At 51.1% G+C, this 70,687-nt stretch overlaps 1 protein-coding gene across 3 annotated transcripts; it reads left to right on the top strand.

Moving 5' to 3' along the window:
• The first annotated feature begins 28,232 nt into the window (after positions 1-28,232).
• Positions 28,233-66,330, top strand: CAPN9 (calpain 9). Of its 3 annotated transcripts, XM_059395795.1 has the most exons (20): positions 28,233-28,445; positions 34,086-34,155; positions 37,434-37,552; positions 39,167-39,300; positions 43,002-43,170; positions 44,133-44,216; positions 46,952-47,037; positions 49,040-49,117; positions 50,472-50,632; positions 51,636-51,793; positions 51,968-52,176; positions 53,884-53,920; positions 54,933-55,013; positions 56,653-56,710; positions 58,262-58,326; positions 58,806-58,874; positions 59,130-59,208; positions 60,688-60,804; positions 63,437-63,501; positions 66,304-66,330. In XM_059395795.1, exons 1-20 carry the CDS (start codon positions 28,233-28,235, stop codon positions 66,328-66,330), a joined length of 2,079 nt encoding a protein of 692 aa, XP_059251778.1. The 3 variants fall into 3 exon arrangements, with proteins under 3 accessions (XP_059251778.1, XP_059251779.1, XP_059251780.1); XM_059395796.1 differs by lacking the exon at positions 49,040-49,117; XM_059395797.1 differs by lacking the exons at positions 34,086-34,155; positions 37,434-37,552.
• The last annotated feature ends 4,357 nt before the right edge of the window (positions 66,331-70,687 follow it).

Genomic DNA, 70,687 nt, shown 5'->3' with positions numbered 1-70,687 from the left:
TCAGGCTGGGACTCCTTCCAGGAAGTCAAAGTGATCGATACACACTTTCCGTGCCGAACAGCATGAGCCGGCAAGCCGTGGAGTTACATATTTACCCCAGCTCACCTCCCCTGGGGCCGCGGGGATGCACACGGGGATCCCATGTAGGTGTGTGTTGGTGTGTGATGGGTCTCTAGCCTGAGGTGTGACAGCCACCCAGGCCTTCTGATAGAGCCCTCTTGAGGTGCGCTTCTGAGAGTCCCCAAGAATGTGCTTGAGTCCCCAGTGGCCAGGGGAAGGAGCCGTGGAGGGTGGCCAGGGAGGTAGGGGGTGGGCGATTTCTGACCCCACGGCCTTGAGCTGCTCAATGATCATCCAAACCACCTTTAGGCACCTGCTCCCTGAGACGCCCTCTGGTGGGCAGGGGGAGAGAGACGCACAACCGAGCAGAAGCACCTTCCAGAGACGTGATGTCGTGATTTCGCTGGGGAGACTGCTAGACGCCAACAGTCGTACAGACAGACAGGCACCGACAAGATGCTTTCAGATCCTGGGAAGGAACAATTGTTAAGCTGGGGAAGGTTTCAGGAAGCAATGTCATTTCAGTCCAAGCCTGAAGGATAAACAAGCTGGGTTTGGATACTGAGGAAGGGATCTTTAGAGACCTCCAGGATAGTACCAGAGGGGCGGGAAAGCACGGAGGTTTTCAGGGGACACCAGCACCCCTAAAGGTGCTACGAAGAAGAGCAGGGATAACAGTAAATGGCCTCTGTTCCCTGTGCCTGCCCCCATGGGCGGGGAGGGCGCCCCATCTTTCCTGAGTGTCCCCTGGACACAGGGCTTTAGGCCAAACTCTCCAGGATCTGAACCGACGTACGAGATGAAAACCACTTGGCCACCCCAGATCTGGGGTGTGGGACCGAGTGATGTGGAAAGAAAGGACGCTGGCTAGAGCCTGAACACCACTCAGAGGTCAAAGTCAATGCCATGGGAGGGAGGGATGGAAGTGGGAGAATGTTATGAAGCCTGATTTCTGCTTTTACAAAATGTCCTCTAACTGACAGGCATCAGATTTCCAAGCTCTGGCTCAGAGAGAGAGAATGCTGAAACCAATAATCGAGAGAGGGACTGAGGAAGCACTAGAGCTTTGGGGAAGCCACAGGAGGAGTTTAATCTCAGATGGGTTTGTTTTGAGCGCCTATTGGATCCCAGCGGGAAATACTCGGGGAGGCAATTCCCGCCCTCAGCAGGGAGATCTCAGCTGGGTGCAGGGCCCTGATGCATCATGGTGGAGTTCAAGGCCTGTGGGTGGAGATGTTCCCCACCCCTCACCCCCCACCCCGAGAAGTCTTAGATGTGAGGAGAGGGGAGAAGAGGGAAACCTAGGGAGCTGAGGGATGGGATGGGAAAGGAGTCAGCGCAGGCTGGGGATGGGTGGGGTGGGGGGGTTGGCTGTAACACACAGGGGTTGTGTTCCAGAAGCCAGGAGGAGATTCTGAGAGGTGAGGAGTCCGGGCCGGAAGGAGGGCTTTTGGGGCAGAATGTCAGAATGGCTTCAAGTCACCGGAGTGGAGATGTCTGCACCCAGAGCAATCTTGATTGACACCAACCCTTTATTGCTCATCAAAGACCATGAGGAGGAGGGTAGGAGTCCCTAGGGAGTTGGAAAACAGCCTCGGGGAAGGACAAGGGAGGGGTCGGGCTGAGATTGAGAAGCCAATGGAAGATTGAATTGTGGAGTCCTCTTTTAACAATCATCGTAATGAATGGGTGCAGGAGCAAAAAACCCCGTATTCTCAACTTCTGGGTAGAAGGAAGAAAGAATTCACGTTTGTTGAGCAGCTTGTTAAAAATCAGAATTCTACCAAGCAAATGCAAAGATACGATGGGCTTTATTCAATGATTCATGAATCAGGCAGCAAGTAGAGGGGAGCTCCACTGAGCAAACCAAAAGAAAGCTTTTTGAAGGCAGACAGAGGGCATGAAAACAATGAACGGAGGAATTTATTAGCAAGAGCTACGAGTGTGTTATTTAGGCAATGTTGGCCTCCTAGAGGGAGCGGAAGTGGTCTCTCAGTAAATTTTCTGGTATCGACCAGAAAATTCCATGTTGTCTGCTGAAAGGTCATGTTCTTGGGAGATCCAAACTTCAGTTAACTTGAATATTAAATCTTGGTTTGCTGACTTAGCCTAAGTGACACCTGTGGTTTTCCTTCCAAGGTGGGGCTCCATGCCTGGTGCGTCCACGTTCTTCGATGTCTGGAGTGCACACTTTCACGCACCCACTGCCACCCAGGGAGAGAAAACTGAGGCCCCCAAGAGGCTCAGAGGTTTGCTAAACATCACCCAGAAAGAATGTGGTGAATCCAGGTCTGTCTGACACCTACACCTGTTCTTTTCCTACCACATTCAGGCATTTGTCCGAAAACTATTTATTGAAAACGTTCTACGGGTCAAGAATTGAAGGTTCAATGTCTGATCATGTGTCTTAGCCCAGCTATCCAAAGGACAGCAACTATTTCACAGAAATGACAGTATTAAGGGACAGGAGGACATCTGCTGTCTAGACAAACCATACCGTACACATATTTCTTAAACTAGTAAAGCTTGAGGGAGGGATCCTGAACCCCAGGATATGTACAAAACTAGATTTTACTATATTGCCTCAAAATGGCCCAACACAGTGGGTAAACCAAGGCATGAAGGGTTGAATCCTGGGACCACAGAACTGGAAGGAGACAAACTATACCCTAGAATACCTTCTTTTCAATGTTTTAAGTTCTCTGGTGTCAGGGACAGGTTGGGGGCAGGACCATGACCTGTGTGGTCTCTGATTCCTGTTTCTCCCCATGAAGACATTCCCTCACCTTCTATGCATTCCCCATGTTGCATTAGGGGTGACCAGATATTTGAGTAGCTCTAGGCCTCTTGCCTCTGGAGCATCCTCGGTTTAGGAGGGCTGTCTCCTCATCAGATCACTCTTGCTGGCTGGCACAACGTTTGTTTCACTGATAATAATTAGCAGGATCACATAAGATTGAGCTGTTAGGATGGTACTGATGTCTTCTTTTGGGACTTCGGAGCTCTGAACTACAAAGAGCCACTGTCAAAGCCTTGGGCTTGAGCCATACATCTGTCTCAATCACCGGTGTCCCATGTAACTTTTATGCTCTATACGGCCTCAGGGTACCAATGGCAGCGTGCATCTTTCTTCCTATGGATCCCTTGCCTCTGGTCCTCAGAATGCTCACCCCACACCTTCCATAGGCTCTGTGTCAGCCAGTCCTCCAGGAGTGGTCCTCTCCCTTCCAAGGACTTTCAAAATCGATGCCCATTCACTAACTGGTCCTTCTGATAGATGCCCTCTCTTGCCTCAAATCAATGCAATGACATCGTGCTTTCTGGGGTGGGCTTCTGCAATGCTAGATAGGAGACATACATTCCTTGGGACAATGAGACCCCCCCACTCCGTTTTCCCCAGACTGTCGCTCATCACCTACCCTCCCTGCTCCTGTTGGGTGCCAAAGGCAGGTGGACAATGGAAGGGATTATGCTCCAGGAATGCACCCTGCCCACATGCCCTACGGAGTTCAGGGGAAGGTACGATCATAACACATGTTATTATGTTAATGCTACAAAAAAAAAAAATCCAAGCAGTAGGTTTAACATGACCAGAAGAAGAATTCTATTTCAGACTGCCCTGTAGGTAAGACTTGCATTTGTGGTCATCGTCAACAAAGGACAGGGCAACTTGCTAAGTTGTCAGAAGCCAGCATTCCCAGATGGCATGACGGAGGGCACAGCTTCGGGAGTGTCAGGAAACTGCTGAGACAGGAAGGTCTATACTGTCTCGATACAAAACAGGCTGGAGGAGCCACCAGATAGGAAATTATCCAGGAATGACACATTTGATAATAAAGAACGGAAAGAATCTTGACATTCACTGGTTAGACAGTAGGAACTTAAGTCCCTTCTCTGACCACTGTTCTAAATCTTCATTTTAAAAGAATCACTGTCTATGTCTCCAAAGGCAAAGGGAACAAAAGCGAAGATGAACTTTTGGGACTTCATCAAAATCAAAAACTTCTGCACAGCCAAGGAAACAGTCAAGAAAACAAAGAGGCAACCCATGGAATGGGAGAAGATATTTGCAAATGACAGTACAGACAAAAGGTTGATATCCAGGATCTATAATGAACTCCTCAAACTCAACACACACAAAACAGACAATCATATCAACAAATGGGCAGAAGATATGGACAGACACTTCTCCAATAAAGACATACAAATGGCTATCAAACACATGAAAAAATGTTCATCATCACTAGCCATCAGGGAGATTCAAATTAAAACCACATTGAGATATCACCTTACACCAGTTAGAATGGCCAAAATTAGCAAGACAGGAAACAACATGTTTTGGAGAGGATGTGGAGAAAGGGGAACCCTCTTACACTGTTGGTGGGAATGCAAGTTGGTGCAGCCTCTTTGGAGAACAGTGTGGAGATTCCTCAAGAAATTAAAAATAGAACTTCCCTATGACCCTGCCATTGCATTCCTGGGTATTTACCCCAAATATACAGATGTGGTGAAAAGAAGGGCCATCTGTACCCCCAATGTTTATAGCAGCAACAGCCACAGTCGCCAAACTGTGGAAAGAACCAAGATGCCCTTCAACGGACGAATGGATAAGGAAGATGTGGTCCATATACACTATGAGTATTGTGCCTCCATCAGAAAGGACGAATACCCAACTTTTGTAGCAACATGGACGGGACTGGAAGAGATTATGCTGAGTGAAATAAGTCAAGCAGAGTGAGTCAATTATCATATGGTTTCACTTATTTGTGGAGCATAACAAATAGTATGGAGGACATGGGGAGTTAGAGAGGAGAAGGGAGTTGGGATAAATTGGAAGGGGAGGTGAATCATGAGAGACTATGGACTCTGAAAAACAATCTGAGGGTTTTGAAGGGGCGGGGGCGTGGGAGGTCGGGGTACCAGGTGGTGGGTATTATAGAGGGCACGGATTGCATGGAGCACTGGGTGTGGTGCAAAAATAATGAATAATGTTATGCTAAAAATAAAAAATAAATTCAAATAAAATAAAAGAATCACTGTATCTCACATGAACCTGTGAATTCTGTCACATAATTTTATAATTATTTTGCTCATATAGACAAGTTCTTCCCAAAGGCTAATTGTCTGTGGCCCCAAACAGCTTAGTGGTGGCTCGGCGTCAAAGGAATATCCAATGTGTCCCTCCTCTGGGCGTTCCCCTCCTCCCCTAGACCCAGGCAACCTGTGCCCCCATCTGTGAGCATCTGAAAAACATGCCCTTGAGTGTCCTTGAGTGATTTCCCCCACTTCTCTCAATTTTTTCAGGCTTGAGTGTCCCTGTCACACAATTACAGCCTTTAGTATATTTGAAAGCAGCTTCTCAGGGATTACAACACACGTCAAAGTTCATTTCAAACTTGTTACAAAGTGGAGAGGGGCCTCTAAACAGACATTTCTCTCTTGGTAATGACACGTTACTGGGGAAAAAGTAAGGAGGCAATCATCATTAAGTGGGACACAGTAAATGATGTCAGCTTCGACTTCTTGCGAGACTGGTTCAAGGCCATTAATCAGCTCCCAAGGCTGACTATCAGCTGGGTGGATTTTCGATGCCAGGCTTTTAAGCTCATTAAAATAAATCAGAAAATTGCTAGAGCATTTGATCAAGACTCTAAATTATTCCCAGAAGCAGCAGCCACTCAAACAGGCCACTGACTTTTGACCCGATATAGAGTTAGGACAATTTTCTTTCTAATATGTACCATCTCTTGTGTCTGCTCCCTAAGTGGAAGTCCGGGATGTTTTATCTGTGGCTAAATGCAGACTGTGGAATGAACAGCACATATTGGCTATGGAGCTTGAGTAAGCCATCCCTCAGAATGGGGTCCATGAACCCAGCTATGGGTCGGAGGCAGTGTTGGGCCACAGTGATGCCTTGGCGAGGGGGTATGCCTCCATTTGGCACTACTGGAGGTCAAGTCCATGCTGCCGTCATGGAGATGAGGATCGGTCTGAATTCAAACTCCCGCTTTCCCACCTCTTGACCAGCCAGCCCGCCAGCCACAGGACAAACACACACAAACTCCTGCTCTAAAGCAAAACAAAGCCAAACTGGGAAACTAGCTGATGTTTTACCAATGTACATGATGCCATCAGACTCTGAGGCTGGTAGAATGAACCAAGGAAAGAAAGAGGCATAAACACAGGAACCAGGTTTCTATTTCTACTTCTAGGACAAACCTCATTATTTCACGGGGGACTTACTTCTTCCCAGATCAGAGCTGTTGTCTCCCAAACATGCCTGGTCCAGGACACATGAGTACAGGATACATCATTTCCTGGAACCAGACAGCAGGGAGATGCTCTCTGTCCTGCCACCAAGTTCTTCTTTTTGTGACGAGGACACGTTCCCCCACTTCTGAGTCCTCATCCCTGCTCATCTGAGCCAGACAAACTGGAACAGCTCTTGGGGCTCTCTCCATTGGTAAAATGAACTCTTTAGGGAGAAATCCATCTCCTTCCAATAAAGAGTCCTCAAATACAAAGGCATGTTCTCAGCTCTTAAGGGCTTTAGACTCCTGCTAAATAAGATGAACTAGCGCTAGCACCCACTTCTCAGCAGGAGGGATCTGCTCCCCCTGGGAGCCTTCCCGGACGTCGCGCGATGCCCTGGGCCGGGCAGGGCCCTGCAGACCTCTGCATACAGATGTTGCCTGGTGAGGACATGGGTGCTGATTTAGATGCAGGAGACCAAGGGCTGGAGGGGATGGGGATTCCAGATGACACTGTTCAGGGAAATTCTTGTGACCGGAGCATATTTCAGAACACAGAGCCAAACGGATGACTCTTCTTGGTCACGCACTACAGTTGTATAAATAAGAAGTAGATTATTTGTTTCCATCAATTTTGATATTAGGTGATACAAATAGTGAATCAGTTCGAGGGGATTGTGAAAATGGACAATAAAGTTAATCCCAGATGCTGTTGGATGCCGACCTCTCCTCTCCCCTTCACCTTTCTCCTTCATCCACATCCACGCAGAAATTGGGAAAAGTAACTATTCACTTTCCTCGGTTCCCCTATAACCACTAATGGTCAAGGGAGATGGTTCAGGCCAGCGAGACATAAACAGAAATTTGAGGGCCTCTGGGAGTCTTGTTGCTTTCCTTGTATTAGCAGAGTTAGTGACTCAGAATCTATTCCCTCAAACATTACATACTACCCGGAGACAGGGCAGCCATCTTTCAACCACGAGACAAAACCCATAAGGATCAAAGGCCAACAAATTAAGAATGATACAGTGGAACGAGAGGGAAAACCTGAGTTTTGATTGGTACATCGAGCTTCCCAGCTGGTGCTAACAATTGCCTGTCTCTGGATGTCTGCTTGTTTGAGTGCAAACGGTAGCATTTGGGGACAGTTGTGTGCAGGTGAAAATATCCCCGAAAACATAACCTTTATTCCCACGGAGAGGGCAAGAGAGCATTCCTCAAAAATCCAGTTCTGGAGCGTGTGGGTGGCACAGTCAATCATCCAATCCTTGGTTTCGGCTCAGGGTGGTATCGGGCTCTGCACTCAGCCAGGAATCTGCCCTGGACTCTTTCTCCCTCTTCCTCTGCCCACCTCCCCCAAAAATAAATAAATAAAATATTTTTTAAAAATTTGATTCCATTGAGTACACTAAATTTCCCTTCAAGCTTTAGCCTGTGTGTAATGGGTCTCCCTTTTACATTTGTTTAATTGAATTTTTTGCTTTTCTTCTTCTTTTCTTCTTTATTTAAGTGCAGTTGACACACAGTGTTAAATTTGCTGCCGGTATCCAACATGGTGACGAGACAATTCTGTATCTAATACTATACTCAGAAATGTCATTGTTTCTATATTTAAGGGAGTGATCTAAGTATAAATTGTAACAATTTTCCAGTTAAATTCAGAACTTAATCTGCTCTGCCCAGATGAGTTTCATGAATAATAACGTTAGAGTCATGCCTTGCTTTGCAATGCATTTTGGTTTTATCATATAATATGCTACATCCATAATTAACCCTGTGATGAAGGTTAAGAAGATCGTTCTGCCTCCGTTTTCAGTACAATGGGGCTATGATTACCTTCCCTTTATCCCTCCCCAGGACATTTTATGGTTCTCGATTTAAGTCTGTAGGTTGAAGAGCTCCTTAAGAAAGCAGGGTATGACACACACACGGCAGCTTTACAGGATTTTGAAGAACAACTGTGATCCTGAGATCCCGAGAGACTGGGCGAAGAGAAATGCACTTCTAATTAGAATTAGAAACGCACTTCTAATTAGAACGCACTTCTAATGTGCGTTCCAGGAACTCTCTAACCAGAGTCGTCTGCAGTCAACCCAGGCAAGTAAACAAACAATAGAATAACATTCATCCATTCCAGGGATTGGCAAGCTATGGCACACGGGCCAAATCTGGACCACAACTCTATAAATAAAGTTTTATTGGAGAATGAGGAGGTATCACCCCACAGCAGTCAGAATGGCTAGAATCAAAAAGACAGTAACAAGTGCTAGCCAGGATGTGGAGAAAAGGGAAGCCTCGTGCACTGCTGGTAGGAACGTCAACTCATGCGATCACTGCGGAAAGGAGCAGGGACATGCCTCAAAAATTACAGCTACCATATGACGCAGCGATTCCACTGCCCGGCATTTACCCAAAGAGAAGGAAAACACTCTTTCAAAAAGATATATGCATCCCTATGTTTCCTGCAACATTATTTCCAACAGCTGAGATACAGAAGCGACTCGAGTGTTCATTGATAGATGAATGGATAAAGACGTGGTGTACATACACCCAGTGCAATATTCCGCAGTCACAAACAGGAATGAGATCGTGCCATTTGAGCCAACATGGATGGACCTAGAGGGTGTTATGCTAAGTGAAGTAAGTCAGGGAAAGACAGATACTATATGTGCGTGTGAGACTATATGTCTCATGTGCGGAATGGGGGGGGGGGGGGAACCAACAGGCTCTTAAATACAGAGAACAAACTGGTGGCTGCCAGAGGGGAGGGAACAGCGGAAAATGGGAGAAGATCAAGGAGGCTAAGAGGTACGATCTTCCAGTCATAAAATAAGTAAGTCACAGAGATGAACAGTACAGCAGAGGGGATACCATCTGTAATATCGTGGCAACCTCGTACGGGGACCAGTGGTGGCTGTGCTTACTGTGGGGCGCCCTGAATAGTGGACAGAATTGTTAAATCAGTATGTTGTGCACTGGAAACTGACATAACATTGTGTCTTAATTATACTTCAATAAAATCTGTGGATATGTAGATAAATATATATTTATATCAATATCATATATTTATCTCAATAAATAGTATATATTTATGTATATAAGTATATATAAATATACATTATATATTCATCTATATACAATACAGCTTTAATTGAACACAGTCATACTCGGTAACTCCCATACAGTCCATGGCTGCTTTCAGGCTACAACAGCAGAGTTGAGAGAAGAAATGATCCTAAAATATTTGTTACCCTTCCCTTCCCACAAAAGGCTTGCTGAACCTTGATCTATTCTGTTAATCCAGGTTACCAGGGACAAAGGTAATGGATCTATACTTGCATAGCGTCCTTCTCTAAAATTCAGCTTTGGAGGGCACCTGCGTGGCTCGGTCAGTTAACTGGCTGACTGCTCAGGTCATGATCTCGTGAGATCGAGTCCTGCGTCGGGCTCCACACTCAGCGGTGAGTCTGCTTGGGATTCTCTCTCTTCCCCTGCTCTGCATGGATGCTCTCTTTCTCACACAAATACATAAATACATAAGTCTTTAAAACATAAATACATAAATATTCACTTTGGAAACATCTACTTTATTTACAACACCTGTTTCATGTATAATTTTATTATTTTATTCCTGCATGAAGAGATGACTGTACAGAAAATTCTAAACCAAAAAAAGCTAGATGACCTATTTCATCCCCTTCATAATGAAAAGGACAGGAAGAAATAACATACATAACCTATCCAGACAATGGCTAGAATTGTACATGACAAACTTTGTCACTAGTAGAAAACTGATTTTAAAAACTATATTCTTGGTAAAACTCAGATCAGCCAACTTTAAGCCTGAGCCATTGAACTTGGCCAAAGGGGAAGGGGGAGAAAAACAAAAGGAAACTTTGGGTCCGGCTATAAAAGAAAAGTCTGGAGAGGCAGATGTTATAATCAAGAGAATTTGATGAGGACAAAAGCTAATTGATTAATCAGCTCTTCACAATAAATTTTAAAAGGGAAAGAATTTATCCTGATGAAAATCAACTTTTGAGAAATTAGAATGGAAAATGTTTCATTAACTTTAGAAAAATAAAAATGATTTAACTACTCTATATAATAGAAATTGATTAGTGAATTAAATGGGCTGAAGGGGTTTTATCCCAGAAAATAAAATTTTCAATGAAAATTCATCAGGAGTCACACAGATTTGAATTCAGCATTCTTGTTTAAGAGGGCACATTCTCGGGGGTCCTCAGTTTGTTTGGGGGGTGACTCCCTGGTTGGGGAATGGCCCTGGACAGGCCTGGGCTTCCGTTTCTGTGTCAGCTGAGGGAGGCGTCCTGAAAGCAGATACAGATAGTACTGTTTTCCAGATCTATTTTCTCTACTCACACCACCTTACACTTGTATTACTACAGCAAGGTGGCCGGACTCCACATGTTTGCTTTGGCACCCATGGGGTTGGGAAAAGTCTACAGGGGACAGTGCTGCTCACCACTTAATAAGTTTAGATAAGGAATGGCTGTCCAATGGGGAAAGGCTGTCACCCTTTTCCCACTGAAGTTCCCTACAGGTGATAACAGAAACACCATCCTTACCGGCCCGAGATGTACCTCTTGCGAAAACCGAGTTCCAGAAATAGTGTTTATGCAACAATCTCTTCTTCCATGGAAAACATAGCAAAGAAATTTGGGGGACAGAAATCTGTGGAGGTGCCTTCCTGCCGCGAACAGGAAGGAGTGGAGAAGTCGGGGCGCAGTGGGGAGGCCAGCCGTGGTAGGAGTGCCAGCACAAGCTGCCAGCCAGAACCAGCCCTGTAGCAGAGGCCGGGACTCCTGGGTCACCTCTCAGGCCTCTCCCAGGTGTTGTGGGTATAGCCAGTTGACTGTCCTGTATGAAGAGAAGAAGCCATGACAGTTAAAGCAACTTCTTACTAGAGGAACGGGCTTATAAATGGCTCCATGGCAAGTGGTCAAGCAGTCTGGACAGTGGAACTTGGCTCCAGATGTCATACTATGAGCCAAGATGGGAGAGGGCTCTATTTGGTTTGCGCGTACGATATTTAAAAACAAACAAACAAAAACATTGAGTGGGTGGGACCACTTCCCCTACTTTATCCAGAGTAGGGAGCCCGACGGGTGAACAAATCTCTTCTCACATCGTGTCCCAGCATCCCTGCTCCGTATTTCGATGAAGAATTCAATCTGTGTATGTTCTTCCATAGAGCCTCACTGGGGGAGCACAGCCCCTGTGTCTCCCCAGGTCTTGTTTTTTTTTTTCACCTCCTGACGTTCCCTGGATCTCAGCATGTTTCCAAGAAGACACTCCAACACTCCAACTCTCTGAGTAAGGAGTGAGGAATTTGGATACGAGATCTGAAAGTCCTCCCTTCTCCCTCTGTCCTGGGCAGTAATGTCATTGATGACTTTCTGGAGTCAAGGTTGCATTGGAGATGGTGAATGATTGGACTTTCTGAGAAGGTCCCAGGAAATTGGCACCCTGATAGGCATAGGAGAGCCCTAAAATCACACCAGTGGTGCTCAGGTATGATACTGAGCTCAAAAAAAGATAATCCCTCCTCCTAAAGATTCTGGGCAAAGGGAAAATATAATTCTCCTCAGCTCCCTGCTCCAGACATTGTGACCAGGCACAGTGACCACCTGTGCCAGGAACTGTGTCCCATATTTAAACCCATTTGAGTGATTTCTCAGGCCAGAGCAGAGAGACCATCACGTAACACCAAGCACGGAAATTATGAATCCCCGGGGTCTTCCCCAGGAGTCCAAAGCCCAACTGTACTCTCTGAGTTATTCCACGATCATAAATTAAAACTATCAATCAGACTGTCAGTAAATATTTACCAAGCACTTATAAAATGGCTACAGTTACAAAGGAGATTAGGAAATTGAGAGAGAATCCGACATACAGTTTTATGCCAGGAAGTATGAAAACCTACGTGACAGTGACAATTCTCTAGCAAAATTCAAACCATCAGTACAGGCTCAGGAGGTCCTAGAAACCTCAAGTAAGTAACTGAGGGGCACACGACAGAGTTCTACTGAGTTCTGTCCTCCAGAAAGACACCGTGCCTGCCGGGGAAAATGGCAAGTTCTATCCACTTCTGAGTGCCCAACAATCCTCATCTTCTCTCAGTAATTACTGAGCACGTCTTCTGTATCAAGTCTTGATCTGGCCCTGGGAGGCACAACACAGAAAGTTCTCCAGCCTTCCGGGCTCTTACGTCTGCCTGGAGAGGCGCTATTTATGTCACCCGTGAGATCATAGCAACAACTCTAAGAGGCTGCCACTTCCTAAGCACCTTTGAGGGGCAGGTCACCCTGCTGCTTCACGTCCCTTCTCCATAACAGGGTAGAACATACTCTCAGCACTGTAACTCTTTGGGCACAGGTGTTCTTCTGGCTCTGGTATCATATACTCTGGAATTAGGTCAGGGAACTGATTGGGCTGATTGTTATCCTCTCTGCAAGCCCCAGGAGAACAACTCTAGTCTCAAAGGTCATGATAAGTGTTTTATGATGACACCAGTGTGCTGTCCACCATGAAAGGGCTGCTGGGGATGTGGGTTTCAGCCGGGTGGCTGGGGAGAGCGCTAGCTCTGCTGGGCTGACAGCAAGCAGAAGCGCAATGGTGATCTGACCCTCCACCTGACCCTGAGCCGAAGGTCTCTATCTTGTGTGCTTTGTCCACCCTCTCCCTCTCTGCGCTCCACACTGCCCTTTGGCCTCCACTGGTCATCTCTCCTGGACTTTCATCCATGGCCAGCAAGAGGCTGATGGCGCCCAACTAGTCTTCAGCACAGCTGCCCTGTGCTCCCGGGTAATGTTTCTGACACACGGAGGGCCCTGTAAGGACAAATTCAAATGAAATCATGAGAGACTCCATTCTTCCTGTTGAGAGTGGGGGAAGGGATCTCCCCTCCCCCATCCACTTTCTCAGAACACTTACCTTAGAAAACTTGGTGCTGTCAATCCAATCCTCTTCTTTTTGAAACAGAAGCAGGAAGGGCCAGAGCTTCTTATGTCCCAGCCCCTGGGTGCCGTATGTGGGAGCCTAAGCTGGGGAGGGGGTGGCTCCCCCACTTCCTGTCGTAATGTTGTGAGAAGCATGTCTTCCCTTCAATTAGCAGATGGTCACGCCAGTCACCAGGTAAAGTGCAATGAACTCTGCATGAGCAGGAGGGCCATCATGTCCTCTTCCTTGAGGACTAGTTGTCATCTGTCTTGAGAGCACGTGTGTCATGGTGGTATCTGCTGGCCATCTTTTTGTGGATTCCCTGTGATGCCCATCACATGTGGTTTAATGCCTCTTCACTCATAAAAGTATCTTTTTGCTCTCTTGTTTTGTGGAGAGAATTACCAGGTTGGGAGAAGACTCTGTTTTTTTAATTAAATGTCCCCCAACAGAGTCCCATAACTGCTTGTCTAAGGCATGCATGGCTCCCCCACATGTCCCACAGGTCACCTTGCTAGACTTCCTGCTTTCTGGCCCCACAGCTCCCTCCCATCTGTTGGTCCTGCCGCAGGCAGTGAGGTCTTTCTTCGGTGTAAATCCCATCACATTCCCTCTAGGAGCAATGCCTCCAAAGGTGGTCCATTGTAGTTAGTGACAAATCCGAGAAAACTCACCACGTGGGTAAGCCCTAAGTACACCCCCCCCCACCTTATCCTCTTGGGCTCCAGCCACTCTGACCTCATTCCTGTCCCCTGAACCCAGAAACCACCACCCGGCATGATTTCTTCCTCAATCTGGGAGCAGGGGCTCATTACTCACTGATCAGTTCAAATCTCACGTTTCAGAGGCTTCTGTGAGCACCCCAGAGGGACACCCTGCCCCACACCTTATCCCCTGACTCCCCCTTACCTTCCTCCTACTGGGGATCATTGTATGAAATCATAGGGTTTATGTATTGAATTCTGGGCGATGAGTCTCTCAGGACTGATTTTATTCGTGGCAAGAGTTCCACATCTAGAACAGTGTCTGGCCACAGCTGGGTCTCCAGAATTTCTGTGCCCACCAAGGAGCAGTGTCCCTGGCTTTCTTGGTGATCTGGCCCACAGCACAAGAAATTTAGAGAGGTACCCAAAGCCAGAGGTACCTAAAAGCCAGGTTGGTCTATTAAAATCCCTCCTCTTTTCGTGAAAATGCCTTCTGATTAAAATGATAGAAAGTTTCTATCAACTCCTAAACTCAGCTCTTTACTAGATGTTTCCAAGCACACTTTCATACATTCACCAGGTTTCAAACAAACAAACAGACAGACAAACAAAAAATCTACTGTATTTTTTTGTTAAAAAGGTTCTATGTCCATATTGGAGCCCAGCAGGAAGCTTGAACTCACAACTCTGAGTTCATGCCCTGAGCCGAGCTCAAGAGTTCAATGCTGAACATACTGAGCCATCCAGGTGCCCCAACAAATAAAAATTCGAAAGGCTAAAGCTTGTGAAAGCAAGCGCCTGTGAAAATTACCATCAGGAACCCCCAGCCAGCACCCTTAGTCCTAAGGCTGCTTTTCTTACTAGGGGACTCGTTTGCACTTACTTACGCCTGAAGAGCTGTCTCAATGGCTACAAAGTGATAAACCCACTCAGGCCAAAATGACATCTTTGCTACTGTTTGAAAATGGGAAGCTTTTGCAGGATTGACGTTTCCTCTGGAAAACTTGCCAATGCAGTTGAGTTGGGGTGAACTCACCTGATCATGTGTAATTACAAAGCTGCCCTACTCCAGGCTCTGCCTGCTGGTGACATCTGGTTGGATGGGGCCACTTGAGAGCCACTGTGAAGGAAACCAGAGTCTTCCTCTTGGCTGGCCTGTCACTAGGCCAACCCCATGCCCTCTCTTCCATCTTGTCTTTGGAAAGACCATCTTCTGGAGACTTGTCCTGTCAATCATTCTGAGACCACCACCCCCATCTGCAAGGTAGGGGGAGGGCTCAGGTAGAAGCTTGGGTTTCACTTCTATGATACCATAAGGAGCTGAGCTCGGGGCTCTCGAAGCTTCTCATGCCCTCTCTTGCAGGGGGCACGTGTGTTTTCTAGTTCTTTTGTGTGCACGATCCTCTAACCAGTGGGGTCGCGGGCACGCGCTAGAGTTTGCGCAAAGGTGTTTGCATTATGTTTGTTTCACTTAAATCCCCTATGCTTTCTTCACAGTACCCAGAAGGTGGAAGCCATCCTGGTATCTTCTGGTGAGTGAATGGATCAGCAGGGCGCCATGAGCGGACTATCACTCAGTTTTAAAAGGAAGGGAATCCTGACCCAGGCTACAGCATGGAAGGACCTTGAAGACATGATCCTGAGTAAAATAAGTCATTAGCAAAAGGATGAATACTGTATGGTCCCACTTGTAAGAGGTCAGATTCATAGTAACAGAAAGCGGGTTGGTGATGGCCAGGGCCTGGGGGACGGGGAATGGGAAGCTACTGTTGCACGGGGGCAGGGTTTCAGTTTGGGAAGATGAGAAGGTTCTGGAGCCGGATGGGAGTGATGGTCATCCAACACTGTGACCGTCCTTAAGGCCACTGAACCGTACACTTCAAAATCGTTACCACGGTCACTTTCACGTGACATGTATTTCACCCTAAAAAGACTCCAGGAAATAATTTAATTCATAAATTCTATAAATAATTGGCTTTGCTTATCGTCTGAACAAAAGAGCAGAGCCAGAGGCACGCTGCAGGGAAAGGTGGGTAATAATCCCATGACTCACGGGCTCAGAAAACTGCACTCAGGCCTGGGCTCACTGTCTGGGGGCCTCCCACCCTCTTGTGGGACGCAGCTCACTGCCAGTACGACCCACCCCCTGCAAAGAGCTCACTCAAGACTCCCACCCACCTGCTCCCTCCCACCCTGGCCTCCCTGCCCCAGCCCCTGGGAGGTTGACTGACATGAATGAGGCCATCAGTCTCCCTTGGTGGACGTTCAGTTGGTCTCGGCAGTGGAGGAGATCATCCTTACTGGTCCTGCAGTCCCCGCTACCTGTAGGAGTCCCTCCCCGGGTTATGCCCGCTTCTGTCAACTCCTGCCCCTCCCGGATGGGGATGTTCTAGAGGGGCCCTGTTGCTCCAAGCCCCAGGGAGCTGTTCAAGCTACTGTGTCTTTTCCTGCCCACATCCTGGTGAACAGTTCATTGATGAAAATCTTCTCGGTTGTCCCAGTGGGGGTACCGCCTACTTCTTCCCAGGACCCTGACTACACTATTTAAAAGAAAAACGCCTCGCATACATTTAGGGGATCTTGAAAAAGGATATCAAAACGTAAAGAAAGACAATACCTTAAACCCAAAGAGTTTGCTTTGATGTGGCCGAGAACACGCATGTTGTTCAGTGACACCTAGTAACACTCAGTTGTACTCAGCTCGGCTTCCAAGTTCCTGAAGCAAATTCAGTCTTTACATATAAAGGTTTATCGCAAAGTTGCTGTTGCAGTTGTTAATGTGATGGATTTCTCCTCATCTGGGTCTTGGTCCAAAAAATTCTTTCAAACATCCTCATTTGGCCAGGATTTGCACAACATCGGGAGCACAGACACTGGTCTGAACCACAAACGGGGGCTGAGCAAGGAAGAGATCTGTTACTCAGGCGTTCACGGTTAAATGAAATGTTTTCTCCAATCCCGATTTCTCTTTCCCGAGTCAGCCACACACTGCTATAGTGTCTAATGTAATTCTTCAAGTAGCATTTTGGGGCCAAAATGCAAAATGAAGAGGCTCTGTTTTCTGATGGGGCCACAAGGTTCGCCCTGGACAAAACCGGCAGCATCCCTGGAGACTGCCGAGGGCTTGGGTCACTTTTCAGCACCTGGACCCCTGTGGGTCTCAGGTAGAATCTGGAAGGGCTGTTAGTGGGAGGTTCTGCCTTCCCTAGGCTCAGGGGCCACCACCTGGAGTTGGAGTCCAAAGCACAGAGGTATAAGCTGTGGGGATGGTTGGCTTCCAGTCACCCCGACTTCTGACCCTTCTGTGAGAATGTTTCTATTCTCAGCTTTTTCTTTTCTGAAGCTTTTATTTTATTTATTTGAGGCAGAGAGAGCACACACAAGCAGGGAAGAGGGGCAAAGGGAGAAGCAGACTCCCCACTGAGCAGGGAGCCTGATACGGGGCCAGATGTGGGGCTGGATGCGGGGCTCGATCCCAGGACCCTGAGATCACAACCAGAGCTGAAGGCAGACGCTCAACCAACTGAGCCACCCAGGCGCCCCTCTGTTCACAGCTCTTGGGTCTCCCCCAGTTCCTGCTCATCTCCATACCCGTTTTTCTCTCCATTTACCCATTTTCTGGGTTTCCCGAGCTCTTTTGATAAATACCTTTCTGCCTCATTTATGCAGATCAATCTGCACAGCTTACAGGAGAACCTTGACCTGCAAGGAGCCATCTGCATGGAACACGGCGTGTGCAGGGACACCCGAGAACCTCCCATGGAGATTACAGTCAGTACCATCACTATTATTAACATCCAAGTCACATTTGCAGCACATAACTTTATGAAACTTTATCAGGGGCAAAATTAAGCACAGAACTTACACACATCTTCTTTTTATAAGCAGCTTTATTGAGCTATAATTCACATATTATGCAATTCACCTATTTTAAGTGTACGATTCAACGATGCTTAGTATGGTCACGACTGTGTGCAACCATCACCTCCGTCAATCTCAGCACATTTTCCTCACCTCAGAGAAACCCCAGATCCTATAGCTAGCACCCCACTTCTATCCCACCCCCCACTCTCCCCCAGCCCTTGGCAACCACTAATCTAGTTGCTGTCTCTACAGATTTTCCTGTTCTGGACGATCATACGAATGGAATATGGAATAGCTTAGTCCATTGGGTGTCTGTAACAAAAATACCACAGACAGTGGGGCGTCACCAACAAACAATTCTTACAGTTCTGTAAGCTTGGGAAGTCCCAAGATCAAAGCACGGTGTCTGATGAGAACCCATTTCTTGACTAAGAGATGGCCATCTTATTCCTGTGTCCCCAGTGGTGAAGGGGACGAGGGAGCTTTCCTGAACCTCTTTTCTAGGGCGGTCCTTCCATTTGTGAGTGCTCCACCAGCAAATCGAATCACACTGAGGGTTAGGTCTCCACCTATGACCTGGGGCCACGGGGAGGGGACACAGACATTCTTCAGTCCACAGCATCTAATACATGGATTTTTGTGATGGTTCTTTCACGGGGGCATAATGTTTTCATGTTTCCTCCATGTTGTGCTGTGTGTTGGGTTTCATTCCTTGTCATGACTCTCCTGTATTCTACCGCATGGACATCCCAAATTCTGGTTATCCACTCATCAGTTGGTTCACACTCTTTCTACCTTTTGGCCATTATGAATAATGTTGCTATAGACACCCATGAACAAGGTTTTGCGTGGACATATATTTTCATGGGGTAGGGGATATGCCTAGGACTGGGATTACTGGGTCACATGGTAGCTAGGTGTAACCATTTCAGGAACAACTAGACTATTCTCCAAAATCGTGAAACGGTTTCGCATCCCACCAGCTCCCACAGTTTGTAATTGCCTAAATTAAACAGGAAACTATATTTATACATTAGTTATAATAATCGAACCCATGACCGTATTAGTTCATATCATAGTACTCAGATGAAAAAAGTCCTATCCAAAATGAGCAATTCTTGTGTTCCTCAGTGTCCTCCAAGCTAGGACTGACAGTCAGTGACTTTATAAATTCTCTTTTCATGGGAGCCTAAGCTAATAAATCCTTCTGAAAGCTGGAGCATAAGGACTGCTGTGAGATTTTATGAAAGCCATTAGCTCAAAGGAGACAAATCGTTCTTTTCCTGAGCCATTTATCCGGGCAAAAGTAGCATGTGTTTGCAGCCTAATGGCGCCTTCCCAATGTGGGAGAAACCGTTTATGAGTATCTGAAAATGGTGTGTCATAAAGACGGACTGAGACGTGACAAAAGATGAGACGCACGACGCACGAAGAGTTGCTGAAGATAAACCTTCACAGCAAGAAGAAAAGGGGGGGATTAAATAAAATCTATGTCAATTTCTGCATATGCAGCTGGACCGTATGATGCAGGAGAGAGCTCCCATGAGATATTTGTAATTAGATTAATTATTTTAATAGGCCCAGCAATGTTGTGGAGAATAAAAAAATCTCTACAATGATTTTCTTTTTCTTTTCTTTTTTTTTTTTTTTTTTTTTGCTACAGGAAAACATCACAAACTACCAGAGACTGTCTTTCCTCCTACATGGTGGAAGCTGCTTTAGGACATTACTCTGCATTATCCATGCCCAGAGCCACGTGACTTGTTGGCAAAGTCTCTGCCAACGGGCGCCCTGGAGCTTTGGGCCTCCCTTACCCCAACCTCCCTAGATGTGAACTCAAAGTAAAATCAAGGTCCAGGGTCCTTGGTTTGATTTCATAGTAAATCGGAGGTCTGTCTTCGAGGCTAGGCTGGACTGACCCCAGGACCCTAGGACAGGCTGTATAATGGTGAAGCCTTCTGGACTGGGGACGATCCAGGACAGTTGCGTGTTCTGCTGGGATCTTCTGGGATACTTGCTCTGGTCTATCAGAGGGTGTCTGACATGGTGCTTGGACTTAGGATGGTAGGATCCTTCAGACCCAGAACAAAACCCCCATAGCATCTCTGGAAAGGAGGGAAAGAGTCTCCCAGACTTGCCCTAATCTATGTTTCCTCTGAATGCTCTAGAGGAGAATCAGGGGAGGATTAGTAGCTGAGACAACAGATCTTCTGCAGAGGAATTAGGGTCAGGACAATGTCTACCCTCACAGAGCCAACGGAGCCAATACCACAAGCACGGGAGCCTCTCTAGCTCTCGCATGCTGCATCCTCATCCAAGCCAGGAGGCCCCAGCAATGCCAGGGACCGCCCTGTACGAGCCCCTGCGGCCTCCTGTGTCTCCCTGGGGAGTGCTTGTGCAACCCTGGACGGAGCCTTCCCCAAAGCTCACTGAACGGACACTTTCCATCAGTTCTGAAGACTGGCAGCTCAGACCAAGTGTAATTTGATTTAGAAAATGATGTGTAACGGGGGTATTTTTTCAACACTAAATCCCAAACCAGAGTATTTTTGCCCCCAGTCGTGCTCAGTTATGAGCTGCCTCATGACTGTCCCATTCATCCCACCATAGTTACGGTCTCATGGGAGGTGTGTCGGTGAGCTTTTGCTACATAACAAACCCCCGGCAGCTTAAGGGCTTTACAGAACATGTGTTTTCCATGAGTCTGTGGCTGGCCTTTTACATGAGGCTCAGCTGGGCTGTCCTGCTCTGGGTGGGCTCTGCTGTTTGGCCGTGAGCCGGCTCGGAAGGAGACAATGGAGCTGGGATGGTTGCGACAGCCGGCAGAGAGGGCTGCACGCTCTTTCCCTGCAGCCCCTCCCCTGCCCAGCAGAACACTAGCAGGCTTGTGCATGTGGTACCAGAGGAGTTCTCGGGACCAGAGCAGGAGTCCCAAAGGGTCCAGAGCCCAGGCCGGGCTGGTGGGGGTGGGGAGAAGCTGAAGGTAAGAACGGAGCTCCCAGGTCTGAAGTCATTGCCTCCACCGGCCCCAAGACTCCTCTCGGTTAACCCTGCGGAGAAAGAGCAATGGAGGAAACACTTCCAGATGTTTGCAGGAGACTCTGAAACCAGTATGCTGTGCACCAGGTTCTGCGTGCATCCGCGGGGCAGACGGCCTCACAGGGGCTCCTGTGGGTCCCGGAGAAGAATGGCACCAAGGCTGTTTGGGTAGAGGGAAGCCTGCGAGCCTGCTCAGATGCCAGGACCTGAATATCACATGGAAACAAGCCAAGGGTGCCCACAATTCCTCGTCGCAAGCAATAGTTGCTACTTAAAGCAGAATGTTTATTAAAGGGTAGAGGGAGGTCACAGTTTCCAACGAAGCCAGCGACCCAGGCTTGGGAGGAACAAAGCCAGCAGTGATGCTCAGCGCCATCGTGGGGCTGCTTTGGAGAAAGGCCATCTTCTCAGTCACTCGCCGGCAGAGACCTCATTCCTCAGGCCCACATGCTAGAGGCTCACACAGGATGCTGACACACAGACACCAAAAGCTTCCCACGCAGACCCTAAAGACCAGAATGCCTTCACCACCGCCTCGCTCTCACAACACACGAAACAAGTTCCTTCTCTCCTGCTTCTCCAGCTCTCGCTCTGAATCAGTCTCATGTGGGGACCTCTAAGGAGCAGAGCCTGAGTCATGTAGCCCCAGACAGCCAGGAAGACCCGGGAATAAGTTCTGTTCCCATCCCTGGAAGATGGGATTTATGAAATGGGATTTATGAAACTCTCCAGTTGGAAGAAGGGAGTTCAAATGACACTGCGCAGCCCAAACATGGCAATTTCCACTGGAGGGGGAGGCATGGCTAAGACTCAAGAGTCACTTCCCCTGGCATTGTCCTGAGCAGGCAGGGGACGTGTTGGGGTGGCTGAAAGAGCCGAGAGCCCAGCCAGGGAAGGGAACCGAGAGCCAGAGATTGAGGGGGCCTGGAGAGACCCCGGTGGAGGGGCTTCCATCAGGGAAAAATGGAGCCATGCTGCACTGCCAGGGAATTACAAAGCATTGTCCACGATAAAAAAAAAAAAATCGAAATGCAAACTCAGTGAGAAAGGAGGTGAATTCCCAGGGCCCCAGAGGCCCCACCCCAATGCCCCAGATAAGTCAGACACCCCGCCAGAGCTCCCCACCTCCCCAACTGCTGCAGGTGCCACTGTTGGAAAGAAGAAGGGAGAAAAAGACCGTTGAATCAGCGGAGAGACTGATTCAGAGGGTGCTTGAGCGCTGATGTGGACGGCAAGTTGGCAGAGCAAGAGACCCTTTTAAAATGAAAGAGTATCACACAGCAAAATGTAAATCCCATTTTTACTACTGGGTGGGAATGGGGGCTCCAGGGCAAGAGGCGACTAGATGCATAGTTTTTCAAAAATCAATTTGGGATGTTTGCTTGCTAAACCACGGAGAGTGGAGGTCCGTTCTGCTGGGCCTGGGGCTCAGGGCATCCTAGGATCTGTGCGTAGCATCAGCCTGCAGCCCCGAGGGAGGCCGGGAAGCTGTCCTCTGGGAATGAGACCAAACTGCAGGAACAGAGGCATCAGAGGGTCCACAGAAGGAAGCCATGGATATCAGTTTTCCTTCCACACCAAAAATTTTATTTTATTTTTATTTTTTAAAGATTGATTTATTTATTTGAGAGAGAGAGTGAGAAAGAGGGGTAGAGGGAGAGGGAGAGAGTATCCGAGGCAGACTCCACGCTGACTGTGGAGCCCCAGGGGGGGCTCGATCTCACGACCTGAGATCACGACCTGAGCCAAAACCAAGAGTTAGACACTTAACCAACTGAGCCACCCAGGTGCCCCCACGCTGAAACTTCAGAATGAGACCCCTCAGGAATGCAAAGGCCATTTCAACAGTGTCACCTTGGGCTGTAGGGCAGGAGCCTAGTGCTTATTTGGAGCGACAAGGCCTTGGAGGAAATCGTATTCCACAATCAAGCCAGAAAGCAAGCCTGCAGCCAAGGGTGGCACAGGCAGCGTGAGCAGCTCTGGAAAACCGAGGGGACTGTCCGGAGCTGATCAATGCATGTCTCCGAGCGGCACACTCTCTGCACTCAGACAACTGAGGCCAGAGACTGGACAGAGCGCCTGGGAAAGATTCGCGCTGGGTGCCTGCCGGTGACCACCTGCCCTGTGATGTGACGCCAATGTGGGTGGCCCACTGGGGAGGAAGGGTGGGTAGCCGTTGCTGGAATGCCAGCAGTTCCAGTGAGGACACGACCTGGGGGAGGAAGTGAGAATCTCACCTGGGACCCAGGCTTCCCGGTGTGAACCTGGGAGGTGACAGAGGGAGCACCAGCTTGCTCCTTCTAGGAGACGGGGGTGGCCCTCGTGACCACCACTCCTGAGCCTCAACTTCTTGGCAGTGAGACGAAGGGAGGGGAAACAGAGGCCCTCTAGAATGAAGACCTCCCTGCTTGGCTTTGAGCTTCAAGCTAGACTTTTTGAAGTCTATGGTGACACGTGGGTCATTCCCACCTTAGAAAGAAAGTCCCCTGGGGCCAGGGGAGGAGGACGGATCCACCACAGGCCAGGAGACTTGGGGACCTCTGGTCTGGTTCTGGTACCATTCCCCTCCCTGTGCCCAAATGCCACTCCCCTCCCCGGGGAGGAAAGTGGACTGGGGTAGAGATCCTGGAGACAGTGCTTACCTCAAGAGGACTCAGTTTTGGCCAAAAGAGTGACTAAGCCAATAATACTTAAAAGTGGCCTTGAACTCGCCTGGGTGGCTCAGTGGGTTAAGCCGCTGCCTTCGGCTCAGGTCATGATCTCAGGGTCCTGGGATCGAGTCCCGCGTTGGGCTCTCTGCTCAGCAGGGAGCCTGCTTCCTCCTCTCTCTCTCTGCCTACTTGTGATCTCTCTCTGTCAAATAAATAAATAAAATCTTTAAAAAAAAAAAAAAGTGGCTTTGAACTCCGTGTGTTAGAGCGCCCTGCAAAGGGGAAAGATCATAGGGTGCTCTGGGCAGTTGACACTTCCAAGGCCCATCGGGACGTAGGCACCAGAAGAGAAGGAATTCCATTTCTGCACACATGGGACGTGGAGCATGAATTCCGAGGCCCCCGTCCCAGCCCAAGCCCCTTCGCACACACAGTGGGTGTTACATGCTGGGGCACAGGGTCACATAAGAGGAGGGGTCGCTAGGAGAGTCGGGGAGGGGGGAGAAAGGAGAGCATCCCACTGAGGGGAGGCACCGTGCCAGGTTCCTGCATCCAGAGGGACTCGGTCGCTCAGACGGGAGGACAGGGGCGCTCTCCACGTCTGCAGTCCTGCTCGCTATCCAACCGCCCAGTGGACCTCGACATCTCAAACTTAGAAAGAAATTCATCTGAGTACATCTATAAGGTTATAAGTACAAAATCCTATAAAAATGCATACAGAGAAGTCTCCGAACACCCTAGTCCCTGCTTACTCAGTCCAAACCCCAGAAAAGGGGATCCTCTTGCTAATAATGCCAGATATATTTTCCAGGAACTTCTTCTGCAGCTAGAAAAGCATATTCTCTTCCCTGTTTCTCCACAAACAGTGGCAGACTGCATGCCACGCTGCACGGGGACCTTTCCGTCAAACATCCGTGCCATCGTGGAATCCCCTCATTCCCATATGATGGCCACACGGTGTTCCGTCGCACGGTTAGCTGGGCCGTAATTTTTTTTTTTTAAGATTTTATTTATTTATTTGACAGAGAGAAATCGCAAGTAGACGGAGAGGCAGGCAGAGAGAGAGAGGGAAGCAGGCTCCCTGCCGAGCAGAGAGCCGCATGCGGGACTCGATCCCAGGACCCTGAGATCATGACCTGAGCTGAAGGCAGCAGCTTAACCCACTGAGCCACCCAGGCGCCCCTGGGCTGTAATTTTTGATCGTGGCCCCTAAGAGTGGGCCCTGAGGGCTTCCCAACTTTTCTCTACAGTAAATAGTGTTGCAATGAAGTGAACAAGCTGGAAAGTGTTTCAGGGGTACAGGTTTATCTGCGGGAGACATTGTAGGAGGAAACAGCTGGCTCAGGGTGGGGGGTCCGGGCATTTGTTATTTTGATAGATTTTGATCAACGACTCTCCAAAAAGGTTATGAGAGTTTACTCTCTATCCTCCCACCAGCAGGAAGCAGGGCGTTTTCGTGCCAGCATAAAGTTTTTTGAACTTGCTGGTCTGTCCATCTTCCATCCTTGGACTCAGGTCTGGGAGCAGGAAGCCCCAACCTAGCGCCCCACAAAGAAGCCCTGACAGTCATTTTGCTAAGAGAATCTGCCCCTTCTGACCTGCTCTCCTACCACTCCTGCCCTAAGCCACGGCCCCTCTCCCGTGGACACCGGGTCATGCGCCCTGGCTCCCCTCGGCTCCGGGCTCCTCCTCCAGCCGTCCCCACCATTCTGCACACAGCCCCCAGCGTGGCTAAGCCAGGCACAGAACACAGGACAGGCCCCGCGGCAGGACCGGGTCCGGTTTGTGCACTTGGCAAGTCCTGGAGAGAGAGTCCGTCTGACCAGCTGCAATGTCCAAGGCTACTGGAGTCCTCGGGCAAAGTGGCTGCGCCCGGGCCAGGGGCCAGATCATTGGCTCTCAACCCCATCGACACAGACTCCTCCCAACCCCCACCCTGGCATGATCCTCTGATCCCTCTGCTGCACAAACCCATCAGGGCTTACTGTGGAGAAAGGAAAACAAAACATACTCAGTGCAAGCCAGGGGTGTGGAAGAGAAGAACCAGTAGGCCCCCTGAGGCCCTGGTAAGGATCAATTAATTTAGAATTCACTCCAGCACATTGTTCCTGTCAAGGGAAAGGAGATACAACCCAAATGATGAATGGTCCCCATGAGGCCCACGGATCTCGAAGCCACCGAGGGAGGTCTCTCTCTCAGCTGGCGGCAAGCAGAGAGAACTCATTCCAAGAAACACACCCCATTCCCACAGGCAAACCCACAAACCTTCCTCTCCGAGGTGTTCAGAGCGTTTCCTAGGGTGTGTGTGTGGCGGGGGGGCTGCCTGGAGGAGGTGTGCATGCCCGCCGGGCCTCCAGATGGTGTGGCTGAGGTTCCTCTAACCCTTTTCCATCCTGAGAAGAAGCAAAGGTTTGGAAAATTAAACTGAGAGGCTCAAGAACGGTGTCTGCTTTCCCAGAACAGGCTCAGAGGTGCTCGGATGCAGCCCTGAGCCGGGGCAATGAGCGCTGCAGGAGCATCAGCCCACAGCACTGCGGGAGGTGGGGGTGGGTAATCCGCCTGCCTGCACCCTGGCCATCCTTCATCCCAAGGGATGGAGCTGGGAGGGGTCAAGAAGGCTGACCAGGTAGTAACACCTGAGGCCCCGCAGGCAGACAGGAGCTCTGGGGCAGGGTCCTGGCTTCAGTCCTGTCTCCCCTACTGGGACCACGGTCCTGGGAGCAGGGTGCAAGGCAAACCCCAACAGGCTGCGGGTTGCGACGTGTTTTCAGTATGTTTCCCGTGCGGAGGCGTTTCCGCGGTGGTCATAAACGGCAATGCGCTCTCTGATTTCCCAGTAACTAGAACAGGCTTTCAGGAAAGAGTCTGGTTCTTCCAGTCCGCAGGAGAGACCACGTGGAAAGACTCCTGCCCAGAGAGGGTTTTGTTATGGGGACGGAATAAGGACACAGGTTCCCGGCGCCTGGGGAAGGTCCGGCATGAAGCGGACCCTTCGTGACTCCTCCCGGTGTTAGATTTCACGTCAAGCTCCCTTTCCACCTCGCTGGGGCATTTGAGGGGAAATTCTCAGAAACCAAGGTTGCTGATCATTTCCTGGAAATGATCCAGAAGTGGAGGGCCCTCCTGCTGTCACACCAGTCTCCCTGGCTCGCGTCCTTAATCACTTCTAAACAGAGCTGTCTGCGGGGCAGCGGGACGCAGGACTCCGGGCAGCTCCCCTGGTTCTGGCACAGAATCATTCCAGAATCTTTTATTGTGCAAACAAAGAGACACAAAAAAAGAGGTTGCGCAGTTCTGTCATGAGAGCCCGCATCTGTGGGATGGGGCACGGGACAGTGAGGACAGGGACAGGAGGAAGCCACAGCCGCTGACCCTGCCTGGACTCTACAGGCTGCTTTGATCCCATAACCCCCTGCGGCCCTAGGGAGACCCCATTGTCCTGACTCATGCCGAGAAAACAGGCACGGCTTCTTTGCTCACAGTCACCCCAGGCAAACCTGGGAGTTCTCCCCAGATGTCACCAGTCGATGTCTACGCATTCTCTATGAAACACAACACGCAGGATCCACTCGACAGGAAGTGTGTGGAACTAAAGGAACATTCCTGGGAACTGGGAGGTCCTATAAAACTCGTGTCATGGGCTTTTAACTGCACCCACTAACACAAGGCCCTGTGCCTCCGACACCCACCGTGACTGGAGAACCGCAGAGACGTCATTGTAAGGTACTTAGAAGACCAGGAGTACCACACAGCGGCTAATATTTTTATTAAACTTTAGCCTCCAAACTCTAAACCTCATTTCTTCCCAAATGTGAAATCTTGTTTGTAGAGCTTTACAGGACAGAGAATTTTACTCATATGATATCTGCTTTTGCAAATATTTCCCAACACCTCTTGCCTGGAATGTTCGAGAACAGAGGCGTCCGTACCCTGGAGGAGGAGCTGACGTCCTCTGTCAGTCCAGCCGATCAGGGGTCAGCCGCCACATGCCAACTGGACAACATCTGGCCCCCCAGCTGCTTTTGTAAATAGAGTTTTATTGGCACATAGCCATGCTGATTCATCACATAGTATCCATGGCTGCTTTTGTGCTACAACCCAAAAACTTGAGTAGTTACAACAGACCGTATGACCCCACAAAGCCAAAAATATTGACTAACTGGCTCTTTTCAGAAAAAGTTAGCGGACCCCTGCTCTAAATCAAAATGAGGTGGTCGGAGAGAGCGCTGGGTAAGTTCTGTTCATGTAATGGGTGCCATGATGGTCCCCTAAGCTCCCTTCTGACTACAAACCCTGCAGCTTTCTGACCTCGGATGGGATTCAGGACCACACAGTACACTCTTCTCCCGCAAAGCAAATGCTGACCAATTTGGTTTCTTGCTCTCTTTTCCCATAAAGCAATCCTCTCTCTCCCGCGGACTCTCCCCAGTGCATTAAGAAGAGTTTGCCGCCTCTGCCTGGAGTCGGCCCAGGCTGACTGCTCCCTCTGGGTCTGCTGGCGCCGGGGAGGGCAGAGCTCTCTCTACGTTTGCCATTGGGGCGCGCCTCATCTCAGCCTTCGCAGGGAGGTTCCCAGGCAAACAGGAAGAGGCCAAGGGCCACCGAGCCCTGGTTTCCCTGAGCCGGCTCCTTCCCGACTGGCACGTTCATCTTGTTTCCCACCAGCAGGGGAACACCTGCCCACCAGCAAGGGAACAGCCATGCCTTACCTCTATAGGGCCCCAGGGCCCCAGAAGCACCCAGTTCCCGAGGACGCCCACATCACCCACTCCTCCGGCCAGAGCTTTGAGCAGCTGAGGCAGGCGTGTGTGCAGAAGGGCGTCCTCTTCGAGGATGCAGACTTCCCAGCCAACAACTCCTCTCTCTTCTACAGCGAGAGGCCCCAGATCCCCTTCGTGTGGAAACGGCCAGGGGTGAGTGCAAGAGGAAGTGGTGGGATGGGGGGGGTGCCAGGCAGGGGTGTGGGCTCAGCAGCATGGCAGAAGGGAGCAAGGAGAGGAGGGGCCAGGCAGGGGGCTCCACACAGACACATCTGTCACGCACATCTGCCAGGTCTCCTGTCGAGATGCTGTGCCATTTGCAGAGAGACTGGCACCCAGAGGACATCAACCAGCAAGCCAGAGAAACAGGGCTGTGCCCAGGGCATCTGGCTACGCCCCACCCCCAGCTCTCTGCCTCGCACTGGCATGAGCCAGGACTGGGGCCCAGAGCCAGAGATGGGCTTGTCATTAAGTGGTGAGTGGGACACAAGTCTCAGGGGACACATTCTATGGGAACACAAAGGCAAACACGCGGAGCGGGGTGGGAGGCAGCCTTGCCCCGTGTGCTGAGGCTGCCGGGATACACGTGGGACGTCCCATGGCTTCTGCCTGCAGCCCGGATGCTCAGCGTGGAGGGACAGTCATGCCACAAGTGCTCAGGACCCATGGGATGGATGGAACACTCGGAAGCAGGGCCTCTTTCCCCAAGCCATGCATCCCCCTTCCCAGAAGGGAGCCAGCGTCCAAGCTGCCCCACCCCCAACTGTCTGGAGGGGACTCCTTGGCCATCAGCTGGAGTCAATATTTGCTGTGCTGGATTAGTCAGGCCCTGATCTCCGCCCACCTCAGGCGCCACAGGGCTGTCATTCCTTCCAGGTGGGGACACCTTCCGGGCGGGCTCCTAGGGCAGGTTGCTATGGACAAGGAGAGTGCAAAGAGGGCTAGACGAAAGGTGAGCCCCTGAGTGCTGGTCCCACCCTGCCACTGATTGGTTCCTTGACGTTGGTCCTCGCGCTTAAATTCTCTGAGCTTCAGTCCCTTCCCCAGTGAAGCGGGAACAGTAACGACCAGTGTAGACCCAGCGTCCAGCAGCCGTCTGCAGCAGGTGGCAGCTGATGTCACAATAGCTATGACAGGTGTCACCCCAGAGCAATGCCACCAACGGCTCCATGACCTCCTCTCCGGAGCCCACACAAGCAGTGCCCGTAAGGACATGAATCTGTTTAGCACGGACGCTGTCAGGACGAACACCTGCAGCCGGATGGGGAGCCGGATTGGGCAGAGGAGGCTCTGGCTGTCCTAAACGGTCCCTAAATGGTCCCATAAAGCCCTCAGCCAGCTGCACGGGGTGCTCTGGAGCTGGGATGGACCCTCAGAGTCGTCTCGTGTCGGGGTGACAGCGACTCCTGTGTCTGTGCCCCTCACGGATCAGTCACAGGATGCGGTACCCCCAAAAGCCATGACTTTGGAAGAGGTGGCTCTTTCGGCACCCCCAAAAGAGGGAACGCGCCGAACCCTTCCCCACAGCTGGGAGAGTCCGAGCCACGCGCCTCCCACAGCCTCACTTTCCTCTTCCACAAAACGGGGGTCATAATGCTGCCTCCCTGCAGGGCTGTTGCAAGGATTACTTTGTTAACGTGTAGAGCAGGCAGAAAGGAGCCTGTACGTAAGTGTCCGTGACCGTGGTCGCTACTACTCTAATGGTAACCAGGAGGAGGCACCTGCCTTGCGGTCTGCACTGCCACCCCCTGGTTTAACCTGTAATTCTGCCACTGCCTGCCACTCCCCTTCTTGCCAAAGCTGGAATTTCTCCTACAGGAAAGCTGTGTGCACACAGGCCAGCGTGAACAATGCCACCGTTCCCACTCGTGCAGTGGAGCGAGGGCCCCGGGGCCCCCGAGGGAGTCCAGAGTCCCAGATCTCAGCTCTAGGAGGTGGTCCTCCCCACTGCTGATCTCTCTCGGGGTTGCCCCAAAGGACGGGTGAGGCCACTGTCCAGTCAGGCCCCTCCATCCGCGGCCAGGGGCAAAATGGTTTCCTTGTTTACCTTAACTCGGGTCTGCGATTGCTGTCCTTCCTACGGACTCATTCTCAGAACTGTTCTGCCTGTCACTTTGCGTGCCCCTGACATGGTCCCTTCTGTCCTCATTCCCAGAAACACACTTATCTGTTTGCAATCTGAGGGCTAGGTGTTCTGCAGACTTCTTACAGACGTGTGTGAAATCGGGAGCGGCAGGCTGATGGGGATCAGGATTGAGATTCTCCTGCAGGACGGGGTCTGGGACCCCTGGTTGGCGGGTGGGCAGGCTGCAGGAAGGAAAGGGTACGAGTTGCCAGTGTCCCTCCAGAAGGCCTCTGGGGCCTGGGTGCTGTTTGCATATCTTCTCAGCACTAGGGTTTGCCTGTTTGGGCAGCAAGTGGGGAGCTGCCCAGTGGGACTCTGGGGCGGGGTGCTCTCCCGCAGCACCACCTTCTTGTCAAACACAGCTGCGCTCCCGGGATGGGGAGTGAGCACCAGAGCAGCCGGATCAGAAAAGTCAAGGGGACAGCAGAGGGCACCGGGCCACCGGACTCACCCTCCAGGAAGCCCAGGGCAAGGTGTGCACTGAGGGAGAGAACTTGAGGGTCTACAGTGGGGGTGGGGCGACAGGTTCTGCTGGGAGAGAAGGTGAACTGCCCTCCAGCAGGCCTCATGGAAAGAGCTGTGTGTCGGAGTGGGGAAGAGTGGGTCTGGACTCCAGACAGCCACGGTGCAGTCCAGCCAGGGGCCTGAATTCCTGGACCCACAACCTGACTTCCTCTGCTAAGGAAGTGGCCGCCTTCTCTTCGACCCCCCGCCGGCCTGCATCCTTCTGCTTCCTTCTAGGCAATTCCCTCCCTAACTGCTCAGCCTAAACCTGGGATAGCTCCTTGCTAGCCCAGACTGACGGCCCCCTGGCAGCCTGTGCACACGGCGGCCTGTGGCTGAGATGACCCTGCACCTTGTCTCTGTGTGAGATGACCCTGCTACTACCCCTGTGCCTCCAGAGACACCCCCAGGTCCCCACGCACCTTCACAGCGCCCCCCCCCAGTCTCTCCCAACTTGTTAGAAAGGCCCCAAGAGGGAACTTTCCAGGCCGCTTAGTCCTTGGCCTGGATTCACTCCAGGTTTGTCAAGACGCTTCTGATCTTCCTGTCACAGGACCCAAGCAGGGAACCCTCATCCTCGAGCCCCCAAACAGCATTTTGTAAGAACGACCGTACCTCTGGGCCCCCCATACATGTGGGACGGCCCCAGCACCCATGCAATGCATCCAGAATCCACGCAGAACCACTCCGTGTGCAAGATGGACGTGGGGACCATACAGGTGCTTGCCTACAGGGGTCACACGCTCCCTGGGCGGGAGACCCACATCTGTCGGCTGGCTCGGCCACATGCGCACACATTCACGGAACCCGGCAACCAGACGCGGGTTCGCTCACTCCCAGGAGCACCGGACAGACCCCTGCGTCCACCACGCTTCGGGCTGTCCCACCACTGCAGCCCCGATAGCCAATCCCTGCTGACTTGATGAGAGCCTCCGGGTTTTCTCCTTTGCACTTTTCTCCATCCATCTGCAGTTTGAGGCCATGGGATGAAACTCTCCTGGGCGAGAGCAGCTAGCTGCGAGGTGGAGCCCAGCGGCGGTGGCAGCTGCTGGCACAGTTGGTGCCGTTGGTGGGCTGGGCCAGCTGAAGGCAGGGGAGGGATGGGGGGGCAGCGGAGGGGGGGTCTCCTTGCCCACAGCCCATCTGGCCTCTGGGAGGCCCAGCCTGCCGGGCAGGATCTGCCAGCTCCAGAGTCCATCTTCCATCTGCAACTGGGATGGGGCCATGGCGGGGGGAGTTCGGCTGGCTAGGGCCCTACGACGCTCTGCTGTTAGGGGCTGGTTGCTGCGAGAGCTCCTGGGGGGCTCTTGGGGGCAGGGGCTCCAATGCGCATTGTGCACCTGGCCCTGAATGTCCAAGGCAGACATTCCAATGTCCCGGGACATTGGTCCAAGGAGACCAAGTCTAGGGAAGCTAGATGGCAGGCCCGGAGCCCTCTGCGGATCAGGGATGGCTCCTGCGAGGAGCACATTCTCCTGGCTTGCACCTTTCCACTGGCCTGGCTTGGAACCACCTGCAAACACCCAGGGGACGGGCCTCCAGGAACGGGGAGAGTGCGTATGAAAGGATCTGCACAAGCCGGGGAGCCTGGCACAGAGGAGCTGCCCCCATCACCATCCATGGCCCTGCCTGTCATTCTGGAAACAAGAGTCATCCAGTGACATGGCTCCCAGACACCTGGAGCTAAGGGCAGGGTTGAAGGAGCCGGCACTCAGGGTGTTGGTCAGACCTTTGTCACGTCTGGGTTTATGGGGAGCCGATGGCAGGGTTCACAGATTCTCCTGGCCCAGTTTGCTGAAATACTGGAAACACAAATAAGCCCCTGCAGTGCTATCCGGGCAGACGTTTGGGACGGCCATTGCTCCACAAGGCTGACCCCACCCCGGGGGCCGCAGAGAGAACCCCATCATCTTACCCTTTAGCTCTTCATCTTAAGACAAAATTTCTTCCTGTGAAGAAATCTCCATCCTCCTGCTGATACCTTGGGACAGAGACCAGAGGAGAAGTGTCCCAGGGAGCTTGAGGAAGACCATTCAGGGCACCACCCAGGTGCTGGTAAGGATTTCTGCCTCCAGTCTTGTTTCTGGAAAGAGGTGGGAAAGGCCTCTCACTCCGCCTGCATTCGGAGCCTGTTAAATGACCAAGCAGCCGCTGTTTGCCAGAACTTTCCTCCATGCTTGATGATTTGTTGTTTCCTCTCCCCTGGCCCTCTCAGGACTCCCTACTCAACTGTCCACATCCCTGAGAGGCCCTCCCTGATGGCTCCAGCTCACCCAGCCCCCATCCCACACCGTCACTTTCCATCCTGGTACTTGCCGCTGTGGGACCCATGTCCGGACACGTGTCTATGGTCTGGTCCCCCAGTCCCTCAGCAGTTCGGGAGGGCAGGGACTCTCTTGTGCTCTTTGCCTTAGTCCCTGCCAGGAACAGAGACTGATGCCTTAGCGAATATATGAATTTTACATAATCGCTTTCAAACGCTCTTGTGATAATGCTTTATGCATGTCTCTCTATAAGTATATGTAAGTAATTGTGTACACATAATAATATAATTATGGGCAATATAGAATGAAATATTATAATGCACCGAGGTTAAGTTGCACGAGACACACGCATGTATCACCCGCTATGTAATGTGTATGTATATGTCTGTGTATAAACACACGTGTATGTACGTATACACACGATGCATAATTTAAAAATGAACGGAGTTGGGTGGGTGAGCATGAGTTTGTGTTTAATCCTGGTCACTGGTCTGTGGTGTGTGTATTACCTCATTTTAACATGAGGAATTTGAAGCCCACTGAGGGTACAGAGCCCGCAGTGGAAAGTCAGGATTCGAACTCACACCCCACACCGCCACACTGCCCCCCCCCGCCCCGAATGCTAGCCCAGGGCCTGAGCAGCAATGGGAATCTTCAGTTCATGGTCCTGCTTTGCAACCGGGCATGGCAGGAGATGGTTGTTCGGTGTGGAGGGGCTGCCCAGGAGGCAGGATCTCTCCCTCGAGGGGGGAATCGGCCAGAGCCAGGCCCAGGTCTATGGCACCCTCCATGGGAAAAGAACCGGATACAGGAAAAAGCCCTCTGCTCCCAGAAAGGAGAGAGACCCTGAGCCCGCTCCAATCACACACTGCAATCACAGGAACGCCTTTGTTCTTCCAGGAAATCGTGAAAAACCCAGAATTCATTCTCGGAGGAGCCACCAGGACCGATATCTGCCAGGGGGAGCTTGGTGAGTGTGAGGGGGGGAGCACGGAGGGGGGTGGGTGGGGCGAGCACCCCGGGGGTCAGCAGGACGGGGCCTCGGAGCTGTCCCCCCAGCAAGAGCAGCATGGGACCCCCGGAAGCCCAAGCGGCACGGGGTCTGGGGGAACTTCCCCATTACCACCCGCTACTTCCTCCTGTCCTCCCTCCCAGTCTGCCCGTCTGCTCCCCGGATGGAGCCCCCTGGACTCCGGGCTCCTTGCGCTCTCGGGCCCCTGGGGGCGGACACGCCTGCCGCTTGGGGCTTGGTTCACAGAGAACAGAGCAACCCCGCGGTGCTGGTCCTGCTCCCTGCACCATGACACAACTCATACTCACATGTATTAGTTCAGTCTCCAGGTCAAGGTCCCGGTCACCCTTCCGATTTGACAGAGGAGACACCGCAGCAGAGGGAGGCTGAGTAGCGTTAGTCATGGGAGTGACAGCTTGGAGTCAGGACCTGAACCTGCTCTAAACCATTACTGCACCCTGCCCTCCAGGGGGCTCGGGCTTTGGGGGACCCCCTCTGGGAGCTCCACAGTCTCCTTCCTAAAATAGGCCTTGAGAGTGTCCCCCGAGTCTGTTTAGGTGGGTCTGGCATGTCAGATTTAGTCCAAAATTGGACTGAGTCTATCTTTATTCTGTGGGAAACAAACAAACAAACAAACAAAACAAAACAAAAAAACCTAAAAAAAAAAAAAAAAAAAACCACCAGCAGAGCGGCAAGCTTATGAGGCCCGGCCTTCAGCTGAGTTTCCACTAGGGTCTAATGGAGCCCCCATGCTCACCAACCAGCTGCGCCACACACAGAAACCAGAGGCACAGACCGAGAGTGATGATAGTTGATGATCGATCGATAGATACAGCTGACCCTCAAACAACACGGGTCCACTTATACGTGGATTTTTTTGGGGGGGGAGATAACACAGCATCCGACTTTCCATGGATTTTCTCTTCCCTATGATTGTCTCACTAACATTATCTTTTCTTTGCATTCCTATCGTAGGATGGCAGTACAGAATACAGAGAACACACAAAATACGTGTTAATTGTATTTATATTCTCAGTAAGGACTCTGGTCAACAGCAAGCTACTGGCTGTCGAGTTTCGGGAGAGTCAGAAGTTATACGTGGATTTCGTACTGTGTGCTGGTGGGGGTGTGGGCTCAGCACCCCTCCCCCCTTGTTGCTCAAGGGTCAGCTGTACACAGATGATAGAATTACACATCCTAGCTATGACTTAGACCTTTGGGGAAAAATTACATTCGGATCAGTCTTCATTTGCTGGGAGTAAGCCTGCTCTGGGAGACTCTGCCTGCCTCCTCCTCATCTCTCTCATTTCTCCCTCCAGACTCTTCCTCTGCCTCCCCTCACTGCCCCCCTCCCATCCCTATGTTGCTATTCGATAGAAAGGCTTTCTATAGGCTCTTTGTGTTTCAATGTTTTGGTCTGTGGCATGAGTGCAAATGTCTATTTGGAATTACAACTGCATATTTAACCTTAGTGGTATTGATTATAACTATTATTTTGTAGTACTTTTTTTAAAAAGATTTTTTTATTGATCTGAGAGATAGAGAAAGCATGAGCAGGGGTGAGGGCAGAGGGAGAAGGAGCAGCTGACTCCCTGCTGAGCAGGAGCCCAACGTGGGGCTCAATCCCAGGACCCTGGGATCATGACCTGAGCCAAAGGCAGACGCTTAACCAACTGAGCCACCCAGGGGCCCCACTTTGTAACATTTTTATTACTTCCAAATACCATACATAGCATCCATTCAAACTATGAAGGGTGACAATAAAATGAAGGACTGTGAGCCTGACACCCCAAGTAGAGCTAGAACACCACCAACACGATCACCAGCCCCTCCCCGCTAGCCGTCGGCTCCCAGCATGCCCACCCTGCTGTCCACGAACTGACCTTCAGAGGGAGCCTCTTCTGGCCGTAGCACTGATAGGACCAATGCCATGCACCCCCACGGGCCCAGCAGAGAGATAAAGCAATACTGCTTTGTTGTTGCGTTTTTTCCCTTTGCTTTACATCGCACGAACAGCACCGGATTCTGAATCCCCCCTTCAAAAGCTCAGAACATTCCTGGCTGAATAGATCTGAGCTGCCGCGCTCTAGGAAAAGAAACGCATTTTCCTGCATTGGGCCAAGTCATAACTTGGAGGGCAGGGAAGACGTCAGCCCACAGCAGGCCCCCACCCCTGCCCAGACTCTGGCCCGCCAGGACCACCCCAGAGCTGAGAGCAGGGACTGCCCCCCTGCCACCCGGGAGGCACTCCGTGAGGTTTGCTGAACAAATGATCCTGGAAGGTTCCCTTCTCATTAGCATCTCCACATCACTGCTCGTTAGCTAGGAGCAGTGGACGCCTCAGGAACCAGTGGTATGTGCCCCGTTGCCGACACCCTAGGGAAAGCCAGAAGCAGGGCGACCCTGTGAGTCACTTTCCTGATGCTAGGCCCTCCACGAGTCCCTCTTGCCTGCACACACTATCAGACAGGGCTCGTGGGCTCTATGGTATTTTCCAGAAACGGGAACCCCAAGGAAGCCACACTGAGTGTGTTGGGTCTTGAATTCCAATGACGGTAAGGTTACTGACTGCCAACCAAGGGATCTGGTATGAGACAGAGAGGTCCCGTTGGTGGATGGGTACTTACACGGGGCTCCTGGGCAGCTGTGACAGGAGGTGCCCATCCCAGCCTCAGGGCGGGCAAGGGGATGCGTCCCAGATGCTGGCACAGCCCAGATGAAGTGCCGTCTGATGTCTGGCTTCCCTTCGGAGCTGTCCTCTCCGTGTGTCAGTGTGAGGTCTCGGCTGCAGACATCAGCAGACCTTGAAAATGAGCGGTAACCAAAGCCGCTCTCATCTCTGACTCCGCCAAGTCTGTGCTCTGGGGAGGCATCCGTCCCAGAAACACACTCACTCCCCGAGCCCACGAGGACCCCCAGGTTCTCGGGCTGCAGCACCCCCACCGATGCTAAGGTCCGCAGCCTCGGCCCTGTGGCGGGGAATCCTCTGGAACAGCACAGAGCCGATGTCGGACACCCCCAGGCCACGACAGCTGTGCGTGGTAAACCCGGCACGGCGAGAGCCAGAAAGCGAGGCAGAAGGGGAGGACAGACGTACTTGCTGGTATTCCGTCCATTTCCCTAAATGTGGAAAAGATGTGGTCACCTCCGGAATGCCCCACCCCCTCCCAGCATAGAATTTTCCATTCACGGTGAATTGGCAATGAAAACCATGACGCGTGGCTTTCCTTCTGCAGGCGACTGCTGGCTATTAGCTGCCATCGCCTCCCTGACGCTGAACGAGAAAGCTCTGGCACGGGTCATCCCCCAGGACCAAAGCTTTGGACCCGGTTACGCCGGAATATTCCACTTCCAGGTAAGAGGGAGCCTCAGCCTGGGCATTAGCTCTCGGGACCCAGCACGACACCAGGGGCCTCTTAAGCTGCCTAGTCATCCTGGAAGGAATGACCTCTCTGTGTGAGAGCCGCACCCCAAACCATGCTGTGTCATGGGGTCACCTCCAAATGCACAGGAAGGACGGCACAGGCCCCATCGGGGACCCGTCAGTCACACGCTGACATCTGGGAATCAGGGCGTTGGGAGTGAGGCCCCCCTTTCCGCTTCTCTCCTGTCCTCAGCCACAGCACAGGTGTGAGCCTGCAAGGAGGTCAGCTCAGCGGGCTGGGCCGTCTCAGGATCCCTTGAGCCGGCTCACCCCCGATGGCCAGCCCCAACTCTGCACCTGCTCCGGGAAGCCCTGAGGCCATGAGCGTCTACCCCCGTAGTGCGTGTGCAGGACCCAAAGTCCCAAATGCTCCCGAGAAAGCCTGAAGTGACACTTGCTGGGAGGGTGATGCTCCCACGGGGGAGCCCAGCTGGGGCCGGTGGTAGTGCCCCAATGCCATGCGGCCTCCCAGCATAACCCTTAGGGCTCGTTGCTGGGAGCCCAAGAAATATTCCTTCAAACTCACAACCTCGGCCAGACGCTGGGTGGTCTGGTCTGACGCGCTCAGAATGTTCCCCCCAAGCTGGAAACCAGCAGCTCCCGGAACCCCTGCGTCTGCTCCCCTCTTTCTACTTTCTCCTTCTTCTTACCTCTTACCTCAGCGTCTCTCTTGGGCCAGCTGAATGAGGAGGAACACACGCACACACAGACAGATACCCGCACATACTCACACACACGTGCACGCAGGCACGCAGATATGTGCACATGCGTGTGCGAGAACATGCGCACAGGGACGTGGACACACACACGCACACCCATCTATGCACACACACTCACCTCATGTCTGCACGCCTGGCACAAGGGTTCTCTTGCCCCGTCACAGCCTCTTTCTCTCTCTCTCTCTCTGTGAATGGCCAAAACAAATCAGCGGTAGAGTTTCCACCCCCCCACCCCCCCACCCCGTCAAGGAGGGAACTGAAGGGGCGCCTGGGTAACTCAGTGGGTTAAGCCTCTGCCTTCGGCTCAGGTCATGATCCCAGGTCCTGGGATCAAGTCCCACATCAGGCTCTCTGCTCAGCGGGGAGCCTGCTTCCTCCTCTCTCTGCCTGCTCCTCTGCCTGCTTGTGATCTCTGCCTGTCAGATAAATTTAAAAAAAATTTAAAAAAAAAAAAAAGGAGGGAATGGAAGAAGAAGGGGCAGCTAAGACCCCGGCCTCTGGTTAACGGGACGGTGTAGAGAACTGCACTGTTGCAAGCGCAGGACAAGCCCACGGCCGGCCCCTCCCTCAGGAGAGCAAAGAGCTAACGAGCCCACCCCGCAGTGTCCTTGTGGGACCCTGTCCCATCGGCCCGTGGCGTTGGTGGGTTGACACAGGGTTTTCAAGCCTGTGTCCGTGGCAGGTGGGAGGCTCCGCCTGTGGCTCGATGGCCACAGTCTGGGTGGCCCATCATGGAAGCCGCGTGAGATTTACCTCCAGAAGAAAGACAAGGCTTTACGGGTGGGCTGGCCTCCCCTGGAACTCAGCCCCGTGATTTGGCCGACAGTTCTGGCAGCACAGCGAGTGGCTGGACGTGGTCGTCGATGACCGGCTGCCCACCTTCAGGGATCGCCTGGTCTTCCTCCACTCTGCCGACCACCAAGAGTTCTGGAGTGCCTTGCTGGAGAAAGCCTACGCCAAGTGAGTGCCCCTCGTACGGGCAGGGCCTGTCCGGGAAGCAGGTCTCCACTCCTGGAGCCTTATCAGGGAGCTTCAGGGAGCAGGGACACAGGTAGACAGGTGTGGCCCAGGGGGACCCACCTGCCGGGGGCTTGGTCAGGGTTGGAGGTGGAAAAGGAGTAGCCTGGACAGTTTTCATGTCATGGCCTCCCTGGGCCGGTCTTTGGGCACAGTGGTGACGCACGTCCATCCTGTGCCCGGCCTCCCAAAGAGCTGGGAGAGTAGGTGGAGGAAAATCTGGGTGGGTTAACAGAGCTTGGCTCTCCCAACTTCCCACCAAGCACAGTTGTAGCGCGAACATCTGGGCTGTGGTAAAAGGTACCATTTTAATCATTTGTAAGCATACAGCTTGGTGACATTAAGTCTTGCGACCGTCACCAGCGCCCACATCTAGAACTTGCAAAACGGAAACTCTGCACCCACCCAACTCCAGCTCCCCCTCCCCCACGCCCTGCCCCAGCAACCATCCAGCTGATTTCCGTCTCTGTGGATTTGATGAGCTGAAGAAGCTCCAGGTAAGTAGAATCCAAACAGTCATCTTCAATCTCCTCCCACATGACCTTGGATCCCTCCAGCACCCTTGATTTCCAGCCCGTCAACTTGTCAGCAAACGGCCACCCAGCCCGCGTTCCGAGCTCAGCTGACAGCAGAGCTCCCCTGAGAGTCCCTCTTGGGTTGATCCTGGATCTTCAGGCCATGAGAAACCTGTCTTCAGAGACAGGAACTGCAAGAGCCCTTGTGCTTTGGATAAAAACTTATGTCTACACAAAAACCTGCACACGGATGTTTATTGTGTATTATTCATTAGAACCCAAAGCTGGAAACAACCCAGATGTCCTTCAAGAAGAATGGATAAGCGAATAGTGGTACCTCCAGGCAATGGGACATTATTTAGTGATTTTAAAAAATGAGCCATCAAGCCCTGAAAAAAAATGGATGAATCTTAAATGCGTATTGTTAAGTGAAAGAGGCCAATCCAAAAAGGCTATAGGGATACCGTATGATCCCAATCATATGACGTTCTGGAGAAGGCAAACTATGGAGACAGTAAAAAGATCAGTGGTTGCCAGGGGTTCAGGAGGAGGGAGGGACAGAGATAGGGTTGAAAATGTGAAGCACAAGGGATCTTTTTTGGGGTGGCAAAGCTATATCGTGTGATACTGTAATCGTGAATGCACCATTCATCTATCAAACCTATGAAACTTTACTACCGCACAAAGAATGACGTTTTAATACATGAAGTTGTTTTTTTTTTTTTTTTTGACAGACAGAGATCACAAGTAGGCAGAGAGGTGGGCAGAGAGAGGGGGATGCAGGTTCCCCGCTGAGCAGAGAGCCCCATGTGGGGCTTGATCCCAGGACCCTGAGATCATGGCCTGAGCTGAAGGCAAAGGTTGAACCCATGGAGCCACCCAGGTGCCCCAATACATGAGGCTTTAAAAATCATTGAGAAGGATAAGGAATCCCAGGATGAAATACAGACCACGCCTTTCATCTAACTGTACTGCAAATTTATGCATCAAACTCATTGAAGGGGTAGGAGAAAAAGGAGCTGACCTGAATGATGTGGGTATGAATGGGGTTTTTAAGACTAAAAGCAAAAGGAATCATACTCGAGCTTTTTCACTCAGGCTGATCAAGTTGCTTCTCAAAGGGGCAAGGATGACAATTCTGATACCATTATATGTATATACCAATTAAAGGGACGAAGCGCACGCGGTGGGGCGAGGTTTCTCACTGTTGGAGAGGAGGTTACAGAGAAGCAAGGGGAGGAGGCTTAGAATGATGCCTATGGTCGCTGCTCAGGGCTGGAGACTCAGGCTGTACTCACGCTTTGTTTAGTAGAGATGGTTCCAGAGGGATCCGTGTATATATCCTGGGTCAGGGTATACACATCATCTCACTTTGTCAGCAGAGAGGCCCAGAAAGAATAGCAACCCCGCAGGAACAAGCACCCCTACTTCTTGGTGTCCAATACCGCTGTTCCAATCAAGGGAATTCGGTAAAAGGATCCTCGGAGATCACACACACACTGATAGGGTTATGTCAAAGGGACACAGGAGTAAGCTGAAGGATGAAAGTAGCCAAAACTTGGAACAGTAATTAGCAATAACATGAACAGAGTAACACTGGATTCCAAACCAAAGTACAAAGTAATTACCCATGGGTCCATACTGATATAAATGACTGAATATAGAAATTGCAGAAAAGAATAAATCTCCCACGTAGAAGAATTGCAAGTAATTAAATGTGTAGAAAACCCCCTTGCTCCTTAAGGGAGGACTGCACATGATGGTGTCCTGCCAAAGAGGACAGCGTGGACGGGGGCAGGAGCGTAACTATGGAGAAGCCTAACGGACATGACCTCCCCCCGGTGGTCAAGGCACCATCAACAGCGATAAATCATGACGACAGTCTGGACCCTGGATGTGACATGGTGAGAGGGACACGCTACTTCTCTGGTCTTCCTCCCCCACACCCTTAACCCCGTCTAATCAATAGAAAAGCAGCGCGGACAGATCCCAGTCAAGAGAAATTCTACAAAACACCAGACAGTATTCCTCAAAATTGCTGAGGTCATGGAAAGTAAGGCACGTGTGAGACACTGTCACAGCCAAGAGGGGGCTCAGGAGACGTGAGGGCTGAATGTGACGTGATATCCCAGTAGGATCTCGAAACAGAACATATGAGGTAAAAAGTAAGGAAATAAGAAGAAAGTAGGGACTTTAATAGTAATAATATGTGGGTTCGTCACTGTAGCAGGTGTACCCACACTGATGTAAGATGTTAACACTGGAGGAAATTGGGGGAGGGATATACAGGAACTCTACTATTTACAGACTTATTTTTATAAATCTGAAACCGTTCTAAATGGAAAAGTTTATTTTTAAAATTCAAGCCAGAATGTGTGTGTGTGTGTGTGTGTGTGTGTGTGTGTGTGTGTGTGTGTGTTTGGGAGCACGTGAGACCAGGAAGGAAGAGAAAGACCCTCACCTTTTCTCACTCTGTGTATAACTAACACCTCATGGTCAAGTCCTGTTCCCTGTTCTGGGTAAGACGAGGGAGAAGGAGGGAGAGAGAGGCAGCCCCATTCAAACCTCACAGCTGTCCTGGGAGGGAGCATACACCCATCACCCCCGTTTTGTAAATTTGGAATCTGAAGCCCTGGGGAAGGGAGTTGTCCCCGGAGCCTCCGTCTGTAAGTGGCGGATTCGTCCCTTGACGTCAAGGCCAGTCAGGGACCAGAGTCCACACTCTTTACCACCACACCGCCCTGCCCACCTCACAGAGAGCCCAGGATCCTTGGAGCTGCATGGAAAGCTGCATCCCCACCTCCCGCCTTCCTTCCACAACACCCAGTCCAGAGCAAGGCCAGCAGAGGAGTTAGAAGAGTTAGAGGGGCACCTGGGTGGCTCAGTGGGTTAAGCCTCTGCCTTCGGCTCAAGTCATGATCCCAGGGTCCTGGGATCAAGCCCCGCATCAGGCTCCCAGCTCAGCAGGGAGCCTGCTTACACCTCTCTCTCTGCCTGCCTCTCTGCCTCTGTCTGTCAAATAAAAGCTTAAAAAAAAAAAAAAAAAAGTTAGAAAAACTCTGGCCAAGGGGCGCCACCTGGTGGCCTTCCTTGGTCCCTGCAGCACTGTCCCTACTCGCCACCCGACAGGCTGAACGGCAGCTATGAGGCTCTGAAGGGGGGCAGCACCATAGAGGCCATGGAAGACTTCACCGGGGGTGTAGCAGAGACCTTTGCAACCAAAGAGGCTCCAGAGAACTTCTATGAGATTCTAGAGAAGGCTTTGAAGAGGGGCTCTCTGGTGGGCTGCTCCATTGACGTAAGTCCTTCCTTTACTTGTTCTCGTTCCCGGCGCGGGGTCCTCGGGCTGCAGACCAGCAGGTGCCCTGGTCCTGGCGAGAGGAGGACCATGACTTCCAGGGAGTGGGGGTGGGGATGTGTCAATGTTTATTTATTGTCCTTAAAATGAAAGTTTTAATTTAATGTTTTCCAAATTACAAAGTTAGGGCACACTTCCTGTATCAGGCAGAATGATCCTGCCCAAGTCCCAGCCCTGGGACACCCGGTGTGTGCCCGTCACACCCCACCTCTTACTGGGACAAACAGGCATGCGCCTAACTACACAAACACAGGAGAAATCCAGTTTGAGTTGACTAAATGGAGTCTTACTCTATACTTTTCTGAAACTTTTTTTTTTAACTACTTCCTATAGCATTAAACCATTCATACCAGCAGAGAGGGGCCTAACAGGATTTGTCTAATGTCTAACAGGCCAACACACACACGTGTAATGTTATTCTATCCAGTTTTTAGAACCCATTCGAGTTCTGTTTCCTCTTGGGTTAACTTGGGAATGTCTTCCTTGCTACTAAGTTATCCCTTTCCTCTGTGTTCTCAAGTGTGTGATAGAGTTGTGTGTGACACTGTTAAACAGTTCTGATCCTCTCTTTGGTGTATGGGGTCGTACTTCTATCTTTTGTTGGGCTAACTGATGAGGGGAGGGATCAAATTGCTCTGTCTGGAGGCAAAAATTGAACTTTTCCCTGGAGTCTGAGCCAAGACTGAGGGTCTTCCTCTCCCTGGGAAGAGCCTGGGAACTGCTGTATGTCCCTGCTAACCATCTTCGGGGTGTCCTGTGTACCTACCTGATACGTGTCTGGCACATGGCTCTCAACTGGGGGAGTGGAAGGGAAAGGGCCAGGCACGGAGCTGGGTCTGGGCAGGTAGGGAAGGCTTGACTTATCCAAGGGGTCCAACACTGCTTTTTTTTTCACATTTTAGATCAGAAATTCTGCAGAATCTGAAGCCCGGACGCCTTTTGGCCTCATTAAGGGCCATGCGTACAGTGTGACAGGAATTGACCAGGTAGGTGATGTGAACGCCTGTGGATAGGGAACAGGAACAGATTGGCGGTGCTTGTCCCTCATACTGACTTAGGGCATCCCAGTTTACACCACAGCTTCAGACGTTTCAGAGAAGGTCTCATCTAAAGGAGGCAGGCTGGAAACCAAAAGAGCAAAACAGGAGAGAGAGAGAGAGAGAGAGAGAGAAGCCCACAATACCCACCTGGCTTAGTGTAAGAGTCTTGGCTCATGTGAGAGACTGGGCTTTGTTTTTTCTTTTCTTTTTTCTTCCCTAATTCTGTATCAGTCTTGTAGTACTTGGAGTTCTCTAGAGAAACAGAACCAATAAGATATCAATAGATGATAGACAGATAGATGATAGATGATAGATGACAAATAGGGAATGAGGAATTGGCTCCCAGGATTATGGAGGCTGAGAAAACCTACAATCTGCCATCTGGCAGGGGTCTCCCTGTCCAAGTCCAAAAGCCTGAGAACCAGAAGAACCAATGGTACAAGTCCCAGCCTGAGAGAAGAAGAGGACCAAAGACCCAGCTCAGCAGTCAGACACAGAACGTGAATTCTCCCTTCGCCCGCCTTCTCTAGCATTATTCATGTCTTCCACTGATTAGACGAGCCCACCTGCTTTACTCAGTCTCCCAATCCAAAGGCTAATCCCATCTGGAAATGCCCTCACAGACACACCCAAAATGGTGTATAACCAAATGTCTGGGTGCCAGTGGCCAAGTCAAGTTGGCATATAAATAACCATCAAGTACTGTATGTTGGCTAACTGAACATAATAAAAAATCATAATAATAACCATCAAAAATCCCATTTTCTGCAGCTGTAGCCCAGGATGGAACTGATTCCCAGGGATTCCTAGACCCCACACAGCACCCCTCTGACTTCTAGGGGGTGCTTAGTTGGGACAAGAGCTCCTGAAGGGACGTGTGGGAAAGAGAAGGGGAGGAGATGAGAAGGAAGAGAAGGATAAGAAGCCACGGGCCACAGTGTTTCGGAGTCAAGTTCAGCAAAGTCTAAAGGCCTATTTTGTGCTTCTGTTGGACACGTCTCAGACCCAGTCTGTAGACCCAAGTCTTAGACCCAATTGGACAAGTCTCAGGCCCAGCCCCTCTGGTCTCTCCTGTCGGTGCCCACATTTTGAGTAACACAGTCCAAAGAAACGGGGAGCAGGGAATCTGGAAGGAAGCCTGTCCTGCCTCCCTGTCAGGGGATTCTGAGTGGAGCCTTCAGGGCGGCGGAGGAAATGGGACTCTCTAGAACTGAACCATCGGCACAGGCTCTTTTCCCCCTCCTTCCCTGTCCATAATGCCCTGTCCATAATGCCTTGCCAATCACTCGCTTGAGTAGGCATGTGATTTTTTTCATTTATTCTTTTTATTTATTTATTTATTTATTTATTGAAAGGTAAATTTATTTATTTATTTGACAGAGAGATCAAGAGAGAGAGCACAAGTTGGCAGAGTGGCAGGCAGAGGGAGAGGGAGGGAGGCAGATGCAAGACTCGATCCCAGGACCCTGGGATCCCGACCTGAGCCGAAGGCAGCTGCTTAACCAATTGAGCCACCCAGGTGTCCAGGCATGTGATTTTTTTTTAAGTCTTTTTATTTATTTATTTATTTGAGAGAGAGTGAGGGAACGAGAGAGAGAACATGAGCAGGAGTGGGGTCGGGAGAGCGGGGGGAAGGGAGAAGCAGGCTCCCTGCTGAGCAAGGAGCCCGATACAGGACTCGATCCCAGGACCCCAAGATCATGACCTGAGCCAAAGGCAGACGCTTAACCGACTGAGCCACCCAAGCGCCCCAGGAGGCATGTGATTTTTACTGGCACATCTTCTAAATGTTTTTCCCGGTAGTAGAAACTTTCCATCACATCCGTTCAGTTGCTTTTCCTTGCTCTCCCCGTCCAATGCGTTGACTTTCCCCATGCACTTCACTTAATGAACCTCTTAAACAATGAGCTATAAGCTACGTCCTAGACTCTGGAGAGGTCACACTAACTTGATTTTCACATCAAAAATAAGCTTTGTGCCCAGGGCATGAGGATGGAATGTTTTGAGCTAAAATTTCTGGCTCATGAAATTTTACTCTCCTTTCTCCACCATCTTGCTAACATGCACTGGCCCTTTCTCCTGGTCTGGGGCAGGGCACGAAGGTCATGGCCAAGCATCTTTCTTTACTGGCTCGAGGGTGCTCCATATGGACAGCAGAAAGCCTCCCCTGACACCTGAAAGGGGGGATTATTGGAGTCCGAAGACTTAGAAGTGGTTTTGTTTATCTTTGCTTAAGTTCCCAGCATAGGCCTATACAATTTTCGTTCATCTGTGAGTAAGATATCAAGGATGAAGAAAACTCACTCATAGCTCCCTGAGCCCTTTGGACAAACAACTCTTTACCTCTCGCTGTGCTCAATGCCGACGGTACACTGAGAAGTAAGACCCAGTCCCTGCCCTTACAGCGACTCCAGTCCAGAGAGAAAACTCATTCATTTGAAGATTCACATGGACTGGTTTCTTGTTCTTTATAATTCTACTTTACTTCCCAGATACAGTGTATCCGTTCTGGCATGATTCATAATGTAGCATAGTTGGTGACTAGCCTCGTGTCAGAGTCAAGAGGCTTTGGGGAAAGTCAGCTGGGACGGAGGTGAAGGAGCCCGGAGCTCACCTTTCCACGTTTCCCTGATGTTTTTGGATTTTACCATTCCACATTGCCCTGATGTTTTTCCCTCTAGGTAAACTTCCGAGGCCAGAAAACGGAGCTCATCCGAGTCCGGAACCCTTGGGGTCAGGTTGAGTGGAACGGATCTTGGAGTGACAGGTCAGTCCCTGCCTCCTTGCCTTCCCAGGGCACAGAGGCCCGGGGTTGGCCCTGGGCTGGCTTCTGCAGGCACACAAGGAAGGGCCACTGTGTCTCCAGTTCCCTCCTGGCTCTCTTTCAGGGGACTGTTTTGCAGCTGGGGTGGCCTTACTTCCTCCCTCTTCAGCCCTCTGGCCCACCATGCAGCCAAAAGGGAACATGCTTACAAGGGCTTTTCCCCCTTTCCCGTTACTGTATTTACATCAGTGGATCTGTTTTGTCCCATGGGGACATGACGTCATCTCCCCATGATGTCGCGAGGGGCTTTCTCTCCAGGGATGAGTGGCTCCAATATGCAGTGTGTTTGTGTGTGCAAGTGTACCTGTGGGGTCGGGTGGGGTGGCCGTGAGTGTTTGAGTTGTGAGAATCCCCGAAATACTGCCGAGCTGATCACCATGGGGTTCTCTCTGATTGGTCCCTGGCCATTGGTGAGAGGCTGGCCGCCCAGTAGAGAAACAGGAATTGGAACAAGAAATGCACCCCTTACAGAGCAGTCAACTAGCAGCTATTTCTTTGGCCCCCTTTATAAAGAAAGTTCTCCCCTGCAGGTGTGTGTCCCCTCCTCGTCCCCAGGAAGCGGCCCAGGTGGCTAAGATCTGGGAACATTCAGATGGGTTTGGGCAGGACCCTCCCTGAGCTGCCCCCGCCCTCAGGCAGGACTCTGCCATCTTGAGGTCCTGCTGTCCTAACCCGACCCACTCACAGCTTGTGGGACTCTGGGGAGACCTCCGGCAAGTCTAGAGCCTGAGTAAAAGAACTTGAGCTGTGTTTGTCCACAGATCACAAAGAGGCCACCATGTTGCCCGCCATCAGTGTGTCTGTGTCTCTGTTAACCTGACTCCAACCTGAGGGTACAGCGCACACCCCTGGGGGGGCTGGTGGTCCCATCATGGCTCATGTCCCACCACCTCCCAGCCCCATTTGGGTTCTGCCTTCTCAGAGCCCAGGGCCTGGGGCAGAGATGGATTTACACCAACATCACAGGAGGGAAGAGATCAGCCTCCCTCTCCTGGCAGAAATGGAAAGAACAGAAATATTAAAATCAAAGTTAATGAGACGCTTCGTATCACACATGGACAATTACAGTGTCCTTCCATTTAGAGAACACAGCCTGTAAAAGGACCACTCGTGCCTTCTCCTGGGAAACACACAGAGGGAGAAATAAGGGAAGTGCATTTCCTGGGGTCAAGGCTGGAAGGCGAGCTTGCCTCCCACTCCCGCTCAGCCTCGGGGTGACGGAGGGCAGGTCCCCATCCTGATCCTGCTCCTGTCCCTGCTTGTTAGGAGGGAAGTCCTGAAAGTTCTTTAGCTGGGCAGCAGGTGATGGGACGGGAGCCACTCGGAAGGTCCTGGCTCTGGGTACCGCACGCAGGACCTGGAGAGGGGCTTCACCTGGGTCCTTCCCGGGACAAGCTCTGTAGGGCGTGGACGAGGCAGCCACGTCGGCTGGGTACCACGTGCTGGTTACTCAGCAGGAACCACTTGGAGGCGGCTGTGTGGATCACAGAGACACAGTGACCTTGGAGGTTTCCTAGCAAGCTCACCTACAGAAAGCGTTTAGTCTGTGAAATGTCAAGTCCAAGCAAACATAAGATTTCTTACTGCTTTTTGAAACGTCACTTACAAATGAAGAGGAGAGATCAGGAGGTGCTCTGGGGCACAGGTCATCCCTGTTCTGGGTTCCAGTTGGAAGTTTCTGCTGTTTTGCTGGTGTTCCATGTCCTGGGATGGTCCTATGATAATCCCCTACGGAGGGGCTTCTCAGGACCCCGAGGACTTCTTACCATGGGCTCTCTTGGATGTGCACTTTCCAGCCATCCTCTAGATCCCTGGGGGCATTTCCGGGAGTAGGCACTGACCAGAATTGGTCCCCACACAGCCACCACGCTGGCTCCTCGGGAGGGACGCCCCGGCCCCCTCCAAGGTCAATATCCTTTCCACCGACTTTGCTTACTCCTCCTAGTTCCTCTGAGTGGCATTCTGTGGGCCCAGCTGAGCAACAGCGCCTGTGTCACACGGCTCTGGACGATGGGGAGTTCTGGTACGGTGCTCGTCTCTGTTCTTCTTGCTGTATGAGCTACACAACGGGTATGAGCGCAGTCCCCGAGAGCCCTTGGCTCGCTTGCTTGCCTTCTGTCTGTCTTTGTTCCATTTCTTAGGGTAAATCAAACCCATTTGTCTCAAGCCCCTTGTGCTCATCCGTGTTGGCAGAGAATTTGATAGAAACGTGGGGCTGAGCCTGTGTCTCCAGCCCAGCATCCCTCCTCCGAACTGTTTCTCATCCAAGTTTTCATGGTGTATTTGAAGACAGACAGGCTGTCCTGCTTCTCCCAGGGGATGCCCCCTTGTCCAGCTTGATGACAAGGGACCCCGATGGCAGTGACCTTGAGAGCATCCAAAAATAGAGACCTAAGTGGGCAGGAAACATTCCTAATCTGGACTTTCTGTGGGGTGGAATAGCTTTGCTTACCTGGGAGTTTTTAATGGGCCTTCGTCTCTAGAAGCTTCTTTTGATCTTATTTCTTCCTGAGGGGTCCAGAAAAGAGTTGGCGCTTCTAACCCTGTAAGACCACACATTTCTGATGTCCAGCTGTCTTCCCTGAGGAGCAAACCAGTCAATTTTGAACGGAGCTCACTTTTTTCTTAAAGGCCTTATTAAACACAACAAGCAAAAACCAGCACACACTAATAATCTAGCTTTTCCCCTCCTCTTCCCCTCGAGCATAGCCTCTGTCTTCCATATTTTTACAGTTTTAACCAACAGATTGTCATTTGTAGTGTGGATATCTATTTTCCAGCTCTAACATTTCCTTGAAGCCTGTCCAAGTGCTAAGCTGGCGTGATTTAGAATTCCATCATGGTGACCTCCCGATTCAAGGCCCTGAGGACTTAGGGTAACACCAGCTGCTGTAATAAGTAGACTCAGGATGTATGAAAACACAAATGCAATAGAGTTTATCGCTCACTCATTGTACCAGTCCAACAGGACATCCCTGTTCTGTGGGTGGATCTCTTCGTGCTGATTCAGGGACCCAAGCTCCTTCCTCGGTATGGCTTCACCATCCTCCGGGGTCCCCTGGCCATCTTCAAAAAGTCAGCGGAAGTGGAGAGACAGGAAAGATTGGAGGAGATGCCCCACCCCGCTCCCTAAGAGCCTTGACCCGCACATCACCGCTCACATCCCACTCTAGCTGCAGGGGGCGGGGATGCAGTCCCTGAACCCAGATTCTCCTTAGCTTTGCTTGTGTCTTTTCTGTCTGCCCACACCTGAGTTCTCCCCATCCTTGAGGATGGGCACGGGGACTCACTACTGGTTGGTTAGATGATTAAGCGAATGAATGGATCACGACGTCACCATCGCCTTCTATGCCTGGTGTCTTTCTGCCTTGTTGCAGGATGGCGTTTAGGGACTTCAAGACCCACTTTGACAAAGTGGAGATCTGCAACCTCACCCCTGATGCCCTGGAAGAGAACGCGCTCCACAAGTGGGAGGTGACAGTCCATCAAGGAAGCTGGGTGCGGGGCTCCACCGCCGGTGGCTGCCGCAATTTCCTGGGTTGGTAGTCCGCCTGTCACGCTCTCTGTCATCGCCAAGTGTCCAGTCCAGCCTGGCAGACGTCAGCAGGCCAGCACCTGGACCTTAGAGAAAGCCTGAGTGCAGAGTTAGCAGGATTTCTGGGATGGCCAGTGAGGGCTACAGAGACGTAGCAGAAAGTCGGATCAGATTGTTTAGGGGAAAAACTTGTTTGGCCTCTTAGATTATTTCCCATGACAATTAATAAAAAAAACATAAATCATGCTAGTTTAACAATAAAAAGGATTTTTTTCCTTGCATGGCTGAAAAATTCAGAGGAGAAGCAGGATGGGCTTCAGGCATACTTCCATCAAGCCATTGGTCTGGGATTCTCTGCTCTGCCCTCTCTCTGAGGACTTCTTCCTCAGTCCAGATTTCTCTATAGTCACAGAAGGGCTGCCAGCACCATCCAAGGCTTGTTGAGCCCTCACTTGTGCACAGAGTCAGCCAACGAAAGTCCTCAACTTGGGGTCAATCCCTCTAACTGGGAATTCCTTGAGCCCATACTGCCGGGGAAATGCTGCAGGCTCGTTGGCTTTGTTCCAACTCTCTGCAGCAAGAGAGACTAGGATGAGCCAATCAGCATTCACCGTCGGAGCAGGGCCTGGGGTGGGCTCTCCTCATGTTGCACAAACACAGGGGCACAGTCCTCTCCTCTGAAATACCACATGAGAGAAATAAGATGGAGCAAACCCAGAGGAATGTCTTTAAAAAGCTGCATGGGAAACGGCTTGAGAGAGGGTAGAGATGAAAGGGAAGCACTTGGCCTTCTCACTGGGGTCACAGGAAGTAGGGCGTGAAGGTCATCAGAAGAGGGAGAGAAGAAATGAATGACTTTCTCGGGTTTGGGAAGATGTGGTGGGGCTGAATGGAGTGTGTGTGTGTGTGTGTGTGTATGTGTGTGCGCGTGCACACATGCTTGTTTGTGCTTGTCTTTTGTGCTTTTTTTGAGGAAGATGAAATAATCACTTCTTTCAAATGGCAGATACCTTCTGGACCAATCCACAGATAAAACTGTCCCTGACCGAGAAAGACGAGGGGCAGGAGGACTGCACTTTCCTCATAGCCCTGATGCAGAAAGATCGAAGGAAACTCAAGAGGTTTGGAGCCGATATGCTGACCATTGGCTACGCCATTTACCAGGTGGGTAGGAAACAAGCCGCTCTTCAGAGCCCCACCCCGGGTGCTGGATCCTCAGCATCTCCTTGTCCACATGCCCGACTCAATGGCCAGTTCCCCAACTGTGTCCAAGTAGCCAAGACCAGCGGTCCTCCCCATAGAACCAACCCCTCCCAACACTCTTCATGCCGGTTGCAGAGCCCCGGGAGAGACGAGCACCTGAACAAGGACTTCTTCAGGTACCACGCTTCCCAGGCCAGAAGCAAAACGTTCATCAACCTGAGAGAAGTCTCTGACCGCTTCAAGCTGCCCCCCGGGGAGTACATCCTGATTCCCAGCACTTTTGAGCCCCATCAGGAAGCCGATTTCTGCCTGAGGATCTTTTCGGAGAAGAAAGCCGTCACCCAGTGAGTAACAAGCTTGAGAATTCCTCTTTGGCTAGTGGCTCAGTTCCGGGGAAGTCACAGACGACCGTTGGAGCCATGACCCCTTTCTTCCCTTCCCTACAATCCACCTGAGAAAGCAGGCTGGAGGGTCTCCCGACCCATTTGCAAAAGCAGGATAATTTCCATTTTAGTTCTGCTCCTTCCATCCCTCGAGCAAGCCTCTGAGAGGTTGCTCTCCCCAAGCCCCCCCAGAACCACGCTCTTCCGGCGATGAGTATCACAGAGTGACGCTTGGGTGAGGCCTCCACTTTCCAGACCCTATTCTCAAGAACCTGGAGTGGGACCCACATTGAGAAGTGCTAGACTCATTTTTGAATACAGTGAAGGGGGTGACTGTTACCGGTTTCCAGAAAGACGCATTCTTTCAGCTTCAGTTTAAATAAATGTTGCCAAATTGTCTGGGGTTGGTCTCAGCCCATGGACAGCAATGCCATCAGCTAGGAACACCTGACGGCACTCACCTGGGCAGGTGGGCAGGTACTGCCCGGGGTGGGCCCCCAGAGACGTTTCCCGAACTGGAGCCAATGCTGAGGCCTGATTGACCCTTGTGGGTCTTTTTATGATTGCAAGACACAACTTAACAACCCAAAGAACTCTGAAAATACAAGATTTATTATATACAGGTCCTGGAGAGCACATGGCAAACCTGCCCCCCACCCCCCCGTGATATCCTGAGTAGAGAGAGAGAGTGCACAGGCCTGGGGTTGTGCCTTTATTGGGGTCAGGGGTAGGGGCCTAGAGTTTCAAAACAGGTTCACTCTTGGTAAACTTCAAACATAAAAGCAGGAATTAAAGTGCTTGAAGGAAAAGCAAGGAGCAGGCCAAATGGTCTACCAGAGCTTTCTAAAAAAAGAGAGAACTTCGTGGGTGAGGTGCCTGGGCTTTATGTCTAGCTGTGAAGCTGGCAATGTGTTTATTGGAGATGGATATCTTTGAAACGGATGCCTGAACCATCAAAAATTTAATGCCAGATGCTTACTTTACCATCAAAAAAGCTAATTGTCAAGGGCTTATACTGAACAAGTTGGCCTTCTGCTTAGTATACCCGACTTTCCGCCACCTCCCCCTTTGCAGTGTCTTAGCAAAATTATTTTGTGTTGGACACGTCTATGAAAAGTTTCCCATTATTCTTTTTGCCATCGGTTGCTCTGTGGCAGAGGGAAAAAATGGTTCAAGATACAAGCATCCCCTCCTTTTCCCAATAGAGACGTTCTAGAGATGACGGAGCAGGGCTACGTTGGCTAATGACGCCTTTGAGCCAGATGAAGCCCCAGCTAGGGACTGCCCTAAGATACCGAGATGGAGCCCGCTGTGAGTTCGTAGCCTCCAGCTCTATCTTGTGTTCGGTGGGATAGGATTGGGTTGGTGGCAGGCCTTGAGAATAAGCCCAGTTGTCCAGTCTGGTTAGAGTTCCCAAGCTGATTACAAAAGGTGTGGTTCCTTCTTCTCCACTAAATAGAAGCAATTAAAGATCTTCCTTTAACTTTTGAAAATTCTGCTGGAGAGTTTTCTCCAGTCTCCTTCCAGATACTGGTACAAGCTGAGGATGAATTTCCCAGGATCTGTTCACACAAAAGCGCCCGCACGAGAGGCGTGCAGACTGGCAGCTCTTGTGGGCGGCAAGAATGAGAGAGGAAGTTAATCTACAATGTGTTTTCTGCCCCCCAGGGACATGGATGGGGATGTGGCCATTGACCTTCCGGAGGTAAGCCTTCGCACGGTACTCTGGAGGGTGGGAGTCAGTGACAGTCCCGAAAGTTCCCTTCGATCACAGTGTCATTCAGGGCTTTGAAGTTCAGGGAATGGTTTATCTGCGATCGAGTGAGTACCTTGATTCCAGTCTCATGGAGGACAAGCCTTGTACCTTCTAAGTCTCTCGTGTCCTACCACGACCGGGCATGGGAAGGAGGTACGTGCTCTGAAGAAAGCTCCGTTTGGAGCGATGTTTCTCTGGACTACCAACTCACTCTGTACCCTGAGAAGTGGCTGTCGCTTCCGCAGGGCATGAGATGTCTTTAAAATGCCTTCAGTCTAAGAAAAATAACCCATGGCTAGGAGATTCTCTTGCAGAGGCCTTGGAGGAACACGTAACTTCCTCCCTACCATATGTGTGTTGTGCGGGGCTGTAGGGGAGGGTTTTATACTTGTTCAGGGGCTGTAAGACTTTGAAGACATGCTGAGCTATAACTGGGACAGTCTGATGCTTCCCAAGTCAGTATTGATCGGCCCAAGACAAAACTAAAACACCCAATGCATTTGCTGAGCTCTTTCCATGCACTGGGCTCAGGGCTGCCTGCTAGTGAGAGACTCCTGTCCTTGAAGATTTCACCACCTGTCAAGACAGATGGTTCAGCAAGTAATTACAGTCGAGAGTGGTGAGGGGTCTGTGAGAGAGGGCACAGGGAGCCACGACCACCCCTGCTGGGACCCCAGCTCGGTCAGGACCCCAGCCCCTAGCACTCTTGTCTGCAAAAGTCCCCTTGATCAGTCCTTCCACATTCTCCCTCTAAAGAGCCTTCCCCAGGGATCCGACGGCCGTTCCTAATGCTCCAGGCAGCGGCCCCTTCTGTTTCCTCCCCACAGCAGTGAGGTCCCAGGCTCTCCCAAGGGACCACAAGGCCTCCAGGGCACGCCTTTTTCTTGCGATTTCTTTGGGATAGCAAACGCCACAAGTGCTTTCTGTGGCTCCAATGCAAGTTCCTCTGGTTGCTTTCTAGCCTCCGAAGCCGACTCCAGCCGGCCAGGAGACAGAGGAGGAACTGCAGTTCCGGGCCCTGTTTGAACAAGTTGCTGGTGAGGTAGGGCCGCTGCGGGCTACACTTGGCCTTGACCCCTGTGGAGCTGAGGGGCCTGGTTTCCTCCACAGCAGTTACCAGAGGCCTGGTGGAGCTGGAGCCAACGGGAGGCCAGGCCTGATCATCTGGGAGGGCCCAAAGACCACCTCCTCCATCAGACTGGGCTGCCACCTTCGGTGGGACAATGGCCCCCCAAAGGAGCTCAGCCTGGCCTGGGGCTTTCTGTGGAAGGCTAGGGGGAGCCTTGAAGAGGAGCTTCATTGCACTCAGCCCATAAACCACTGCCTTTCGAATGTTCTCTCTGCTCGGGTGGAAGTTGGGGTTGCTCAGGGAGGTCACCACGAAATTACAAATGTGACCTTTGTCAGGTACCATCAGCAGCCCGGCCAGGTTTGGCGGTTCGGGCCAGGACCAGGCCCTGGGGAAGGCGGGATCCATCCCTCGCCTCTGGCTCTCTGGCCCCTACCCCATTCTTGTCCCCTCAGTTGTCAGCTTGTTTTGGGGGGTCCCGGCCTCTCTTGGGGGCCCTGGGTGTCTCTCGCCTAAGGCTCCATTCTCCTAGAAACTGTCCCACCTGTGCTCCCTCATAGCCATTAATAAAATGAGCTTGTTTGACCATTTCCTGGAGGGACTATAACGACTACATTCGCTTCCTTCTCCTGCCAGGGCCCCTGAATCATAAAAGAGTTGTGTTTGCGGGTGGGGAGCAGCAGGATTTCAGGCCGTGTAAGAAGCAGGAGGGCAGGGAGACTTGGGGACGGTTGTCTGGGTGGAGAGAAATGGGGACCTGGGTGGTTCTGTGTAAGCCGCAGCAGGCCAGACGACCACAGGGCAGGCAGAGTGGTGCTGGGGAAGGGGTGGTGGCGGAGAGGAGGGGGGCGCACATCAGCCATTTCTCCTCCAGAGCCGACCACCCCAAACCCCATTCCCCAGGCCTCAGGAGCTCCAGGCAGGCCCATATGAAATAATTTCACAGGTGACTATTCTGCACCAGTAGCTCAAAATCCTGGACCAAAGGAGCCTTAAGTTCACGCTGCAGCTCAGTAACACTTGCTGCAGCATCCTGGAAAATGCAGATCCTCTCGCCTGGAGGTCTGGGGCAGGACCTGAAACTCCACATTTCTGACAAGCTTCTAAGGGCCGTGGGTGCTGAGCTCTCGTGGGCTTAGCAGATGGCCCCAAATCAGTGGCTCTGAATTCACCCTAGAGGTTTTGAAAATAACCCACGGGACAGCCTCCCAGTCTTCTGGATTGAAATGGTCCTTGGAGGGAGCCCCCAGCATGGGGTGAGCCCCCAGTGTGGGCATTGTTCATACTCTGCAGGAGCTCTGCTGTGCAGGGGCTTGGGGACCCAGACGCGAAGGTCCTCCAACAGAAGTGCCACATGGGGGGCTTTGCTGGGTTGGGGGGGATGCCTGTGTCACCTGGCCCAACTTTTCCATCCTTTCTGCATGGGGCACGGGTGTCCCTGAGAAGTTAGGCAGGTTGCAGTCTTGAGGGACCAGAACACGGGCTCGCAGCAGGGTCCCTGAGGGCCAGTGACATGTGACACTGTGGCTTGAGCCAGATCAAGCTCAGGACTGGAAGCAAGTGACAAAGAAGGCGCTAAGGGCCATCAAAGCAGTCATCTCTCCTCCCACAGGACATGGAGGTAACCGCAGAGGAACTCAAATACGTCTTAAATGCTGTGCTTCAGAAGAGTAAGTGCTCATCCCCCCACCCATTGGGGACCCCAGGGCTCCTCTGTAGGGGACGCATGACCTGTGACCTCGTGCTGCCTCTCCTCCAGCTCCCCCTGCTCTCCAGGGCTGACTCTAGGAAGACTTGCCAAATAACTTTCATTGCTTATTTCCTGATTACAGAAATGATGCCAGTTACGGCAGAAAATTCTGTAAACGTGCAAAAAAGCCTAAAGACAAAGACGAAAGCCTCCAGTGACTGAACCACCCATAGATAAACCCCGTTAAGATGTGCGTGTGTGTCTCCGCCTATGTGTGTGTGCATCGTGTGTTGTCGTGTGTGTCTCTCAGTGTGTGTACATCTACACACAAGGAATTGTCATCCAATTATACAGTTTTATTTGTTAATGTAACAGCTTTAACATAGAATTCTCATGCTGAAAAATCCACCCACCACGTTTCTTGGTGTGCGGGTTGCAGGTTACATGCCGCAACAGTCAGACCCCCACCTCCCCCAGCCCCCGAAACCACTGATCTACTTCCTGTCTCTATAGACTCACTTATTCTGGACTTTGCATATAAAAAGGATCACTCGCGGCACCTGGGTGGCTCAGTCCTTAAGTGCCTTCCAGCGGCTCAGGTCATGATCCCAGGGTCCTAGGATCGAGTCCCACATCAGGCTCTTTGCTCAGCGGGGAGCCTGCGTCTCTCTCTGCCTTGCCTGCCACTCTGTCTGCCTGTGCTCTCCGTCTCTCTTTCTGACAAATAAAGTCTTTAAAAAAAAAAAAAAAGATTTATCCTCATTGTAGTATTTGCAAAGACTTCTTCCATCCTTTCTATGGCTGGATAGCATTTCCCTGTAGGAATATACCAGGTTTCGTTCCCCCATTCCTCACAGAGGGCCGTGAGGGTTGTTACCACTCTCTGGCTCTCGTGACGAATATTGCTGTGAACGTCGGTGAACGAGTCATTCGTGTGGACGTTTCTCCTGGGCATATATCTCAGACAGCTGCTGCCTTACAGGGTAACTCTGTACTTTCTGTTTTAAGGAACCCGCCAACCATTTTCCAAAGTGGCTCTTACGAATGGCATGCGAGTGTTCAAACTTCTTCAGTAACTTCAGTCCTGCCTTTTAAACTGACTTTTTCTGAGCATTTCCCCCGTCATTACATGCTTCCAAAACGCCGCTCTTAAGCACCGTGTAACAATCCATCCTACACACGTCACCTTTTCTGCTCTGACCCTTCCGTTGGTCATTTATGTCCTTTCTAAATGTTTGCCATTACACACAACCAAACGATAAAGGTCTTAATTTGTAATTCTTTGCTTGGGATTTTTAAAACTGGGATAAATGAATGGAAAGATCTTCCCGTTTTTTATATTGTGCGGTTTTGTCCCCCCCACCCACCCACCCAAAGGCCGTGTCAGGTTCTGCTGTCACCAGCAGCTGGAGAGTGAGTACGTGTCCGCCTCCCCAGCTCCAGATCTGACCCCTTTCTTGCACTCCCAGCAGCCCAGGGAAGTTAATCTTATCACGTGTCCAGTGAATTCTGCTTTCATGTGTGATTTCAGAAAAGGACCTCCAGTTCAAGAAGCTCAGTCTGATGTCCTGTAAAAACATCATCTCTCTAATGGATGTATCCTTCCAAATCCGTGGGCTGTGTTTTCCCATCGTGCAGACCCTTCTAGAATGCGGCACCCTTAGCCAGTGGGATAGTCTCCTCGGAGAATACGCAAAGACTGGCGGCACCTAGAACTGGAACAGAATCAGGAGGCACAGACCGTCCAGTAGGGGGACTGCTTTTGAAGGCACTTGGGGGTCTGGCTGCCACTTTGGGGTCCCCGCTAAGGGGATGATAAGGGAATGTTTTCATTGCGCTTTCTCGAACCTGGTGGTGCGATGCCCATCTCACGCCTCCCCATCTCACCCCTGCCATTTCCCCTCTTCAGAGAAGCATGATTTCCTAATTAAGCTACCTCCCTAGGAGCCCGGACTCTGTGTCACGGGCCCCCCGGGCCAGCCGGGTTGCCCCTCCATCGCTGAAGTCCCACGAGGCACCTTGGGTCCAAACCCTAATCGTCTTCCTTCCTTTCTTCCTTAACGCTCTCGGCACAGACCAGCGGCAACGGGAAGCTAGAGTTCGGGGAGTTCACAGTGTTCTGGGACAAGCTGAAGAAGTGGACAGTAGGTGACCCTGCCGGGCACGACCTCTGGGGATTGAGCCAGACTGGAGCAGGAGGGGTTTTCCGTGGCCAAGGGAGAGGGCCGGAGGGAAGGAAGCGTGATGGAATTCCCAGGTCCCTTCTGCTTCCAGCGCTTCCAGAAGGATCCACGCTTGCCCCTAGAATGAAAGTGAAAGCAAGAGGTCGAGGAGTCTCTCCTCGTGGGCAGGCCATGGTGCCCTCCCTCTGGTTCTCAATGCCTCTGTCCTCCCCGTAGAACCTTTTCCTCCAGTTCGACGCTGACAAGTCAGGCACCATGTCCTCCTACGAGCTGCGCATGGCCCTGAAAGCCGCAGGTAAAGCAGAGCCTGGAAGGTCAGGTGTGGGCTGCCCGTGGCCGGGGACTGTCTATGGACAGCCCCTTGCTTCTCGTGCCCTAGGAGGTGGCCGGTCTTAAACCCGAGGTTGTGCTTCTTGAGGGCACAGCTCTGCGAGTGCCAGAGCCAGGCGTCAGGCTCAGGACCCACTCGCTCATGCCCAGGCCCGTGTTTTGAGTCACTTTGCAATATTGGCAGGAATCTTTAAAATGGATCTACTGAGGGTGAACTTAGCGTGACCCTCCTCTCCGACCTCTGGCCAAGTTTTCTGGCCGAGCTGAGGTCATGTGAGCCTTTGGTGGCAGGCCACACGTGGTGCCCCCAGACCTCTAATTGCTACTTTCAGATGGTGATGGCTGGGAATGATCATGGATGAGGCAGGGCGTGCCGGGTCCCCAGACTGAGGGACAGGTTTCTAGGGGAGAAGGACAGGGCAGAGAGGAGAGGTGTGCCTGAGTCTTTCCGGGACTGATGTGGGGGCAGGAGGACGCCCCCTCTCTCCCCTCCTCCAGCCCCGTGGGGAGCAAATGTCAGCATCTGGGGCATGGCCAGCAACCAACAGTACGGGAAGCTCCAGAAACCTCTCTCGATGTCTGACTGGCCTTCTCCTCTGTCTGGGATCGGGACTGAGGAGCAGGGAAGACCGGGTAGATTTCCAAGCAGTATATTGGACATTCTCTGGAAATGGAGCATGTAGACTGAAGTCTGGGGTGGCGGGGAGGTCCGCGGGGAGTCCCTGGGATGTGGGTTAGATACTGAAGCATTAAATGTTGGATGTAAAGTGACTTTACCTCCCTCAAGCCCTTGTTCAACCAATAAGGACACGAATCCCAGAGAAGTGAAACAGCCGCCCCTGGCTCAGCCCTGGCGTTGCTCACACAAGGAGCCCCTGCCCCAGGGCGTCACTCACTGGGGGCTTCAGCATCCCTTCTAGAAACGTGATTCCTAGAGCCCTCAGCACCTTTGGGTTTAAGTGTCCTCCTGGTGCGTCTGGGTGGCTCAATGGGTTAAGGCCTCTGCCTTCAGCTCAGGTCATGATCTCAGGGTCCTGGGATCAAGCCCCACATCGGGCTCTCTGCTCCATGGGGAGCCTGCTTCCTCCTCTCTCTCTGCCTGCCTCTCTGCCTACTTGTGATCTCTGTCTGTCAAATAAATAAATAAAATCTTTAAAAAAAAATGCTCTCCAGAAATGGAGGCAGGAAGGGTGATGGGAGTGGGGCTCACACACCATCCAGCGTTAAGTTTCCCCCAAGTGAAAAGTTGGCAAGATATAACGGGTAAGTGAATGTCAAAACCAGGAGCATGACCTCAGGAGCCCACGGGCAATCCCCCTGGCAGAGATGCGCAAGGTCACGCTGCATCTAGGCTGAGGACAAGGAGCCCACCTGCTGGCGGGGTGCGCCCCGAAGGTGCCCCTGACGGGGCCCAGGCGGACACGTCTCCTCCCCTCCCCCACAGGCTTCCAGCTGAACCATCACCTCCTGCAGTTGATCGTCCTGAGGTACGCGGACGAGGGCCTCCAGCTCGACTTCGACGACTTCCTCAACTGCCTGGTCCGGCTGGACAACGCGAGCCGTGAGTGGCTGGTGGGGCTGGGCCTCCTGGGACCCGGTGGGCGAGGGGTGGGGGGAGTGTCCCTGGGGTGGTGGGTACAGCCAGCCAGGCAAAAATCCTGGCGACGACCGTTTTTGTCCTGTGATCTCAGTGGTTAGCTGAGGGGTGGGGTGCGGGAGTCTTCTTGGCAGGACCGTCCTTAAGAATCTTCTAGTCTACTGCCTCTGCGGAGGGCCACATCACTTGCCCTTAGAGTCATTCTCCACGTGTACACCCTCTGTGTCCTTGCGGGAGGATGGGGCGGGGGGTGGTGCTCCAGCCCCCCAAAGGTCCCATTAGGGGTCAAACCCATTTCCTCTCTGTCGCCCGCCCTCCACCCTCCCTCTGTGTTTTGTACGCTCTATGTCCTGACCTGGTTTTTCCCAAACAAGACGTGTTACCTCAGGAAGAAAGAGAGAGATTTTGGGTAGGAGGCCCTTAGACTTTGCAGTCTATGGTGACAGTGTCACCAAGCTGAGGCTGAATCCAGGGGCCTAGAACCCAGCACCAGGGTGGCCAGCATGACTGGGGGCGAGGGAGAGAAATGCATCGGTGTCCAGGGCCCTGCACCCCTGAGGATGCCCATGCTTGATTTCACACTTCAGTGTCACCATCACTGAAAATGATTAACAAATGATCATTAAGTGATTAAAAATGATGTAAAATGATTAAAATTATTAAATGATTAAAAGTGATCATTAAAAAGTGATCTCCATCATTTTTTAGCAAGGGGTCCCACATTTCCCATTTGCACTGGGTCCCATGAATTACGGACCCATCCTGCTTGGCATTTTCTAAAGGATGTTTGCTAGGTGGCCTCAGGGCACTTGCTAACCCAAGTCAGGGCCTGGGCTCCCCGTGTCTAGGGTGCCAAAGCTCCCTCTGCTTCTGTGACACTTAGAGCCCATAGGATTACCTGCGGAAGCCTGTCCCCACCCAGCTCTAACCCCCCGGAAAGCTGCACTTAGTGGACAAATAAGGCTTATGTGTGGGCTGATCATGATGGCACGAGGGAGACAAGCCGGTGCTGGAGGGCCTTGCACACCAAGCCAGCAGGATGGCCTTTCTCTAGGTGGTTACCACTACCACTACCACTACCACTAGCTGCTAAGAGGTGCATTTTAGAAAGGCCCCGCGAAAGGCAGATACTTACTAGAATTACAAGGTGGACAAAATGGACCCAAAGAGAATGAAATTTGGTAACTTATCATCTCTCAGCTGTCCCAGTCCTTCCTAAATGCCTTCAGCCCAGTCCTTCCAAGCTGGGGGTTCTCAGCTTGTTCTCACAAAATCGAGGAATATTAGGGAGAATGCACTTTGGGCTTCACACCCACCTTCTCTGGGATCCTCTAGTTAGATCCACCGCCTGGAGAACTTTTTTAAAATACCGAGGCTAAGCCTTCACCCCAGGAGTAGTCAAACGTTTTATTCTCAGAATTTTTAATCTTAAGTACAAGGAATACCAGTCAATCCCCATGGGCCCCACACTAATGTTCCCAAACTTCGCCACACATTACAACCCCCGCACTCCTGGCAGGTTTAGAAAATTTCAATGACCTGGGCTGCACAGGAAGCCAATTCATTAGACTCCAGGGGGTGGAACACAGCATGGCTCCTTGTAACCTGCCTCCCCCAGATGGTTCCAGAGCCTTACACCAGTCTCAACAATGATCATCCTGCTAATCTTTCATACGTACACTTTTTTTTCTAACATACAATTTTTTTTTCAAATTATTTGATAACAGAGCTCAGAAATTCAGTCCTTCCCTCTGTAAATACCTCTAATGGGCAGGCTTGTCTTCAGCACAGCCCTTCTGCCATCTGTACCCCCAACACACTTCTCAGGGAGCCCTCAGTGTCATCTAAGAACTGACGCGAGCTGAACTTCCCAGGTCATCTCTCCATGTTTGCTTGCTTGTCTCGGGATTTACTCACTTCCCCTGGCTGTTGGGTTCTGTCTCTTTTGTTTTATGACAGTTCCCTCCCCCTTTTTGTTCTATTTTTCAAGCTCCTGGGAGACTCTTAGGGGAAGCCAGACTTGGCCGGCTTGGCCACTTTGACCAAATGGGGAGACCGAGGCCCAGAGAGGAAAGTAGCTTTCAGGTTATTCCAGGCGTTAGCTGTGATGTCCAGCTGGGCCAGCTCTCCGACCTCCCCCTGCTCCTCCTATGTGTGCGGGAGCCTACGGTGCTCACCTTCTCATTAGGGACTCGTAGAGACTGAAGGGCTTAGCTTCACATACATGTGCTTTTCCTCCGGGGGGAAGGCCCGTGGATCACAAGGCATCTGTAGCTCCCCCAAAAGTTAGCACAAGCGTGATGTTTGGGGCCCAGGAGCCAGCTGACTAACATGTTGAAGAAGACAGCACATGTTGCTCAATACTAAGGCCACCAGCTCTGCCCTCCCAGGAATTCAAGAGCCCCCATCATGCGACAGAAATCCCCGTGTAGCCGGCCTGAGTCTGGCCTGCCATTCTAGAAGATCCCTGCTTACCACCAGATGGAGCAGCTCCTCCACGGGCTGCCCAGCAGGGCCCCAAGGTCACTAGGAAAGAAGGAAACCTGTCGAAGGAACTGTCCCCACAATGATGCTTTTCTCGTGTCTCTCCCATCAGGGGTGTTCCAGGCTCTCAGTACAACGAACGAGGACAAGGAGTTCATTTGTCTCAACATAAACGAGGTAGGATCCAGCGGGGGCCAGTCAGAGCCCCGCCCTATAAATGTTTCCTGAATGCCTGTGAAGGTCACACTTGACCTTGGCGGGTAGTAACAACAATGAAACTGCTAATATTTTTAGGTACTAGTCAGTTAGCAGACAATGCAATTGTTACAATGGTCCTGTGAGCTAAGAATGAACAGAACCTCCATTTGGCAGAAGTGGAAACTGAGGCATAAAACGATTAATCACCTGGAACAGAGTGAGCAAGCAAACCCTGCGTTGTTCTTCTCTTCCTTCTGCCATCCGGGTTCCTCAGCCTGCCTGCCTTCTAGCTTCCGATTTGCTCACTCCCCTTGCTCATGTTGTCCTGTAGGTCTCGTGATTCTCAAAAACCCTGAGAAAGACACAACTTTTACCAGTTACAGGGCTATCGACAACAAAAATGATGGAGGGAAGAGCACGGATCAGAGTTTCAGAGGCTTGAAAGAGGCATCCTAGGGCTGGACCATCTTCTCTGCCTGCCCAGAGTGTGGTCCGCTGACCAGTGGCGTGGGCATCAGCTAGGCGAGCTGTTAAGAAATGTAGCGTGCCACATAGTGATTACAGTCCACAAGACTGCCACAAACTTCAGAGCTTCCAAGAGACTACATCTTAATTGTTCTAGCCACGAAAACAGAAATGATAATCATGTGACCTGAAAGAAATGTTAGCTAATCGCATTGCAACATATAAATGTATCAAGTCAACACATTATACACATTTACACAGTGTTCTGTCAGTTATATGTCAATAAAGACAATAAAAAATCACACAAACAAGAAATGCAGAATACCAAGCCCCACCCCAAACCTGCTGAGCCAGATTTCGTTTTAGGAGGATCCCCAGCGATTCCTACACAGACTAAAGTCGGAGAACACTGCTTAGATATTCTTCTGCCCAAAGGCAGGGAGGAGACTATGGACCACCTCCCTTCACCAGTTACTGTGATTTCTGTTGCCCATTTCCCCCCTTTCTCTCCCTGTGTCTTCCTGTTCAGCTCTGTCTTCCCTTGGACCCCACAGTAGCAACTCGAGTCTCCGTCACATCTCTGAGCCCTCCTCCCACCCGCACTCTTCAACATCCGCACTGCAGACACTGGCTCATTTCCAAGCCCAGTAGCAATTTTGGATTTGGGTTCCGCTTTATTGACTATCAAGACAAAGCAGTGTGTGTATCAAATGGGATAGAACTTCCCCTCTGTGCTTTGATTTTGTTCAATTCAGCTGCTCTGTGCCTCAGTTTCCCCATTTGCAGAAAAATCGAGGCCTTACTCTTACACCAAAAGTTTGGTTTCTAAAAATATCATATAATTTATTGTGTCGGATCATTTCCAATGTTCTCATGTGTGTATCTCAGATCCCTGGACATACTGTAATTTCCTTAAGGACAGAAACTGGGCATTTTCCTTTTCTAGTATTTTCTCTACACTTCAGTGCACACTATACACTCAATAAATTAACTCCTCTGACAGACAACCATACAGAACACCTGGGGGGTTCCAAAGAAAGGTGTGCATACTCAAGCTGGCCCCTTCTGAAAATAAGAGGGACCTCCAGACCCAGATGTCTCAATGACGTCAACATTTGGCCACGATTAAGCATGAAGAAAGGACCGTTACCACCTATCCAGAGTGCAGGGGCAGAGCAGGCAGGTTTGGTAGTCAACACCCTCTGGCCAAAGGCTTCAAAGGATCAGAAACATGGAGGAAACTTTCCATTGCCTCAGAGTCAAGGTGTCACTTCCAAACCAAGCATCCACAGGCGCGGGGGCTGGGACAGGCTCTCTCTACTCTCCACCCTCCCCTCAACAGACCCAAGTCCTGTGCTGTGTGCTTTCCTGCCCCAGCCCATAGTTGTCCATCTCCAAGACAACAGGAAAAATCTTTGAGCCTTCTCCCTCTCTCTCCCTTCAAGCCTGTCATCCTCAACTCTGACCACACGATAGGATCACCTGGGGAGATTTCAAAACCCCAGTGGCCTGGCTGTGACCCAGACCAATCAAGTCCAAATCTCTGTGGTAGGACCCAAACAGTGGTATTTTTTTAAATTCCCAAGGAGTGCAGCTTGTGGCCAAGTTCAAGAGTCCCTCCCATCCATCCATTAGCAATCGGATCCTTGCCCCTCCTATGGTTGTATTTGCCTAAAGAGCTTATGGGTCTTCCTGCACCCAGCGGCCTTCCCTGACCCCGGCCTTGGCGTACACTGTGTCTAGGAAGGGGGGCACAGAGGAGAGAAGAAACCATCCCACAGAATCGTGTTGTCCCATGACTAGGTTGTGATAAGAAAGCAGGGGGCAGGGTGTCCTCAGGATAGAGAAGGAACCACATGCGACTTCACTAGTTCACTTGTAAAGAGCCCTGGGTGCTAAGCCCGCAGCCTCTTCCTGATGGAGCCCCTCAGCCCTCCCCATGAAGGGACCCCTCGACAAAGAGAAAAGGTGTTTCTTATCGCCCTGCTTTGGGAGCCTCAGGAAGGCCCTCTTCTTTGCCAGAGAGAAAGCACATTTCTCTCTCTCTCTCTCTCTCTCTCTCTCTCTCTCTCGCTCCCTCTCTCTCTCTCACCATCTGCTCTTGACTTGAGCTAACTCAGAAAGATCTCAGGACCTCTGGAAAACTGAAAGCGCTGGGAATTCTTTTTTTAAAAATATTTTGTGTGGAAGAACGAGTCCATATTCGCAGGCACGACGATCATATGGTGGAGCTACTGTGACATAAACAAACCGGGCTGGTAGGGGAACGGAGGGGGAACCAACTCTCACTTCCTCGCTCTGTCTTCTTGTTCCCAGTTCATCAACTTGACAATGAACATCTGAGGCTTCCCTGGCAAGAATGCAGTCTGTCCAGCTGGGTCTTGACTTTTCAACCGTGAACTTCAGAAGCTTTCTTGGTGTAGAGCTCCCCTTCCATTATCCAACCTTCTCCTCCCCTGCCCCACCATCCTGATCTTGGAAGAATGAAATGGACTCAACTGTGATCTCTGATTTTATGTTACTTCTTTGTACAATCACTGCCCTAAGACGGGCTGATGCCACCCCCTGTGCCTTACACTCAGATTCAGGCGTTGTTAGCAACTTCTCCCCCCACTCCTTCCCACCTCTTCCCAGTACTGATTATCCAGAGTGTAAGTCAGTGCACAGAACCCTGGCTTCAGTGGAGTGTCGATCATTATACTCCAACATCCTAGACAGGACAAAGGACAATGTTTTTGTAGATGTGTTGGGGACTGAGATGAGAATAGAAAGGTGTGATGTCATGATTATGCCTTTTCATCCTAGGTGTGTTTCCTTATTGGGGGGATCCCCAGGGAATTCTGGATGCTTACTTGCAAGAATGGAATGTTAACTAAGACAGTCTCTGTCCAATCCAGACATCCTTTGTGTCTAGAGCTTTGGGTCAGAAAAGCCAGGTGCAATGTTCCTTCTTCTCCGTAGTTCAGATCCAGGTCAGATTCAGGATTGCATTCATGTCTACCAGGATGGGGAAGAGCAGAGCGGAGAAGCCTTGTTTTAGCTCCCTGGCACTGAATAGGAAATCCCCCCCAAATTGGGATGATGGGAAATAACATGATATTGCCTTGGTAAATGCTAGGCCCTGTTTTCTTATTTATATACTTGTGGCAGGTGAGGCAGAATGGAGGGGTGTGTGGAGAGAGGAGGGGAGACAATTGTTGGGATGAAGATCAGGTTAGAAGTGAAACTTCATCAGATCCCTGTCCCCTGGCTGAAGATGCTAGGGCAACATGATCTCTTCCCACTTCCCTGCGCTTCCCTGAACTCACCCAGCAATAGCAGCATCATGTAATAACAATGTTTCCTAGTTCCTGTCCTTGATACTTGACATCTTGAGGTCTGGCTGACCCCAGAGGGACTGCCCTTCCCAGAGCTAGTCAATTCCCAGAGACAGTGTGCCTTCCACATACAAGCTAACCAATCCAGAGCCCACACCCCAGTCACCTCCTCCAGGGGACTTTCACACTCCACACCACTACCCACCTGCCCTAATCACTGCAGGGCCAGGTTCCAGACAACTAGGGACACTTCCCTGGCCCAGAGCTGCTGAAACTATTCAAACTAGGCAGCCCTCAGAGTGCTTACCCTGCCTCACCCATCCCTTCCCACGAAAACCTCAATAAAGACTCTTGCCCACATGTTTCCCGTTGCTCCCGCTGCTTCCTGATCAACCCTGCTGCCTCTCTGTGTGGCCTTGCATGACATGCCCTTCCCCCTCCTTTGGGATTGGGGAATATAACAAGTGACCTTTTCAATAGCAATTGTCTTCTGATCTGTTGGTCTCACCAGATAATAATTTGAAGTTGCAAGAAATGAACAGCACTACAAATGGTATCTGTAGGTGAATATAAAAGACAATAAATGTTTTTTTTCTTCTAATCTTGTTAGAAGACATAAGATTATACAAAGCAATAATTATAACACTGTATTCTTAGGTTTGTAATGTATGTAGTGATATATAATAATAATAGCACAAAGGAAAGGGAAGAAATTGAGATACATTGAAACAATATTACTATATTTTACTGAAATTAAGCAAGTATTAATCTGAAGTGGACAGTATAAGTTAATATGCATATTGCAATCTATAAAACAACCTCTAAGAAAATGACAAAAATGCAGTAAAGCAACAGAGGAATCGAAATGGTATACTTAGAGTTGTTTAGCACAAAAGTCGTAAAGGGGGGGAACACATTTTCAAAATGAGACACAGAAAACAAAATGGTAGACCTAAATTCAACCACATCAATAATTACGTTAAATATAAATGGATAAACACTGTAACCAAAAGGCAGTGATTATCAGAATGGATTTAAAAAGCAAGACTCAGTGGCTATTATCTACATGAGACACACTTCACCCAGAAAGACAAAAATAGGCAGAAAATAAAATGATGAAAATGGTATACCATGCCAATGTAGCAATAAGTGAGCCAGAGTGGTTATGTTACTATCAAAAAAGTTAACTTCCAGGGGCACCTGGGTGGCTCAGTGGGTTAAGCCTCTGCCTTTGGCTCAGGTCATAATCCCTGGATCCTGGGATCAAGCCCCGCATCAGGCTCTCTGCTTAGTGGGGAGCCTGCTTCCCCCCCGCCCCCGCCGCCTGCCTCTCTGCCTACTTGTGTTCTCTTTCTCTCTGTCAAATAAATAAATAAAATCTTTTAAATAAAAAAGTTAACTTCCAGATAAAAATATCATTAAAGACGAGAAGGATCATTACAGGATGATAAAGGGTAAATACATTAGGAAGATATAACAATTATAAAATGTAATACTACCTAGTAGTAGAGACTCAAAATTTATGGAGCAAAAATGCATAGAATTGAAAGAAATGGTTTAACAGCTCAGTACCCCACTTCAGTAACTGATAGAGCAGCTAAACAGAAAATCAGCAAGGATGAGATAGGCCAGTGGACCATCATGAGGGGTGGTCACGCCTCCAGCCCTCTTCCCCCCAATAACAGAGATGCCCCACCTCCCCAGTATCTGTCCCCACAGGGCTGCCCTTACCTCACATCAACTCATGAACTGCAGCCCTGTGGTCACATGTAAAGAGCTTCACCCAACCCAGGGAGTGGAAATCTTTCCCCGTGGATCCTTAGACAAAGCCTTCAGGCTCTACGAGGAGGGAGCCATGGGCCGCAGACACCTTTCTCTGAAATGCCCCAGGCTCTTCTCAGCCCTGCACTCTGCACATCAAGCTGTGCCCTGCGGTGCCAGGGCTTGGAAGAGCACCAGAGCAGGGGCCCCTGTTGGCGGGAGCCCTAGGGTCAGTGGTGCCAGATCTGCTCAGCACTCTGGATCGTTCGTGGCAATAAAGCACCATTCTCCAGAGTGCCAAGACCGCCTGCCAAGTACCAGTGTGGGCTGTGTCGGCAGCACAGCTGCGGATCACTGGAGGCTGGGCTTTCTACTGAGGTTCACCTGGGGCATTTTCCCAGCCCCACCGTGCCTTTCTGAAAGGGGGCAAGAGGCTGGGGTCTGAGGGGAGCAGGAGAAAGGTTCTTCCTTGATCCCTGAACAGCACCTCCGGGTGGAAGGACATAGCCCAGGGGTGTAAGGACATAGCCCAGGGGTGTTCTTGAGGAGATTTATCTGTGCATTCCCAGTCAAACTGCGAGGAGGAAAAGTCTCTCTCTTTCCATAGTCAGACAGCCGAACCACCTGGAACAAACGCAGGATCACATGATGCAAATGGCATTGGGTTCAGAGCACAGAGACCTGGATTCTAGCCTGTCATTTACCTCCAGTGAGCTACGGGACTTGAGCCATGTCACTTAACTTCTCTGGGCTGCTTTGCACTGTGCAATTATAGGATTCCCTAATTCTGGGTCTTTGAAGGCGAGTAGAGTGGGGCTCACTCCTGGCCCAGTGGGGCAGATGGGGAGACCGGTGGGAGGTAGAAGAGATTGATACCTAATTCCCTGACAAATCTCAGGGTTCTGAGAAGAAGGAGACCATCCAGAGGAATCTCTCCAGGCCACATCAGCACCTGGCTTCTAGGACATTCTCTGTCCCCCTCCTTCCTTTCAGCATCTCCCCATGCTTCTCCATCTTCTAGACTCACCAGAAGTCAGCGGTCCACATGACTTAGCTCCCTCTCTATTCCCTCATAGTTGAACTTCGAGTTTCTAATAAGACAGTCATCCACCCAGATGGTCTCCCCATGGTCACCTCTCAACCCACTGCGGGAACAGACTTCCACCCCCACCACTGTGTGGCACCACGGGTGGGACGAGGCCAGCTCCTGGGGAAAATGGGGACGTCCTCCCGTGTGAGGTCTCTGAAACACGGGATGCTCCTGGCCATGGCCTTCTCTCTGAACCCACTCCTCTGCTCTGGGCACCGTTGCTCCCCGGCTTCCTCCTGCCTTGCTGCCAGTCCCATTCCCAGGCTCCTCTCCTCTGTTCAGACTTGAATATTGGTGTCTTTGCGACATCAGGGTTTTCATCCCACTCTGCACACATCCGTATTTTGGGTGCTTGTGGATTCTGTCACCATGTCTACACCACTGACCCCCAACCCCAGGTCTTCCTTCTGGCCCCTCCTGAGCTCCTGGACAGCCCAGTGAGGAGGAGAATCATCTCTACATGCATCTCTACCTGGCTCTGGGGGGAGGGGGACTCCGATGAGCACCTCCGTTCTGCAGTTTACAAATACCA

The sequence above is a fragment of the Mustela nigripes genome, chromosome 4 (genome assembly GCF_022355385.1).
Source record: "Mustela nigripes isolate SB6536 chromosome 4, MUSNIG.SB6536, whole genome shotgun sequence".
Lineage (NCBI taxonomy): Eukaryota > Metazoa > Chordata > Mammalia > Carnivora > Mustelidae > Mustela > Mustela nigripes.
This window is presented reverse-complemented; position numbering and strand designations above follow the sequence as displayed.

Bases quoted from the DNA above. Each gene is read 5' to 3' on its own strand.
- CAPN9 (XM_059395795.1), top strand. From the start codon at position 28,233: ATGCCTTACCTCTATAGGGCCCCAGGGCCCCAGAAGCACCCAGTTCCC. The intron at 34,156-37,433 runs GTGAGTGTGAGG...TTCCTTCTGCAG, and splicing joins TATCTGCCAGGGGGAGCTTG to GCGACTGCTGGCTATTAGCT. The intron at 59,209-60,687 runs GTAAAGCAGAGC...CCTCCCCCACAG, and splicing joins CATGGCCCTGAAAGCCGCAG to GCTTCCAGCTGAACCATCAC.